At 48.6% G+C, this 71,639-nt stretch overlaps 2 protein-coding genes across 2 annotated transcripts in view; both read right to left on the minus strand.

Annotated features, from left to right (window-relative positions):
• Positions 1 to 40,915: 40,915 nt before the first annotated feature.
• On the minus strand, positions 40,916 to 42,394 carry LOC127916417 (uncharacterized). Its single transcript, XM_052498193.1, has 3 exons — positions 42,370 to 42,394; positions 41,008 to 42,203; positions 40,916 to 40,930 (listed from the first exon to the last, which is right to left on the minus strand). Exons 1-3 carry the CDS (start codon positions 42,392 to 42,394, stop codon positions 40,916 to 40,918), a joined length of 1,236 nt encoding a protein of 411 aa, XP_052354153.1.
• A 25,375-nt stretch (positions 42,395 to 67,769) lies between these two features.
• The window catches only part of LOC127916423 (uncharacterized), a 17,533-nt gene continuing 13,663 nt past the window's right edge, over positions 67,770 to 71,639 (minus strand). Inside the window, exons 2-4 of the mRNA XM_052498204.1 lie at positions 70,291 to 70,449; positions 69,282 to 69,349; positions 67,770 to 69,111 (exon numbers count right to left, since the gene is read on the minus strand). Coding sequence (XP_052354164.1) covers positions 68,344 to 69,111; positions 69,282 to 69,349; positions 70,291 to 70,449 — 995 coding nt within the window. The 3' untranslated portion in view covers positions 67,770 to 68,343. The remainder of the gene's footprint in view (positions 69,112 to 69,281; positions 69,350 to 70,290; positions 70,450 to 71,639) is intronic.

The following is a 71,639-nucleotide window of genomic DNA, read 5'->3' on the forward strand; positions in this document are numbered from 1 at the left end:
TTCAAATGTTCATATCTAATGACATTCGATTTGTTCACATTTATGTTGACGGATAACCTCATCAAAGGCTTGGCTAATATCTCTATCGCCGTGGTTGTTGTAGTCTTCAATTTCATCATATCGCTCAATTCAGATTTGACCGACACCCCTCTCTCTCTCTCTCACATGTCTCTCACCATTTAATAACGACAGGGTTGGTTTCCGCTTCCCGACGCGATTACACGCCCTCCGTTCCAAAGGTTTAACCCCCCTGCGATCAAGATCAATCTCTGTCCCAGACTCGCGTTTACACCCACCTTTGAACCGAGGCGTTCGCTTTAGGACCGTGACACCAGTCCTTTTTTAAAGCCACGTGAACTTTTATCCAGACAGCGCAATCCCTGGATCAAATTCTTTAACATGATGGGGAATTTCTGGAGCCAGTAGATCTTTATTTGATGGAGAGATTTGGACTACATCCCATAATAACACCCTATTCCCTATGTAGTAAACTATGTTTGACCAGGGCCCGGTGGGCAGTAGTGCAGTACATAGACTGTAGGGTGCTATTTGGAATTCAGACAATGGACTTCCAACGAGCTGGGGTGGTTTTCGGAGGATGAGGAGGGGAGGAGGGGAGGACTGCATTGCCTTTTAGGACCTATCAGGTTTTTCCCCTGTTTTTTGAGTTAGTCCACAGAAACAGCGGTTAGTCTATACATGGACTGGTGGGGTGAGAAAGAGAGAGGAAGGGAGAGAGAGAGAGAGAGGAAGGGAGAGAGAGAGAGAGAGAGAAAGAGAAGAGAGAGAGAGAGAGAGAGAGAGAGAGAGAGAGAGAGAGAGAGAAAATGAGAGAGAGAGATAGAGATAGCCAGAGACAGAGAGAGAGAGAGACATAGAGACATATAGAGAGACAGAGACAGAGACAGAGACAGAGAGAGACAGAGACAGAGACAGAGACAGAGACAGATATATATATATATATATATATATATATATATATATATATATATATATATATAGAGAGAGAGAGAGAGAGAGAGAGAGAGAGAGAGAGAGAGAGAGAGAGAGAGAGAGAGAGAGAGAGAGAAAGAGACAGAGGCATAGAGATACATAGAGAGACATAGAGAGACATAGAGAGAGAGAGAGAGAGAGAGAGAGAGAGAGAGAGAGAGAGAGAGAGAGAGAGAGAGAGAGAGAGAGAGAGAAGGAAGGGAGAGAGAGATAGAGAGAGACAGAGACAGAGAGAGAGAGACAGAGCCAGAGGCATAGAGAGACATAGAGAGACATAGAGAGAAAGAGAGAGAGAGAGAGAGAGAGAGAGAGAGAGAGAGAGAGAGAGAGAGAAGCAGTATAGTGATTATAGTGATAGTGATTTGATAGTGATTTGATTCACAGGAGAGAGAGGAGGATAGTTTTCCCAGCATGGGCCTGGTTCTAATTTTAATGTTGTGCTATTGTCAGGGGTTTTACATGGCTGTAACTTCTGATATGACCATACCTGCTGCTGAGAGAGGAGTGTAGATCTAGTGCTTCTGTTGATTAGGAGTGTAGATCTAGGCCTGCTGAGAGGAGTGTAGATCTAGGCCTGCTGAGAGGAGTGGAGATCTAGGCCTGCTGAGAGGAGTGTAGATCTAGGCCTGCTGAGAGGAGTGGAGATCTAGGGCTGCTGAGAGGAGTGGAGATCTAGGCCTGCTGAGAGGAGTGGAGATCTAGGCCTGCTGAGAGGAGTGGAGATCTAGGCCTGCTGAGAGGAGTGGAGATCTAGGCCTGCTGAGAGGAGTGGAGATCTAGGCCTGCTGAGAGGAGTGGAGATCTAGGCCTGCTGAGAGGAGTGGAGATCTAGGCCTGCTGAGAGGAGTGTAGATCTAGGCCTGCTGAGAGGAGTGGAGATCTAGGGCTGCTGAGAGGAGTGTAGATCTAGGCCTGCTGAGAGGAGTGGAGATCTAGGCCTGCTGAGAGGAGTGGAGATCTAGGGCTGCTGAGAGGAGTGTAGATCTAGGGCTGCTGAGAGGAGTGTAGATCTAGGGCTGCTGAGAGGAGTGGAGATCTAGGGCTGCTGAGAGGAGTGGAGATCTAGGCCTGCTGAGAGGAGTGGAGATCTAGGGATGCTGAGAGGAGTGGAGATCTAGAGCTGCTGAGAGGAGTGGATATCTAGACCTGCTGAGAGGAGTGGAGATCTAGGCCTGCTGAGAGGAGTGGAGATCTAGACCTGCTGGAGAGGAGTGGAGATCTAGGCCTGCTGAGAGGAGTGGAGATCTAGGGATGCTGAGAGGAGTGGAGATCTAGAGCTGCTGAGAGGAGTGGATATCTAGACCTGCTGAGAGGAGTGGAGATCTAGACCTGCTGAGAGGAGTGGAGATCTAGGCCTGCTGAGAGGAGTGGAGATCTAGGGATGCTGAGAGGAGTGGAGATCTAGGGCTGCTGAGAGGAGTGGAGATCTAGGGCTGCTGAGAGGAGTGGAGATCTAGGCCTGCTGAGAGGAGTGGAGATCTAGGGATGCTGAGAGGAGTGGAGATCTAGAGCTGCTGAGAGGAGTGGATATCTAGACCTGCTGAGAGGAGTGGAGATCTAGGCCTGCTGAGAGGAGTGGAGATCTAGACCTGCTGAGAGGAGTGGAGATCTAGGGCTGCTGAGAGGAGTGGAAACTACAGTACTATGTAGCACATCGGGTGACATTCAGGACAGAACCTAGCTCTGACACAGATTGATAATGCTCTATACTGACATCATTGAGCCAGATTGATAATGCTCTATTCTGACAGCATTGAGACAGATTGATAATGCTCTATTCTGACATCATTGAGACAGATTGATAATGCTCTATTCTGACAGCATTGAGACAGATTGATAATGCTCTATTCTGACAGCATTGAGACAGATTCATAATGCTCTATTCTGACATCATTGAGACGGATTGATAATGCTCTATTCTGACAGCATTGAGACAGATTGATAATGCTCTATTCTGACAGCATTGAAACAGATTGATAATGCTCTATTCTGACAGCATTGAGACAGATTGATAATGCTCTATTCTGACATCATTGAGACGGATTGATAATGCTCTATTCTGACAGCATTGAGACAGATTGATAATGCTCTATTCTGACAGCATTGAAAGAGATTGATAATGCTCTATTCTGACAGCATTGAGACAGATTGATAATGCTCTATTCTGACAGCATTGAAACAGATTGATAATGCTCTATTCTGACAGCATTGAGACAGATTGATAATGCTTTATTTTGTTGTGATGAAACCTCCACTGGTTCAAATACAATCGCTGTTTTTTTTTGCATTCCACAATAGTTTATAGTGCACGACTTCTGACCAGGTCCCATGGGCACTCTACTGGACATAGGACAGCATTTGGGACATATCAGTGTGACTGAAGGCTCATCAGGAAAGGGATCATCACTTATCCATCATGAAATCAACACCAAGTTATGGGTCTGTTACTACTCCCCTATCGCCAAGGTTACTATACAGAAGAAAGTGAGGAGGAGACGGTGTCGGCAGGAATGACCTCCTTTAATCCTTCTCTCTCTTCATTTTCATTCTCCTTTACTTCTACTTTTTGTCTGCTCCTTTCCCTTCCTCTCTTCCTGCCTCTCTGTCTCCCTGCCTTGCTCCCTGTCTGCCTCCCTCTCTCCCTGCCTCCCTCTCTCCCTGCCTCTCTCTCTCCCTGCCTCCCTGCCTCCCTGCCTCGCTCCCTGTCTGCCTCCCTCTCTCCCTGCCTCCCTCTCTCCCTGCCTCCCTTCCTCCCTGCCTCCCTCTCTCCCTGCCTCCCTGCCTGCCTCCCTGCTTCCCTGCCTCCCTCTCTCCCTGCCTCCCTGCCTCCCTGCCTCCCTGCCTCCCTGCCTCCATGCCTCGCTCCTGTCTGCCTCCCTCTCTCCCTGCCTCCCTGCCTCCCTGCCTCGCTCCCTGTCTGCCTCCCTCTCTCCCTGCCTCCCGGTATGCCAGTCTGCCTGTCTGTCTCGCTGTCTAAACTGGCTCCCGACCTCTGTCTGTCTCCCTCCCGGTCTGTTTGTCAGTCTGTCTGTAAGTCTCCCTCCCTCCGTTCGTCTGTCTGCCTTCCTACCTGTCTGTCTGCGAACCCCTTCCTTCATCATCCTGAAACCCAAACAGACAATGTTAATTGGTGTTCCAGACTTGAGGAAACTGGACAAAAAAATATTTGCATAATTTTCACGGAGGAGGGAGGAAATTGTTAAAACATGTGAGGAGTAGAGAGCCGGGGTCCGTTCCAAATGGCACCCTATTGCACATTTAGTGCACTGCTTTTGACCAGACCTTATAGGCCCTATGACTATGTGCCCAGGTCAAGAATAGTGCACGGAACAGGAAACAGGGAATAGGGTGCCATTTGGGAAGCTGTACTGCTGTAACCCTAGCCCTCCGGCTGCCTGGCTCTTGGGTGCCACCCAGCACCGACCTTGCCAGGAAGTAGCAAGGTAATGTCGGGGGAATGACAGTGGAGGAGGGAAAAAGAGGGAGGAAGGACAGAGGAGGGAACAGGAGGGAGGAAGGACAGAGGAGGAGGGCAAAGGAGGGAGGAATGACAGTGGAGGAGGGAACAGGAGGGAGGAAGGACAGAGGAGGGAACAGGAGGGAGGAAGGACAGAGGAGGGAACAGGAGGGAGGAAGGACAGAGGAGGGAACAGGGAGGGAGGAAGGACAGAGGAGGGAACAGGAGGGAGGAAGGACAGAGGAGGGAACAGGAGGGAGGAAGGACAGAGGAGGGAACAGGAGGGAGGAAGGACAGAGGAGGGAGGAAGGACAGAGAAGGGAACAGGAGGGAGGAAGGACAGAGGAGGGAACAGGAGTCATTTCTATCATCTCTAGGCTTTGCCGGGTTAAACGAAATGCCCCACTTGACCGTAGCTTGCTCGGTCTAAGCGCAGCAACTGTGAAAAAAGGAAGGCCCAAAATGAAGCCTGGCCCGTAAGTTTCCGATGCATTTGGGTGACAGCGGGGGAAGTGCCTTAAATTGGGGTCATAGGGGTTGTTTCGAAAGGTTAAAAAATTAACATCTTTCCAAAACTCATATGTGTGATTACGCAACACTCATTAACTGCAAATCAGTCAGATTTCTAAGAAAAACTCACACACAAACACAGCAAGGACGGATTGACACAGTGTGAGGGTTACAGACACACAGAGCCTGCAATAGTTACCTTTGTTCGAACTATCATAGAACCGTCAGACCGAGAGCTCTGAAACTTTATAAACCTGTTCTAGAGCTCAAGTCGATAGTGCACGGTGAGTAGTAGTAGCTCTAGAAGGTTCTCAGACCGAAAAACAGCCTAGTCCATTTGAAATAACTTCAATTAATTTTGACCATCGCAAAAATGATGACATTTAGAAAAGTCCCAGAGTCACAAGACTGAGTGCATTGAAACCGCCTCGGCCCATAGAGACGGATCCTAACGTTTCTGTCCGATAGCTCATTCAAGGACCCCGTAGCAACGCCTGGAAAAAGTGGATTTTCAGTACCAATTAAGGTCGCTGCTCTGGCACCGAATGACCTATCAAGCCGAAACTCGGGATTCGGAGTCACCTCACATAGGCCTACACATAATGTCAGAAATATAGCTAGAATGTAACTACGTGTTTTATGTTTTTATTATGGAAAACAGAAGGCGCTATGTATTTTGTGCCTGCTCTGAAATATGTGATATTTGGCTTCTAACCAAGTTGGACAAAGTGGGTTTGGTGTCAGTTTGTAAAAGTTTGGTGTCAGAATGATATCTTATTGACAGATTGACCCTGACTTGCTTGCTGATTTTTGTACATTTGCAATAAGTTTAAACAGTAAAAAAACATCACCAAACGGACATATTGAAATCAACAAAACGAGCGATGGAGAGGAACCTCTATCACTGCCCGGTCATCCTAAGTTCATCAGGCCAGTCAATTTCGCATTTCTGCAGTATTTTTGAGCAAGTCAAATATGTGATGGTAAAAGCCCATTGAAACATATTGCAAATGGACAGCCATGCGCCTGGTGATTGGAACGGGTTACCAGGAGCAAATTGTTTTTAATGCCTTTAAGGGGGTGCAAGGGGTCCACGGTTGGGTAGGGAGCACCCCCCTTCCCATGCCCATCCATTAGGGGGTGCCCCTGGTCATTTAGGATGTTTAAAAAAAAAAAAAAAAGACATTCCCACTTCTCTCTCATGTCACCATCGAGCGATGGAGAGGAGCCACCATCACTGCCCGGCCATCCCGAGTTCATCAGGCCAGTCAATTTTTCATTTCTGCAGTATTTTTTTAATGTAAAATGTGTGATGATAAATCGGCATTGAAACATATTGCAAATAGACAGCCCCCTCCCGTGCCCATCCAGTAGGGGGAGCCCCTGGTCATTTTGGACATTTTTCAAAAAATCATAAAAAAATGACAGAGTCCCACTTCTCTCTCATCATACATGACAAATAGACCTTATAGGTTGATTCAGAGCTAAACACAGTGACACATATCATTTGAGCAGTATAAATGCCATTTGGACATGGTTCACTGACTTTTGGGTTCGGAAGCCGACTTCATATGATTATATATGGCAAATGGGCATAACATCCTGATTTCATATTGCATTTGGACATTTCTTATGGCATTTGGCCATGGGTCACTGACTTTTGACTTCGACTTTTGACCCCTATGATATCATATTGCAAATGGACATAACATCCTGATTTGGCACTTTGAATACTTTCAAATTGCATTTGGACATTTCTTATGGCATTTGCCAATGTTTCACTGACTTTTGACTTTGTCTATCGACTTCCTATGATATCATATTGCAAATGGACAAAACATATGCCTTATGGACAAGTAAAACAAATATGACAATATATATACCCTCTAAAATTGACGTAAAAAAAATCTAAAGAATTTTGAAAAATGGTCCAGAAAGCAAGTTTTTAGAGGGTGAAAAATGTTGATATTTGTTTTTCAAATTTTCAAAATTTGACACTTGGGTCTTGCCTTGATATCTATTTGCAATATGAAAATTAACGGTGGAGCGCGTTAATCTATGGTATTTTTGCTGTATGATTCTTGGCATTTGCCATATGACATTTGCCATAAGCTTTGAATGATCTGCCGTCCATTTGAGTGGTATTTCCCATCGTGTATATGTTTCGTACCCTGCCAAAATGATCCCATTCATTTTTGTCCATTTGAAAAAATAAAAAATAAATTCAAGTGAACAGTTTTAAACATACTCTGTATTTACACAGTAGTGTAAGCTATTTAAGTAAAAACATATTACTTAAGTATTTTGGGGGGGGGGTATCTGTACTTTACTATTTATAGTTTCTAAGAACTTTTACTTCACTACGTTCATGAAGAAAATATTGTACTTTCTACCACATATATTTTCCCTGATACCCAAAAGTCTTAGCAGGAAAATTGTAAAATTCACGCACTTATTAAGAGGACATCCCTGGTCTACTGTCTCTGATCTGGTGGACTCACTAAACACAAATGCTTTGTTTTTAAATTATGTCTGAGTGTTGGAGTGTACCCCTGGCTATCTGCAAATGATGTCTGAGTGTTAGAGTGTACCCCTGGCTATCTGTAAATTATGTCTGAGTGTTGGAGTGGGCCCCTGGCTATCTGTAAATTATGTCTGAGTGTTGGAATGGGCCCCTGGCTATCTGTAAATTATGTCTGAGTATTGGAGTGTACCCCTGGCTATCTGCAAATGATGTCTGAGTGTTGGAGTGTACCCCTGGCTATCTGTAAATTATGTCTGAGTGTTGGAGTGTACCCCTGGCTATCTGTAAATTATGTCTGAGTGTTGGAGTGGGCCCCTGGCTATCTGTAAATGATGTCTGAGTGTTGGAGTGTACCCCTGGCTATCTGTAAATTATGTCTGAGTGTTGGAGTGGGCCCCTGGCTATCTGTAAATGGAAAAAAATGAAAAAATACTATTGTGTCTGTCTGTTTTGCCTAATATAAGGAATGTGAAATGATTTATAGTTTTACTTTTGATACTTCAGTATATTTTTGCAATTCTACTTACTTTTGATACTTAAATGCATTTAAATCCAAACACTTTTATACTTTTACTCAAGTAGTATTTTACTGGGTGACTTTCACTTTTACTTGAATCATTTTCTACTAAGGTATCTTTACTTTTACTCGGGTATAACACTTACCTACTCCACTGTATTTACAATCTGCTTTGTCTCACCACATGCAGTACAAATGATAACTGAGTTAAACTTTCCATTTGACTCTAGTCGGCACTGACTGACATGCTGGACCTAACAGTCCAGTTTCACTCTCTCTCTCCTCTGTATTTCACACAGACTGAGACGGTGAGACGGGGAGACAGGGAGACAGGGAGGGAGGTGGGCTGAGACAGGGAGACAGGGAGGGAGATGTGCTGAGACAGGGAGACAGGGAGGGAGGTGGGCTGAGACAGGGAGACAGGGAGGGAGGTGGGCTGAGACAGGGAGACAGGGAGGGAGATGGGCTGAGACAGGGAGACAGGGAGGGAGATGTGCTGAGACAGGGAGACAGGGAGGGAGATGGGCTGAGAAAGGGAGATAGGGAGGGCGTTGGGGTGAGACAGGGAGACAGGGAGGGCGTTGGGGTGAGACAGGGAGACAGGGAGGGAGATGGGCTGAGACAGGGAGACAGGGAGGGAGGTGGGCTGAGACAGGGAGGGAGGTGGGCTGAGACAGGGAGACAGGGAGGGAGGTGGGCTGAGACAGGGAGACAGGGAGACAGGGAGGGAGGTGGGCTGAGACAGGGAGACAGGGAGGGAGATGGGCTGAGACAGGGAGACATGGAGGGAGATGTGCTGAGACAGGGAGACAGGGAGGGAGGTGGGCTGAGACAGGGAGACAGGGAGGGAGATGTGCTAAGACAGGGAGACAGGGAGGGAGGTGGGCTGAGACAGGGAGACAGGGAGGGAGATGGGCTGAGACAGGGAGACAGGGAGGGAGATGTGCTGAGACAGGGAGACAGGGAGGGAGGTGTGCTGAGACAGGGAGACAGAGAGGGAGGTGGGCTGAGACAGGGAGACAGGGAGAGCATTGGGCTGAGACAGAGAGACAGAGAGGGAGGTGGGCTGAGACAGGGAGACAGGGAGAGCGTTGGGCTAAGACAGGGAGACAGAGAGGGAGGTGGGCTGAGACAGGGAGAGAGGTGGGCTGAGACAGGGAGACAGGGAGATAGGTGGGCTGAGACAGGGAGACAGGTGGGGGGGTTTAGGCCCCAAAGCTGAGCTAGCTGAGTAATTAAAACTCTATGCCTTTACCACATGGCCGAGTCAGTTTAATGGCCCTCGCTGCAAATAACAATGCGCACACGCCTGTGTGTCTTGAAGTGTGTTTATGTCGAAGTGTGTGTGTGTGTGTTTTTCTGTGTGTGTCTGTGTTTCTCTGTGTGTTCTACAGATCACACAGGGGTGTCAGCTGCACACAGACACTGAGAGAGTTTTGTCACGTTGTAAAGGCAGAGGATTTTGGTTTGCTTTAGTAGGTTCACTCTTAGCCGATGCCATTGGCAATAGCTGGTCTTACTGGGGTCTGATACATAACTAGAAAGCCATTACAAAGACTTTACCTACATTTGAAAACATTAACATGTAGTGTGTGTGTGTGTGTGTGTGTGTGTGTGTGTGTGTGTGTGTGTGTGTGTGTGTGTGTGTGTGTGTGTGTGTGTGTGTGTGTGTGTGTGTGTGTGTGTGTGTGTGTGTGTGCATCAGTTACACATGCATGTCAGTACATATCAAATCAAATCAAATGTTATTGGTCACATACAAATGGTTAACAAATGTTAATGCGAGTGTAGCGAAATGCTTGTGCTTCGCTTCTTGTTCTGATAGTGCAGCAACATCTAATAAGTAATCTAACAATTTCACAACAACTACCTTAAACACACAAATACAAGTAAAGGAATGGAATAAATAAATATATACACACAGGTGGATTGTATTTATCATCATTAGTCATTTAGGTCAACATTGGATCATTCAGAGATCCTCACTGAACTTCTGGAGAGAGTTTGCTGCACTGAAAGTAAAGGGGCTGAATAATTTTGCATGCCCAATTTTTCAGTTTTTGATTTGTTAAAAAAGTTAGAAATATCCAATAAATGTCGTTCCACTTCATGTTTGTGTCCCACTTGTTGTTGATTCTTCACAAAAAATACAGTTTTATATCTTTATTTTTGAAGCCTGAAATGTGGCAAAAGGTCGCAAAGTTCAAGGGGGCCGAATACTTTCGCAAGGCACTGTATATATATATAATACTGTATATATATTTATATATATATGGATACATACACGCAACAAGTGGGTGACATGAGGGAGTGGAGTTGCTTTATCTGTTGAAGAAGAGGAGGAGACTGAAGTGTGAGGATGTGACAGAGAGGAAGGATGTGTGTCTGTAGCTCGCCCGAGAGGAGCAGAGAAGGGCAAGGCAATCTGCTGGCTAATGGGACATCGGAATGACACAGGCCCGCGTCTCAAATGGCACCCTATTCCCTGTAGAGTGCACTACTTTGGACCAGCACCCATCAAAAGTAGTGCACTACACAGGGAATTATGTGTCAGTTTGGATGCAGTCCCTGGAAGTTAAAAGTGATGTAAGAAAGAGACAGCATTCTATGTGATCGCAGAGTGTCTTACCAATATCAGGTGTCTATGAGGTAATGTGATAATGGAGTGTCTTAACTTAATCATGTGTCTATGAGGTAATGTGATAATGGAGTGTCTTAACTTAATCATGTGTCTATGAGGTAATGTGATAATGGAGTGTCGTGACAGCAGCAGGTGTCTATGAGGTAATGTGATAATGGAGTGTCTTAACAGCATCAGGTGTCTATGAGGTAATGTGATAATGGAGTGTCGTGACAGCATCAGGTGTCTATGAGGTAATGTGATAATGGAGTGTCTTAACTTAATCATGTGTCTATGAGGTAATGTGATAATGGAGTGTCGTGACAGCATCAGGTGTCTATGAGGTAATGTGATAATGGAGTGTCTTAACAGCATCAGGTGTCTATGAGGTAATGTGATAGTGGAGTGTCGTAACTGCATCAGGTGTCTATAAGGTAATGTGATAATGGAGTGTCTTAACATATTCATGTGTCTATGAGGTAATGTGATAATGGAGTGTCTTAACATATTCATGTGTCTATGAGGTAATGTGATAATGGAGTGTCTTAACATATTCATGTGTCTATAAGGTAATGTGATAATGGAGTGTCTTAACATATTCATGTGTCTATGAGGTAATGTGATAATGGAGTGTCTTAACATATTCATGTGTCTATGAGGTAATGTGATAATGGAGTGTCTTAACATATTAATGTGTCTATAAGGTAATGTGATAATGGAGTGTCTTAAGGGCATCAGGTGTCTATGAGGTAATGTGATAATGGAGTGTCTTAAGAGCATCAGGTGTCTATGGGGTAATGTGATAATGGAGTGTCTTAAGAGCATCAGGTGTCTATGAGGTAATGTGATAATGGAGTGTCTTACCAATATCAGGTGTCTATGAGGTAATGTGATAATGGAGTGTCGTAACTGCATCAGGTGTCTATGAGGTAATGTGATAATGGAGTGTCTTAACAGCATCAGGTGTCTATGAGGTAATGTGATAATGGAGTGTCTTAACAGCATCAGGTGTCTATGGGGTAATGTGATAATGGAGTGTCTTAACAGCATCAGGTGTCTATGAGGTAATGTGATAATGGAGTGTCTTAACAGCATCAGGTGTCTATGAGGTAATGTGATAATGGAGTGTCGTAACAGCATCAGGTGTCTATGAGGTAATGTGATAATGGAGTGTCTTAACAGCATCAGGTGTCTATGAGGTAATGTGATAATGGAGTGTCTTAACAGCATCAGGTGTCTATGAGGTAATGTGATAATGGAGTGTCTTGACAGCATCAGGTGTCTATAAGGTAATGTGATAATGGAGTGTCGTAACAGCATCAGGTGTCTATGGGGTAATGTGATAATGGAGTGTCGTAACTGCATCAGGTGTCTATGGGGTAATGTGATAATGGAGTGTCGTAACAGCATCAGGTGTCTATCAGGTAATGTGATAATGGAGTGTCGTAACTGCATCAGGTGTCTATGGGGTAATGTGATAATGGAGTGTCGTAACAGCATCAGGTGTCTATAAGGTAATGTGATAATGGAGTGTCTTAACAGCATCAGGTGTCTATGGGGTAATGTGATAATGGAGTGTCGTAACAGCATCAGGTGTCTATGAGGTAATGTGATAATGGAGGTCGTAACAGCATCAGGTGTCTATGAGGTAATGTGTTAATGGAGTGTCTTAACAGCATCAGGTGTCTATGAGGTAATGTGATAATGGAGTGTCGTAACAGCATCAGGTGTCTATCAGGTAATGTGATAATGGAGGTCGTAACTGCATCAGGTGTCTATGGGGTAATGTGATAATGGAGTGTCGTAACAGCATCAGGTGTCTATGAGGTAATGTGATAATGGAGTGTCTTAACAGCATCAGGTGTCTATGGGGTAATGTGATAATGGAGTGTCGTAACAGCATCAGGTGTCTATGAGGTAATGTGATAATGGAGTGTCGTAACAGCATCAGGTGTCTATGAGGTAATGTGTTAATGGAGTGTCTTAACAGCATCAGGTGTCTATAAGGTAATGTGATAATGGAGTGTCGTAACAGCATCAGGTGTCTATGAGGTAATGTGATAATGGAGTGTCGTGACAGCATCAGGTGTCTATGAGGTAATGTGATAATGGAGTGTCTTAACAGCATCAGGTGTCTATAAGGTAATGTGATAATGGAGTGTCGTAACAGCATCAGGTGTCTATGAGGTAATGTGATAATGGAGTGTCTTAACAGCATCAGGTGTCTATGAGGTAATGTGATAATGGAGTGTCTTAACATATTCATGTGTCTATAAGGTAATGTGATAATGGAGTGTCGTAACAGCATCAGGTGTCTATGAGGTCATGTGATAATGGAGTGTCGTAACAGCATCAGGTGTCTATGAGGTAATGTGATAATGGAGTGTCTTAACAGCATCAGGTGTCTATGAGGTAATGTGATAATGGAGTGTCGTAACAGCATCAGGTGTCTATGAGGTAATGTGATAATGGAGTGTCTTAACAGCATCAGGTGTCTATGAGGTAATGTGATAATGGAGTGTCTTAACAGCATCAGGTGTCTATGAGGTAATGTGATAATGGAGTGTCTTAACAGCATCAGGTGTCTATGAGGTAATGTGATAGTGGAGTGTCTTAACAGCATCAGGTGTCTATGAGGTAATGTGATAATGGAGTGTCTTAACAGCATCAGGTGTCTATGAGGTAATGTCAGAATAAGGTGTCTGAACACTTCTTAGGGATAGACCCCTTTTTAAATGTGTTTTGCCTAAATGACAAATCTAACTGCCTGTAGCTCAGGCACCCTGAAGCAAGGATATTTGCTTGGTACCATTTGAAAGGAAACACTTTGAAGTTTGTAGAAAAGTGAATTGAATGTAGGAGAATATTATACAATAGATCTGGTAGAAGAAAATACAAAGAAAAAAAAACTGTTTATTTTCTACCACCATCTTTGAAATGCAACAGAAAGATCCCTGTTCCAGCTGGGTTCACTCTGGTTGTAATTCCGATGGTGTCCACAAGAAGGCAGCAGTGTATGTACAAAGATTCCGACGGATAACTTGAAGTATGAAGTCACTCAGGAACATTTTGACAAATCGTGAAGGAGACATTTGCATTCATATAAACATTTTCTGCAAGAATATCGTCAAATCTGTATACTTGGACTTTGATTCAGCTTCTCCAGTATTAGTAGACATATTATAAGGTCAACACTTGCAAAACAACCAGTTTTCACAACTTCATAACTCTGAATATTCTTATATTTTTTTGTCCAAAAGTAAAAGTCATGCTGTGGCAAAAGGTTGGCGCCAACATTTTGCGACAGACACAGGGTTTCCGGAACTCCCATAAAACCCAGCTCATTGGCTATCTAGCTAGCTTTGTTTGACTCCGATTGGTGCTTATTTGACAAAGGTATAGTTGATCAAATGGAGACCGTCCGCGTCACCGGGCGTGCCATGAAGGCGTCGCTCTCTGACCAAATATGGTGTCCTATAGGATATACTACACCCCTAATGATATAGTGAAGTCTGGTTAGGTTCTAGGATCTCCGAGGAATAAATACGAATGTGATTTAACTGGTTGAAACAACGTTTAGGGTTAGATTTTCACAGATTGCTTTCAGTGCAAATTGAACGAGAGGAAATACAAAATCAACTGTGCATGCTATATGCATCTTTTTAGGATATAAAAACAGATTTTACCTAACAAAAGGACACTTCATGTTATCTCTGGGACCCTTTGGATGATAAATCAGAGCAAGATTTCAGAATGTAAGTACACATGCCACCTTCAGAGGTGAATTTATCAAACCCTATCGCATTGAAAAGAAGTGTTTGGTTGTTAGGAGCTCTCCTCAAACAATAGCTTGGCATTTTTTCGCTGTAATAGCTACTGTTAATTGGACAGTGCAGTTCTATTAACAATAACTTAAGCTTTAGGCCGATATAAGACACTTACTTACATGTACCGACATTTGTTACATGTACCGACATTTGTTGTTTCTCTAAAATCTGCGATACATAAGGCGTTGCATGATTTACAACTGTCCCGTTAACGGGACGCCTATCTCAGGTGTCTATGAGGAACTTCATTGTATAGTTTAAGACTTAGCAAAAATAATCTAGTTTGGGACAGTTTACAGTGTTCTGGTTAAAGTATGCACTATAGGGAGTAGGGTGCCATTTGGGCAGGCCAGACCCTGTTGAAAACGATGTGTGTTGGGCATAATGGAAAGGGTTAAATTACGGCAACATTTATATCCATGGCAATTTTCCTAACATCCACTAGGGGCAACATGAGCGCCTAGCCTCGCGGCTTACTAGGGCGTAACATGGAAACAGCTGTTCTGTCATTCAGACTACAGGAGCAGACAACGTGTGGTGTTCAATGTAGACCTACATTCCATCAGACTTTAGAATAAAAACACACGCAGGGCTTGACCTTTAACCTGTTTATCCACTTGTCCTTCAGACAAGGAGGTGACTGAATATTTTGCTGTGTTGTTTGATGCGAGAAACCACTTTACAAAATAACATTAATTATCATTCCCATACCATTACGGGAGTGGCAGGTAGCCTACTGGTTGGACTAGTAACTGAAAGTTGCTGAATCAAATCCACGAGCTGACAAGGTAAACATCTGTTGTTCTGCCCCTTAGCAAGGCAGTTATATATAAGTCCTACTGCAGCTCTGATTGGTTATATTGGTCTCTGTAGAGTAATGGCCTGAGTCGTACCTGGCAGATAACCCACTGTTTGGTCGTCATTGTAAATAAGAAGTTATTCTTAACTGACTTGCCTAGTTAAATGACAAACCCATTAAAATACAACACTAACCCTTTAAGACAGAACAAAACCTTTTTACCTTTTTTTTAACCTGACTTGTTTTTCAAAGATGACTAGAAATGCCAACGTTTTTGTGCTCTTGTAGGAAGCAATCACTCCCCTATTGCAGACTAGAAATTAGCTATAACTGGGCTATTAACTCACTTACATGTAGTTCTCACTTTGATCTCAAAACAAGCACATCTAATCGCGACCTCTCATGCTGTAAACACAGTCCAGTTTAAAGTGAACGTCACAGATCCATATAAGGCAATGGTCGATTTGCATATAAGTCCTACTGCAGCTCTGATTGGTTATATTGGTCTGTGTAGAGTAATGGCCTGAGTCATACCTGTGAATGCGATATGCAATCCTACTCTGATGCGTTCTGCTACAACAAAATAATTAGTGTAGTTAGTATGAAAAACTAAGTCTTGCGTAGCTCGTTTTGGTACGTTGCATTGAAAGTGGCAAATACTACACTGATTTGATCAGAATTCCTACAGCTAAGGGAAGCGTTGATTGTGTTAACTCCTGAGGAAAATTCTGGAATGTGGATTGATGTTCCATCTGTGCCTTGACACAATCCTGTCTCGGAGCTCTATGGACAATTCCTTCGACCTCATGTGAATTGGTTTTTGCTCTGATGTGCACTGTCAACTGCGGGGATCTTAAATAGACAGTCCAATGTCCAATGAATTGAATTTACCACAGGTTGGACTCTAATCAAGTTGTAGAAAAAAATCTCAAGAATCAATGGAAACAGGATGCGCCTCTGAGCTCAATTTAAAATCTCAAGAATCAATGGAAACAGGATGCGCCTCTGAGCTCAATTTCAAATCTCAAGAATCAATGGAAACAGGATGCGCCTCTGAGCTCAATTTCAAATCTCAAGAATCAATGGAAACAGGATGCGCCTCTGAGCTCAATTTCAAATCTCAAGAATCAATGGAAACAGGATGCGCCTCTGAGCTCAATTTCAAATCTCAAGAATCAATGGAAACAGGATGCGCCTCTGAGCTCAATTTCAAATCTCAAGAATCAATGGAAACAGGATGCGCCTCTGAGCTCAATTTCAAATCTCAAGAATCAATGGAAACAGGATACGCCTCTGAGCTCAATTTCAAATCTCAAAGCAAAAAGCCTGTAAACGGTTATTTTTTTAATGTACATTTCTTTATAAATTCTACAAACCTGTTTTTGCTTTGTCATTATGTGCTATTGTGATGTCATTATGTGGTATTGTGATGTCATTATGGGGTATTGTGATGTCATGGGGTATTGTGATGTCATTATGGGGTATTGTGATGTCATTATGGGGTATTGTGATGTCATTATGGGGTATTGTGATGTCATGGGGTATTGTGATGTCATTATGGGGTATTGTGATGTCATTATGTTGTGATGTGTGTAAATTGATGAGGAAAACATTTAATTTAATACATTTTAGAATAATGCTGTAATGTAACCAAATGTGCAAAAAGTCAAGGGGTCTGAATACTTTTATAATACATATGTATAATTATTTAACTACACATACAGTAGGTGTGAGAGAAAATAACTGTAAATATTATTGTTGTCTGTTAGTTTACTTACTTTATCTGTATTTAACTAGGCAAGTCAGTTAAGAACAAATTCTCATTTTCAATGACGGCCTAGGAACAGTGGGTTAACTGCCTGTTCAGTGGCAGAACGACAGATTTGTACCTTGTCAGCTCTAACCACTAGGCCCCAATCATTGGAGGGATGGTTGAGTAGATTTTGTTCATAATAATAATATTAATAGCCAATTGAATAACAGGGATTAGAAATTACAAACAATTAAACTAATAGAACCCCTTTCTGCAATATTAAAGATGGGGGGTTAAAAAGCAAGGAGAGGTTAGAGTCAGCTTGGTCAGGGTCAAGGGTCAAGTGTTGTCTTTCATCTCTTCTTCCTCTTCATCATCACACACGTGTGTGTGTGTGTGTGTGTGTGTGTGTGTGTGTGTGTGTGTGTCAGTAGAGACTGGTGAGAGGAGCTTTAATTAAAAGGACCGGCTCATTGTAATTGTAAATGGTATCAAGCTCATCACACATATTTCACTACGTTCCATGAATTCCATTCCAGCCATTATATCCCATACATCCTACACCCTCCGCCAGTCTGTCTCTCCTGTCTGTCTCTCCTGTCTGTCTCTCCTGTCTGTCTCTCCTGTCTGTCTCTCCTGTCTGTCTCTCCTGTCTGTCTCTCCTGTCTGTCTCTCCTGTCTGTCTCTCCTGTCTGTCTCTCCTGTCTGTCTCTCCTGTCTGTCTCTCCTGTCTGTCTCTCCTGTCTGTCTCTCCTGTCTGTCTCTCCTGTCTGTCTCTCCTGTCTGTCTCTCCTGTCTGTCTCTCCTGAGGAAACCTATGGATGTTAGCGTTGACTGGCCAGAACATTAGTCTTGAGCTAAACTGTAACAATACTGTGATGAGGAGTGAATATAGCATTTAAACCACATGAGTCAATTTCTTATCAAACAGTTTATTAATCTATACATTTACAAGTAGGCCTATAGACCAGTCCTGAGATATAACATTTCTATCCTGAAAAACCATTGGTTGGAATTGGTCCAAATGGAACCAATATTACGGGATCCATCACATTGTCCATCTTTAAATGACTCCATCACTTTGTCCATCTTTAAATGACTCCATCACTTTGTCCATCTTTAAATGACTCCATCACTTTGTCCATCTTTAAATGACTCCATCACTTTGTCCATCTTTAAATGACTCCATCACTTTGTCCATCTTTAAATGACTCCATCACTTTGTCCATCTTTAAATGACTCCATCACATTGTCCATCTTTTCATGAGTCCGTCGCGTTGTCTTTAAAAGTCTACCTAATTGGCCCAATTTCCTGAGATTCATAGGCACATCAACATTTTACAGTCAAATGCATTTTCTCTATGTCTCCACTTCAGGGAAAGGTTATTTTAGCTCAGCCCTCCCCTTAGACACGCTGCTATTTATTGCACCGCAGGGCAAAATCCCTGGAACAACACATCGCTCACAGCAGAATGAAGTCATTATGTGCTGGTTGATATGCTCAACATCACAGATACACCGCGACCCTGAGCCCAGCACTGTTTCAGTTGCTCCACGTCCGGAGCGTGAGAGTTTTGATAAATGACGTTGGGGGAACTTTCCCCCCTTAAGGACCGGCAGGACGATTTATGAGCGAGCTCTCGTTGCCTTCAGCGTGATTTATCGTAGCCGTCCTCCGCGGGACCGACCGAGGTGGGCAGCCTCTCTCTCTCTCGCCCACCTCTCCCCATGTTTGGATAAGCCGATAGCATCAAAGTAGCGGCTGCCTGTGTTAAGAAAATACAGCATTCTGGGTCAACGCAAATGAATCCTCAAGGAGCCTGAAAACTGTTTTTTAAATGACAGTCCCGTCAATATATTATCACTGCGTTCTTTTGGGGTTTAGAACCGAGAGGAGCTGAGAGGTCGCTGATGGCATTTGCAAATGTCTTCGTTCCCCGGGGCTTCCTGCAGGGTTGGATGGACTCGTTGATGGTCTGGCTGGAGTGTATGAATATGATTTATGTCAAAGTGTGCGTATGGCAGGCTCATTATATCTGCACAGTGACACGATGGGATAGTTCGATGATTAACTAAATCTACACGGTCACTAACAAGTCATTCTGGTCTGATATAACATTAACTAAATCTATAGGGTCAATAACAAGTCATACTGGTCTGATATAACATTAACTAAATCTATAGGGTCAATAACAAGTCATACTGGTCTGAAATAACATTAACTAAATCTACAGGGTCAATAACAAGTCATACTGGTCTGATATAACATTAACTAAATCTATAGGGTCAATAACAAGTCATACTGGTCTGATATAACATTAACTAAATCTATAGGGTCAATAACAAGTCATTCTGGTCTGAAATAACATTAACTAAATCTATAGGGTCAATAACAAGTCATTCTGGTCTGAAATAACATTAACTAAATCTATAGGGTCAATAACAAGTCATTCTGGTCTGAAATAACATTAACTAAATCTATAGGGTCAATAACAAGTCATACTGGTCTGAAATAACATTAACTAAATCTACAGGGTCAATAACAAGTCATACTGGTCTGATATAACATTAATGTTGTTGTGGACATGAGGTCGAATGATGTAAAAATCTTAACCTGAAGAAAAAGTAGCCTATACATTTGACAACATTTCTAAAACAGTACATAGACCTATTTGCTATGAAAGTATATGTTGACATTTAACCGAAGCCAATGAACTCTTCTGACTGTTACAGTCCCACAGCAGCTAGACAGGCAATGCCCTTCGACACTCATTTAGAGGTGTATATCTGCCAAGTTTAAAACAATCACATCACATTCAAATATAATGAACATTCCCACAATCCTCTGTACAGAAAAGATTAGAGCAGTACTTCAGCATCAATTAAAAACCCTTAAAAATGAGCTGGTGTGTAATGAGTGTGAGAGGTGTTGGCCTTCACTTGCCCCAGAGATATTCACCTGCACAACATGTCTAGCTCTAGATCTACATCTGAGATATTCACCTGTCTCTCCCTCTACACCTGAGATATTGACCTGTCTCTACCTCTCTCTCTACACCTGAGATATTGACCTGTCTCTACCTCTCTCTCTACACCTGAGATATTGACCTCTCTACCTCTACACCTGAGATATTTACCTCTCTCCCTCTCTCTTTACACCTGAGATATTGACCTGTCTTTCCCTCAACACCTGAGATATTTACCTGTCTCTACCTTTCCCTCCATACCTGAGATATTTACCTGTCTCTACCTTTCCCTCAACACCTGAGATATTTACCTGTCTTTCCCTCAACACCTGAGATATTTACCTGTTTCTACCTTTCCCTCAACACCTGAGATATTGACCTGTCTCTACCTTTCCCTCAACACCTGAGATATTGACCTGTCTCTACCTATCCCTCAACACCTGAGATATTGACCTGTTTCTACCTTTCCCTCAACACCTGAGATATTGACCTGTCTCTACCTTTCCCTCAACACCTGAGATATTGACCTGTCTCTACCTATCCCTCAACACCTGAGATATTGACCTGTTTCTACCTTTCCCTCAACACCTGAGATATTGACCTGTCTCTACCTTTCCCTCTACACCTGAGATATTGATCTGTCTTTCCCTCAAAACCTGAGATATTGACCTGTCTCTACCTTTCCCTCCATACCTGAGATATTGACCTGTCTCTACCTTTCCCTCCACACCTGAGATATTGACCTGTTTCTACCTTTCCCTCAACACCTGAGATATTTACCTGTCTCTACCTTTCCCTCCACACCTGAGATATTTACCTGTTTCTACCTTTCCCTCAACACTTGAGATATTTACCTGTCTCTACCTTTCCCTCTACACCTGAGATATTTACCTGTCTCTACCTTTCCCTCAACACCTGCGATATTTACCTGTCTCTACCTTTCCCTCTACACCTGAGATATTTACCTGTCTCTACCTTTCCCTCTACACCTGAGATATTGACCTGTCTCTACCTTTCCCTCCACACCTGAGATATTTACCTGTCTCTACCTTTCCCTCAACACCTGAGATATTTACCTGTCTCTACCTTTCCCTCTACACCTGAGATATTTACCTGTCTCTACCTTTCCCTCTACACCTGAGATATTGACCTGTCTCTACCTTTCCCTCCACACCTGAGATATTTACCTGTCTCTACCTTTCCCTCTACACCTGAGATATTGACCTGTCTCTACCTTTCCCTCTACACCTGAGATATTGACCTGTCTCTACCTTTCCCTCTACACCTGAGATATTGACCTGTCTCTACCTTTCCCTCTACACCTGAGATATTGACCTGTCTCTACCTTTCCGTCCACACCTGAGATATTTACCTGTCTCTACCTTTCCCTCCACACCTGAGATATTTACCTGTCTCTACCTTTCCCTCTACACCTGAGATATTGACCTGTCTCTACCTTTCCCTCCACACCTGAGATATTTACCTGTCTCTACCTTTCCCTCTACACCTGAGATATTGACCTGTCTCTACCTTTCCCTCCACACCTGAGATATTTACCTGTCTCTACCTTTCCCTCTACACCTGAGATATTGACCTGTCTCTACCTTTCCCTCAACACCTGAGATATTGACCTGTTTCTACCTTTCCCTCTACATCTCTCAACTCACAAAATGCTGTTAAATTCAAATTATTGAGACTAATTTGATCTGATTTCATTATCTAATGTGTATTGTTTTGTCATTTTCTCATTTGTCTGAGTGACTGGTAGTGGAGGTGGTCTGAGTGACTGGTGGTGGAGGTGGTCAGAGTGACTGGCAGTGGAGGTGGTCAGAGTGACTGGTAGTGGAGGTGGTCAGAGTGACTGGTAGTGGAGGTGGTCTGAGTGACTGGTAGTGGAGGTGGTCTGAGTGACTGGTAGTGGAGGTGGTCAGAGTGACTGGTAGTGGAGGTGGTCAGAGTGACTGGTAGTGGAGGTGGTCAGAGTGACTGGTAGTGGAGGTGGTCAGAGTGACTGGTAGTGGAGGTGGTCAGAGTGACTGGTAGTGGAGGTGGTCAGAGTGACTGGTAGTGGAGGTGGTCTGAGTGACTGGTAGTGGAGGTGGTCAGAGTGACTGGTAGTGGAGGTGGTCTGAGTGACTGGTAGTGGAGGTGGTCTGAGTGACTGGTGGTGGAGGTGGTCTGAGTGACTGGTGGTGGAGGTGTTATCTCATGGTTGTCTCTTTCCCATCATTAGGAACTCCTACAGCCAATAGGAACTAATTTCCCCCCTACAGCCAATAGGAACTCATTTCCCCTCCTACAGCCAATAGGAATCATTTGGAGAATTTCTCTGTCTGTCTTTTTCCCCCTTACTAGTCTACCTCCATGAAGACTCTTCAGCTGTTTTCCAAATTGCACCTTTTTCACTTTATAGTGAACAATCAATAGGGCTCTGGTCTAAATTAGTGCACTGTAGATGGGGATACTGTGCCATAGGGCTCTGGTCTAAAGTAGTGCACTATATAGGGAATAGGGTGCCATAGGACTCTGATCTAAAGTAGTGCACTATATAGGGAATAGGGTTCTATTTGGGATGCCCACCCTTTAAACTTGCCAATTGAACTGAATCTCTCCCTCTCCTCAAAGCGCCCACTGTTATCTGTCCTCTGAGGTAGAACCGCTCCGTGGCGGTACCTGCCCTTTCCCAGGCCTCCCCAGAGACCCCTGCCACCCGGACACAGAGGGGACACCTGTTCCCCTGGAGACCAGCACCTGAAATCTTACCGCTGGAAGCAGAGAGGAGGGCAGCGTGATAAGGCCCTGTACTCTGACTGGTTAATGCATCCCAAATGGCACCCTGTTCCCTATGTGGTGTGTGGGTCCTGTGCAAAAGCAATGCGCTACGTTGATTTTAGGGAGCCATTTTGGACTCAACCGGAGAGAGACGGAAACCCGACACAGAAACCCAGAGTAGAGGATGCCTGTAGCCAAGATGAGTCTGGTGCAATTTGCCAAAACACACCCGTCCGCTCCAGCCCTCCCCTCCCCCGCCCCCCGCCCACCTCCAACCCACACTGCTGCAATAGGAAACGGCTTTGTCTGACGAGAGTCTCCACTCATCTGGGTGTTCCTTATCTTAATGTGGACTGAGTGACATTGGTCTGTCTTCGTTGGTACTGGTAGAGCCGGATGGAGCTATCCAGGGATAGAGGCAAGGGCTATATGTCCTAAATTACACCTTATTCCCTGCAGAAAGCGCTACTTTAGACCAGAGCCCTATGGCACCCTATTCCCTATATAGTGCACTACTTTAGACCAGAGCCCTATGGCACCCTATTCCCTATATAGTGCACTACTTTAGAGCAGAGCCCTATGGCACCCTATTCCCTACATAGTACACTAACTTAGACCAGAACCCTATGGCACCCTATTCCCTATCTATAGTACACTTCCTTTGAACGGAGCCCTGGTCAAAATTAATGCACCCTATAAAGGCTTAATTCACTCATTAGTTCACCGCTATTTAATTAACATTTATTTAACCCCGGGCCAAACCCTCCCCTAACCCGGACAACGCTCGGCCAATTGTGCGCTACGCGGTGGGACTCCCGATTACGGCCGGGAATGTGATACAGCCCAGGATCGAACCCTTGGTCTGTAGTGACGCCTTAGACAGCTGCGCCACTCAGGATCCTGTGAGTCTAAGTATATAGTTTACTACTTATGTAGTGGGCTCTATAGTGACCAGAGTGCCACTTGAAACAGAGCCCAGAATGTAAAATGAGTATATAGTTTACTACTTATGTAGTGGGCTCTATAGTGACCAGGGTGCCACTTGAGACAGAGCCCAGAATGTAAAATGAGTATATAGTTTACTACTTATGTAGTGGGCTCTATAGTGACCAGGGTGCCACTTGAGACAGAGCCCAGAATGTAAAATGAGTATATAGTTTACTACTTATGTAGTGGGCTCTATAGTGACCAGGGTGCCACTTGAGACAGAGGCCAGAATGTAAAATGAAAAAGGATGATCCTCTTTCCTTGTAGTAAATACATTTTATTGCATTTGGTGGGGAAAACCCCCTGACTTCCCCCACAAATACCTTTGGCACCAAACCGTAAATATTCTGGAGTGAAACCTCTGTCCGAGTCCTACATCTCAAACTATTCCTTATGTAGAGCTCTGTAGGCCATGATCAAAAAACAGTACACTATATAGGGAACAGGTTGCTATTTGGGAAGCAGACTTCTGTCAAAGTTAACACCTTGGCCTGACACTCATGAGGATTGATTCTTTATGTTGCTTTGAGCCTACATACCGCTGGGTTTTTCTCAGCTTTGAGCCTCCATACTGCTGGGTTTCTCTCAGCTTTGAGCCTCCATACTGCTGGGTTTCTCTCAGCTTTGAGCCTCCATACTGCTGGGTTTCTCTCAGCTTTGAGCCTCCATACTGCTGGGTTTCTCTCAGCTTTGAGCCTCCATACTGCTGGGTTTCTCTCAGCTTTGAGCCTCCATACTGCTGGGTTTCTCTCAGCTTTGAGCTCCATACTGCTGGGTTTCTCTCAGCTTTGAGCCTCCATACTGCTGGGTTTCTCTCAGCTTTGAGCCTCCATACTGCTGGGTTTCTCTCAGCTTTGAGCCTCCATACTGCTGGGTTTCTCTCAGCTTTGAGCCTCCATACTGCTGGGTTTCTCTCAGCTTTGAGCCTCCATACTGCTGGGTTTCTCTCAGCTTTGAGCCTCCATACTGCTGGGTTTCTCTCAGCTTTGAGCCTCCATACTGCTGGGTTTCTCTCAGCTTTGAGCCTCCATACTGCTGGGTTTCTCTCAGCTTTGAGCCTCCATACTGCTGGGTTTCTCTCTGCTTTGAGCCTCCATACCTCCATACTGCTGGGTTTCTCTCAGCTTTGAGCCTCCATACTGCTGGGTTTTCTCAGCTTTGAGCCTCCATACCTCCATACTGCTGGGTTTCTCTCAGCTTTGAGCCTCCATACTGCTGGGTTTCTCTCAGCTTTGAGCCTCCATACTGCTGGGTTTCTCTCTGCTTTGAGCCTCCATACTGCTGGGTTTTCTCAGCTTTGAGCCTCCATACCTCCATACTGCTGGGTTTCTCTCTGCTTTGAGCCTCCATACTGCTGGGTTTTCTCAGCTTTGAGCCTCCATACCTCCATACCGCTGGGTTTCTCTCAGCTTTGAGCCTCCATACTGCTGGGTTTCTCTCAGCTTTGAGCCTCCATACTGCTGGGTTTCTCTCAGCTTTGAGCCTCCATACTGCTGGGTTTCTCTCAGCTTTGAGCCTCCATACTGCTGGGTTTCTCTCAGCTTTGAGCCTCCATACTGCTGGGTTTCTCTCAGCTTTGAGCCTCCATACTGCTGGGTTTCTCTCAGCTTTGAGTCTCCATACTGCTGGGTTTCTCTCAGCTTTGAGCTAGAGCCACTATATCAACTTTAAATTCAAATTAGTATAGTAGAAACAGTTAAATATTCTTAAATATTAAATAAGATCTCATTGAGTTTGATGGTAGAAAAACAGAACATTTCAAAGATTTAGTTAATGTTATTTCAGACCAGTATGACAGGTTATTGACCCTGTAGATTTAGTTAATGTTATATCAGACCAGTATGTCCTCTTCCTATCTTATTTCTTATTCTCATTTTTTTTTAAATGTTTTGTTTGTTTAGTTAAACTATTTTGATATTGAATACTGGCACTTTTACGTAGGGATTGCAAGTTATGCATTTCACTGCATTTCACTGCATTTCACTGCATTTCACTGCATTTCACTGCATTTGACAAAAAAACCATTGAAACTATCCGATGTCCTGCAAGAAGTGAGTTGAAATGTGGATTGTATGACATTAATGATCAATTATTTAGTTAGTGAACATAGTAGATTCTATAAATCAAATTATTTTATATGTAGTGATTCTCCCCACTGACCGTGAGTCGCGAGGGTAACAACACAGCAGAGCGCTGAGAGTTTGTACAAGAGGTTTCTCCATGAGCCTCTCTCTCTCTCTCTCTCTCTCTCTCTCTCTCTCTCTCTGTCTCTCTCTGTCTCTCTCTCTCTCTCTGTCTCTCTCTCTCTCTCTCTCTCTCTCTCTCTCTCTCTCTCTCTCTCTCTCTCTCACTCTCGCCCTCTCTCTCTCTCTCTCTCTCTCTCTCTCTCTCTCTCTCTCTCTCTCTCTCTCCTCTCTCTCTCTCTCTCTGTCTCTCTGTCTCTTTCTCTCTTTCTCTCTCTCTCTCTCTCTCCTCTCGCCCTCTCTCTCTCTCTCTCTCTCTCTCTCTCTCTCTCTCTCTCTCTCTCACTCTCGCCTCTCTCTCTCTCTCTCTCTCTCTCTCTCTCTCTCTCTCTCTCTCTCTCTCTCTCCCTCTTTCTCTCTCTCTCTCTCTCTCTCTCTCTCTCTCTCTCTCTCTCTCTCTCTCTCTCTCTCTCTCTCTCTCCTCTCTCTCTCTCTCTCTCTCTCTCTCTCTCTCTCTCTCTCTCTCTCTCTCTGTCTCTCTGTCTCTCTCTCTCTCTCTCTCTCTCTCTCTCTCTCTCTCTCTCTCACCCTCTCTCTCTCTCTCTCTCTCTCTCTCTCTCTCTCACTCTCGCCTCTCTCTCTCTCTCTCTCTCTCTCTCTCTCTCTCTCTCTCTCTCTCTCTCTCTCTCTCTCCCTCTCTCTCTCTCTCTCTCTCTCTCTCTCTCTCTCTCTCTCTCTCTCTCTCTCTCTCTCTCTCTCTCTCTCTCTCGCTCCTCTCTCTCTCTCTCTCTCTCTCTCTCTCTCTCTCTCTCTCTCTCTCTCTCTCTCTCTCTCTCTCTCTCTCTCTCTCTCTCTCTCTCTCTCTCTCTCTCTCTCTCTCCCCTCTCCCCCTCCTCATCTCCAGTCTCCATTTTCCCCCTCTCCCCTCTTCCATATATCAGCCGACCCCTGCTGAGGTTGACCTAACTCCCCTAACATGCCTTTGATGTGTGAGGATGCTGGAGTGCCTTTAGTAATCACTGTTGAGTCTTAGTCTATAGGGACAGACTCCTGCAGGGCCCGGTTGACCAACATCAAAACCAGCCCACATCTTAAAAAAGTAACCTCAAGAAAAGTTAATCGAGATCTTTTATTTTGTATGGTCCCCCCCCCTTCAACATCCATTATTGTAACATGTGAAAAGCAAGCACACCCTTGGTGATGCGTTAACGGTTCTGTAATTTACTGTTTAAGAACATCTTGTCTCGTGGCTTCGTGATGTCTCATCGCTCCCGAGACTGAAGACGACGGGATGAAAGGATGGAGAGGTGGAAGGTAAGGATGCTGGGAGAAAAATGGCCGCCCAGGGGCTCATATTTACGACTGGGTCAAAAAGTGGTTTAGCTTGCTTCCCTGTTGCCACCTATTCCCTTTATAGTGCACACTGCATTTGACCAAAGCCCACTGTTCTCCTTCCTCCAGCCAGGACGGACCCAGATGCATCCCACTGAAAATCTTCAAAAGCTTCTCCCTCTTAACTTTCACTATCAAACATATGTGTGCAGTTAGGATGTTTTATTTGACAGTCAAATCTGTTGAGGAAATGGTTTTGTGGATAAAGGAAATACTGGCGGTGAGCCTAGAGGAACAAGCATACTGTAACAGGAAGAGCTGCGGTCTAGCCCTCAGCCCTCAGCCCTCTGCCCTCTGCCCTCTGCCCTCTGCCCTCTGCCCTCTGCCCTCTGCCCTCTGCCCTCTGCCCTCTGCCCTCTGCCCTCTGCCCTCTGCCCTCTGCCCTCAGCCCTCTGCCCTCAGCCCTCAGCCCTCAGCCCTCAGCCCCCAGCCCTCAGCCCTCTGCCCTCTGCCCTCTGCCCTCTGCCCTCAGCCCTCAGCCCTTAGCCCTCAGCCTTCAGCCCTCAGCCCTCAGCCCTCAGCCCTCAGCCCTCAGACCTCAGCCCTCAGACCTCAGCCCTCTGCCCTCTACCCTCAGCCCTCAGCCCTCTGCCCTCTGCCCTCTGCCCTCTGCCCTCAGCCCTCAGCCCTTAGCCCTCAGCCTTCAGCCCTCAGCCCTCAGCCCTCAGCCCTCAGCCCTCAGCCCTCAGCCCTTAGCCCTCAGCCCTCAGCCCTCAGCCCTCAGCCCTCAGCCCTCAGCCCTCAGCCCTTAGACCTCAGCCCTCTGCCCTCTACCCTCAGCCCTCAGCCCTCAGCCCTCAGCCCTCAGCCCTCAGCCCTCAGCCCTCAGCCCTCAGCCCTCTGCCCTCTGCCCTCAGCCTTCAGCCTTCAGCCCCCAGCCCTCAGACAATAGACTGATACTACTCTACAGATGGACTGGACTGTCTGTTGTTGTATAAGTTTCAGCAACAAAAAAAAAATGCTCTGTCCCAAATGGAACCCTGTCCATTATAAAAACACTACCTATGACCAGAGCAATATGGACCCTGGTCTAAAGTAGTGCACTATATAGGGAATAGGGTGCCATAGGGGTCTGGCCTAAAGCAGTGCACTAGGGAATAGGGTGCCATAGGGCTCTGGTCTAAAGTAGTGCACTATATAGGGAATAGGGTGCCATAGGGCTCTGGTCTAAAGTAGTGCACTATATAGGGAATAGGGTGCCATAGGGCTCTGATCTAAAGCAGTGTACTATATAGGGAATAGGGTGCCATAGGTCTCTGGTCTAAAGTAGTGCACTATATAGGGAATAGGGTGCCATAGGTCTCTGGTCTAAAGTAGTGGACTAAATAGGGAATAGGGTGCCATAGGGCTCTGGTCTAAAGTAGTGCACTAGGGAATAGGGTGCCATTTAGGATGCATGCTGTGGTTTTTCTTGTTTCCCTTTACAAAGCCCCTCCAGTGGCTGGTGGTTTGAAGCAACTGAATTATTCCAACAACACAATTGGACCACAGCACAAAGAATAATGAACTGCTGTAGTCTGTGATGAAATATTGTCTAAGTGTTGCTATATATTTTCCTCCAGACGTTCAACGGTCCCCTGGTGAAATAATCATAATACTCCCAATTATGAAAACAAACACAGTTTAGATTTCCAGAGTCATAGACTTCCGAACTGAAATGCCCTTCACTTTAAAAAAAAAACAACAAAAAAAACATGGAAGTTCTCTGGAATTACTAACTACCCAGTGTGGTCTCGGCCCCACAGTCATGTTTCTAAAACAGCTTTGTATTGTGTATTGCGTGGGTGTGTGTATTGCGTGGGTGTGTGTATTGCGTGGGTGTGTGTATTGCGTGGGTGTGTGTATTGCGTGGGTGTCCTGAGGTGACAGCTTAATGCTGCCATTTTATTTATCCTCATCTCTGTCCCTCCTAAAACAGAGACTAGGGCACATCTCTTTTGTACAGCCAGACAGTTACATTGTCCTCACCTTTCCTCCCCGGCTCAGAATAAGTCTCAGACTAAGTCAGACTAAAACTCAGACTACGGTTTAGAATAAGGATCAGATTAAGGCTCAGACTAAGGCTCAGATTAAGGCTTAGACTAAGGCTCAGATTAAGGCTCAGACTAAGGCTTAGACTAAGACTCAGATTAAGACTCAGATTAAGGCTCAGATTACGACTCACACTAAGGCTCAGACTAAGGCTCAGATTAAGGTTTAGAATAAGACTCAGACTAAGGCTCAGATTACGACTCAGACTAAGGCTCAGACTAAGGCTCAGACTAAGACTGAGACAGGCTCTTATTGGGATTTCAATGGAGGCATCATTCCTTCTGTCCAGTATGACACCCGCTGTTTCCCAAATGACAGTTTATTCCCTATATAGTGCACTACTATAGGTGGATGTTGTGCACTACTATAGGTGAATGTAGACCACTATATATGGGATAAGGTGCAATTTGGGATGCACCCAAACACTATGGCTGATTTATTGAACCTGAGGGCTGAAGGGGACATGTAAAGCACTCTACTGATCCTGACTTTCAGTCTGAGGAATGGAAGATACAGAGGGGGAGGGAGGGGAAGAGGAGGGAGAGGGAGAGGTGAGCCATTAGCCTCCCCCAAATGAAGAGAGAGAGAGAGAGAGAGAGAGAGATGAGACGTTAGCCTCCCCCCAGCAGGAGAGAGAGAGAGAGATGAGCCACTAGCCTCCCCCCAAACAAGAGAGAGAGATTTAGACAGAGAGAGATGAGCCATTAGCCTCCCCAGCAGGAGAGAGAGAGAGATGAGCCACTAGCTTCCCCCCAGGATGAGAGACAGAGAGAGAGAGAGAGAGAGAGAGAGAGAGAGAGAGAGAGAGAGAGAGAGAGAGAGAGAGAGAGAGAGGTTTGCCATTAGCCTCTCCAAGCAGGAGAGAGAGGTGAGCCAATATTCTCCCAAAGCAGGAGATGGAGTTGAGCCATTAGCCTCCCCAAGCAGGAAATAGAAAGAGAAAGAGAGAGATCAGCCATTAGCCTCCCCCAGCAGAAGAGAGAGAGAGACATCAGCCATTAGCCTCCCCCAGCAGCAGAGAGAGATATCAGCCATTAGCCTCCCCCAGCAGAAGAGAGATAGAGACATCAGCCATTAGCCTCCCCCAGCAGAAGAGAGAGAGAGGTGAGCCATTAGCCTCCCCCAGCAGAAGAGAGAGAGACATCAGCCATTAGCCTCCCCCAGCAGGAGAGAGAGGGAGACATCAGCCATTAGCCTCCCCCAGCAGAAGAGAGAGAGAGAGAGAGACATCAGCCATTCGCCTCCCCCAGCAGAGGAGAGAAAGAGACATCAACCATTAGCCTCCCCCAGCAGAAGAGAGAGAGAGAGACATCAGCCATTAGCCTCCCCCAGCAGGAGAGAGAGACATCAGCCATTAGCCTCCCCAAGCAGAAGAGAGAGAGAGAGACATCAGCCATTAGCCTCCCCCAGCAGGAGAGAGAGAGAGAGACATCAGCCATTAGCCTCCCCCAGCAGGAGAGAGAGAGAGACATCAGCCATTAGCCTCCCCCAGCAGGAGAGAGAGAGACATCAGCCATTAGCCTCCCCCAGCAGGAGAGAGAGAGAGAAAGACATCAGCCATTAGCCTCCCCCAGCAGGAGAGAGAGAGAGAGACATCAGCCATTAGCCTCCCCCAGCAGGAGAGAGAGAGAAAGACATCAGCCATTAGCCTCCCCAGCAGGAGAGAGAGAGAGAGACATCAGCCATTAGCCTCCCCCAGCAGAAGAGAGAGAGAGAGACATCAGCCATTATCCTCCCCAGCAGGAGAGAGAGAGAGAGAGAGACATCAGCCATTATCCTCCCCAGCAGGAGAGAGAGAGACATCAGCCATTAGCCTCCCCAAGCAGGAGAGAGAGACATCAGCCATTAGCTTCCCCCAGCAGGAGAGAGAGAGAGAGAGACATCAGCCATTAGCCTCCCCCAGCAGGAGAGAGAGAGAGAGAGACATCAGCCATTAGCCTCCCCCAGCAGGAGAGAGAGACATCAGCCATTAGCCTCCCCCAGCAGGAGAGAGAGAGAGAGACATCAGCCATTAGCCTCCCCCAGCAGGAGAGAGAGAGACATCAGCCATTAGCCTCCCCAAGCAGAAGAGAGAGAGAGAGAGACATCAGCCATTAGCCTCCCCAAGCAGGAGAGAGAGACATCAGCCATTAGCCTCCCCCAGCAGGAGAGAGAGAGAGAGACATCAGCCATTAGCCTCCCCCAGCAGGAGAGAGAGAGACATCAGCCATTAGCCTCCCCAAGCAGAAGAGAGAGAGAGAGACATCAGCCATTAGCCTCCCCCAGCAGGAGAGAGATAGAAACATCAGCCATTAGCATCCCCAAGCAGGAGAGAGAGAGAGACATCAGCCATTAGCCTCCCCCAGCAGGAGAGAGAGAGAGACATCAGCCATTAGCCTCCCCAAGCAGAAGAGAGAGAGAGAGACATCAGCCATTAGCCTCCCCCAGCAGGAGAGAGATAGAAACATCAGCCATTAGCATCCCCAAGCAGGAGAGAGAGGACAGGCTGAGAGGAGAGAAAGGAGGTGAGGGGGAACAGAAGTATGAGAGGTGGGGGGAGTAGGAGAGAGGGTGGGGGAGCAGGCGTGTGGGAGGCAATAGGGGTGGAGAAGGCGTTTGGGAAGTGGGGGAGCAGTAGAGAAAGGTGGGGGGCAGACTCATGGGAGGTGGGGGAGCATGGTTGTGGGAGGATCGGGGGAGCATACTTTTGGGAAGAGGGAGGCGTGGATAATGGTCGGGGGAGTTGGCTAACAAGTGAGAGTTGAGAGAAGTAAAAATCAAGGTCTTAACTATACCAGCCCACTCATAATCACTGTGTAGGCCTAGGTGGTGCTTCTAACACTGCTGGGATAGTTACCGTAATTTTGGGATAGATACCAGAATTTTGGCATAGTTACCGTAATTTTGGGATAGTTAATGTAATTTTGCGATCCTTTTTAAACTTTTTTTACTAAATTCCCATCAAATCAAATCAATCTTTATTTGTCACATACGCCGAATATAACAAGTGAAATGTAAAATGCTTACTTACAAGCCCTTAAAACCTGTTGTGACTAGGGGGCAGTATTTTCATTTTTGGCAAAATAACGTTCCCATAGTAAATGGGATATTTTGTCAGGACAAGATGCTAGAATATTCACATAATTGACGGTTTAGGATAGAAAACACTCTAAAGTTTCCAAAACTGTAAAAATATTGTCGGTGAGTGTAACAGAACTGATATATTGCAGGCAAAAGCCTGAGAATAATCCAATCCGGAAGTGACTCATGTTTTGAAAGCGCTGCGTTCCAATGCATCCCTATTGAGCAGTGAATGGGCTATCAACCAGATTACTTTTTCTACGTATTCCCCAAGGTGTTTACAGCATTGTGACGTAGTTTTACGCATTTATGTTGAAGAATAAGCGTAAGCGGCTACATTGCGCAAGTGGTCACCTGATGGCTCTCAGAGTGATTCTTAAAATACAGAGGTAGCCATTTTTCCTCTCGCTCCTACTGAAAAACCAATTGTCCCGGTGGATATATTATCGAATAGATATTTTAAAAACACCTTGAGGATTGATTATAAACAACGTTTGCCATGTTTCTGTCGATATTATGGAGCTAATTTTGAAACATTTTCTGCATTTTCGTGACCGCAATTTCTGGTCGATTTCTCAGCCAAACGTGAAGAACCAACAGAGCATTTTCACCTAAAAAAATAATATTTTTGGAAAAAAGGAACATTGGCTATCTAACTGGGAGTCTCATGAGTGAAAATATCCGAAGCTCATCAAAGGTAAACGATTTAATTTGATTGCCTTTCTGATTTTCGTGACCAAGTTACCTGCTGCTAGCTGGACATAATGCTATGCTAGGCTATCGATAAACTTACACAAATGCTTGTCTTGCTTTGGCTGTAAAGCATATTTTGAAAATCTGAGATGACAGGGTGATTAACAAAAGGTTAAGCTGTGTTTCAATATATTTCACTTGTGATTTTCATTCATAGGAATATTTTCTAGCAATATTTATGTCCGTTGCGTTATGCTAATTAGTGTCATTCGATGATTACGCTCCCGGATCCGGGATGGGTGGTATCAATACGTTTTTAACCAACAGTTCAGAAGAGTTTAAGAACAAATATTTACAACATAGTAGTAAGGCAGTAAGGTGATTAGGCAGTAAGGCAGTAAGGTAATTAGGTAGTATGGAAGTAAGGTGATAAGGCAGTATGGCAGTAAGGTAATTAGGTAGTAAGGCTGTAAGGTGATAAGTCAGTATGGCAGTAAGGTGATACGGCAGTATGGCAGTAAGGTGATAAGGCAGTAAGGTAGTAATTCAGGCAGTAAGGCAGGCAGCAAGCATTAATATAAACCTCGCTGTCTGTTTGTCCGAAACTTTTTCTGATCCAGGCAAAGTCACGCATCAAATTCAGTATCATGGATTTATACAACGGTTGGGTATTTAGGTAGTAAGGCAGTAAGGTAATTAGGTAGTATGGCAGTAAGGTAATTAGGTAGTATGGAAGGCAGTGCGGTTGTAAGGCAGTAAGGTAGTAATTCAGGCAGTAAGGCAGGCAACAAGCATTAATATAAACCTCGCTGTCTGTTTGTCCGAAACTTTTTCTGATCCAGGCAAAGTCACGCATCAAATTCAGTATCATGGATTTATACAACGGTTGGGTCTATTCCTGGATGGGGGTTGGTTATTAAAACCGCGTTCCAAACGGTGTCTATTCCACGTTATAAACTGGGTGGTTCGAGCCCTGAATGCTGATTGGCTGACAGCCATAGTATATCAGACCATATACCACTGGTACGACAAAACATGTGTTTTTCCTGCTCTAATTACTTTGGTAACCAGTTTATAACAGCAATAAGAAACCCCAGGGTTTGTGGTATACAGTATGGACAACATACCACCTGTCTGACCTCATCCTACCTATCCTACCTAGCTATCGGGGTGGCAGGTAGCCTAGTTGTTAGAGCATTGAGCTAGTAAGCAAAAGGTTGCACGATCAAATCCCCAAGCTGACTAGGTACAAGTCTGTCGTTCTGGCCCTGAACAAGGCAGTTAACCCACTGTTCCCAGGCTGTCATTCTGTCCCTGAACAAGGCAGTTAACCCACTGTTCCTAGGCACTCAATTAGTATTTGCTGGCATTGCCTTTAAATTGTTTAACTTGAGTCAAACGTTTAATGTAGCCTTCCACAAACTTCCCACACTAAGTTGGGTGAATTTTGGCCCAATCCCCCTGACAAAGCTGGTGTAACTGAGTCAGGTTTGTAGGCCTCCTTGCTCGCTCAGCCTTCTTCAGTTCTGCCCACAAATTGTCTATAGAACTGAGGTCAGGGCTTTGTGATGGCCACTCCAATACCTTGACATTGTTGCCCTTAAACCATTTTGCCACAACTTTGGAAGTATGCTTGGGGTCATTGTCCATTTGGAAGACCCAATGCGACCAAGCTTTAACTTCCTGACTGATGTTGCTTCAACATATGTTTGTAAACAATTGTTAGAAAAGTTACTTGCGGCATGCAGAAAGTAGATGTCCTAACCGCCTTGCCAAAAATATGGTTTGTTAACAAGAAAATTGTGGAGGTGGTTGAAAAACAAGTTTTAATAACTCTAATAATTTGTAGTCAACAACGGGGGAGTGCTTGCTTCCTACAAGAGCACAAAACGTGTGAATTTCTAGTTTTTGTTGTCTTAAAGGGTGGTGTATTTTAAGAGGCTTGAATAAAATAAGGTGCCAATAGGCAGAGGGTGGTATAGTTTGTCTGATTAATTTGTCTGGTTTCTTGCATAAAACAATACAACATTTTCAGTCACCTCCTTGTCTGAAGGACAAGTGGATAAACAGGTTAAAGGTCAAGCCCTGCGTGTGTTTTTATTCTAAAGTCTGATGGAATGTAGGTCTACATTGAACACCACACATTGTCTGCTCCTGTAGTCTGAATGACAGAACATAATTTATTTCCCTCTGGTTGCACATTTAACATGTTGATAGAGATTTTGTAGAACTGATTTAAGTTTACCTGCATTAGTCTCCGGCCACTAGGAGCGCCGCCTCTGGGTGAGTGGTTTCCTGTTTGCTTATTTCCTTATACAGCTGACTGAGTGCGGTCTTAATGCTAGCATCTGTCTGTGGTGGTAAAGAAACAACCACAAAAAGAATAGCTCAGAACCCTCTAGGCAATTAGTGTGGCCTGCATTTTATCACAATATACTCTACTTCAGGCGAGCAAAACCAATAGACTTCCTTAGATTTCGTGCACCAGCTCTTGTTTACAAACATGCACAGACCCCCCCTCCCCCTCGTCTTACTGGAGTTCTGTTCTATCTTGCAGGTGCCCCGTATATCCCGCTAGCTGAATATCCATGTCTTCATTCAGCCATGATTCCATGAAACATAGGATTTCACAGTCTGATGTCCCGTTGGTAGGATATTTGTGATCATACCTTGTCTAGTTTATTGTCCAGTGATTGCACGTTGGCAAGTAATATTGATGGTAACGGCAGCTTTGCCACTCGCCTACTGCGGGTCTGGACGAGGCATCCGGCTCTTCGTCCTCTGCGCCACTTCCTTTTGCGAAAAATTGGGATGTCTGCCTTGTGGGTTGTTTGGAGGATATCGTGTAAATCCTGCTTGTTGTTGTTGTTGTTTAAATAATCTTAATCTAATCCGAGGTGAGTGATCGCTGTCCTGATATCCAGAAGCTCTTTGTCTAATCCGAGGTGAGTGATCGCTGTCCTGATATCCAGAAGCTCTTTGTCTAATCCGAGGTGAGTGATCGCTGTCCTGATATCCAGAAGCTCTTTGTCTAATCCGAGGTGAGTGATCGCTGTCCTGATATCCAGAAGCTCTTTGTCTAATCTGAGGTGAGTGATCGCTGTCCTGATATCCAGAAACTCTTTGTCTAATCCGATGTGAGTGATCGCTGTCCTGATATCCAGAAGCTCTTTGTCTTATCTGAGGTGAGTGATCCCTGTCCTGATATCCAGAAACTCTTTGTCTATTCCGATGTGAGTGATCGCTGTCCTGATATCCAGAAGCTCTTTGTCTTATCTGAGGTGAGTGATCCCTGTCCTGATATCCAGAAACTCTTTGTCTATTCCGATGTGAGTGATCGCTGTCCTGATATCCAGAAGCTCTTTGTCTAATCCGAGGTGAGGGATCGCTGTCCTGATATCCAGAAGCTCTTTCCTGACGTAAAATACGGTTGCAGAAACATTATGTACAAAATAATTTACAAATATCGCGAAAACCCCCCCAGAAAATAGCACATTTAGTTAGGAGACTGTAAAACGGTGGCCATCTCCTCCGGCGCCATCTAAGGCCTGTGATCTGACCATAGGGCCTGTCATCTGACCATAGGGCCTGTCATCTGACCATAGGGCCTGTCATCTGACCATAAGGCCTATCATCTGACCATAGGGCCTGTCATCTGACCATAGGGCCTGTCATCTGACCATAGGGCCTGTCATCTGACCATAAGGCCTGTCATCTGACCATAGGGCCTGTCATCTGATCATAAGGCCTGTCATCTGACCATAGGGCCTGTCATCTGACCATAAGGCCTGTCATCTGACCATAGGGCCTGTCATCTGACCATAAGGCCTGTCATCTGACCATAGGGCCTGTCATCTGACCATAGGGCCTGTCATCTGACCATAGGGCCTGTCATCTGACCATAGGGCCTGTCATCTGACCATAGGGCCGTGTCATCTGACCATAGGGCCTGTCATCTGACCATAAGGCCTGTCATCTGACCATAGGGCCTGTCATCTGACCATAGGGCCTGTCATCTGACCATAGGGCCTGTCATCTGACCATAGGGCCTGTAATCTGACCATAGGGCCTGTCATCTGACCATAGGGCCTGTCATCTGACCATAAGGCCTGTCATCTGACCATAAGGCCTGTCATCTGACCATAGGGCCTGTCATCTGACCATAGGGCCTGTCATCTGACCATAGGGCCTGTCATCTGACCATAAGGCCTGTCATCTGACCATAAGGCCTGTCATCTGACCATAGGGCCTGTCATCTGACCATAGGGCCTGTCATCTGACCATAGGGCCTGTCATCTGACCATAGGGCCTATCATCTGACCATAAGGCCTGTCATCTGACCATAGGGCCTGTCATCTGACCATAGGGCCTATCATCTGACCATAGGGCCTGTCATCTGACCATAGGGCCTATCATCTGACCATAGGGCCTATCATCTGACCATAGAGCCTGTCACCTGACCATAGGGCCTGTCATCTGACCATAGGGCCTGTCATCTGACCATAGGGCCTGTCATCTGACCATAGGGCCTGTCATCTGACCATAGGGCCTATCATCTGACCATAAGGCCTGTCATCTGACCATAGGGCCTGTCATCTGGGTCTGTTTGCATTAAACATTTTCTGCAGTGGGTGGCTCATTATTTTGTGTTCTGGTCTGAAACGCTGGCCATGATTTCCTCTTCAAAATAACCACTGACGGTTTGGACAGATTGAATCACATTTTTCATCAGAGTTTTTGCTTTTCTACTTAAACAAGTATTTGACTTGGCAGTAATTCTTAATCGCGTTCTCCTTCTAGCTGTAGCGTGTCCCAACGCATCAGTCTGTTTGAATTTGTGCTATTTGAACAGGAGTCTCAGAATTTAAGCAGTCTTAGAAATGCAACCCAAAATGCAACCTATTCCCTATTTAGTGCACTACTTTAGACCAGAGCCCTATGGACCGTGGTCAAAAGTAGTGGTCAAAAGTAGTGCACTATAAAGGGAATAGGGTGCCATAGGGTTCTGGTCTAAAGTAGTGCACTATATAGGGAATAGGGTGCCATAGGGCTCTGGTCTAAAGTAGTGCACTATAAAGGGAGTAGGGTGTCATAGGGCTCTGTTCTAAAGTAGTGCACTATAAAGGGAATAGGGTGCCATTTGAGATACACACCATAGACAGGAACATTACACTTCCATCTAGGATTCCATGGTCGACTCGGAAAACTGACCCAGGATCTGGGATTATCATCTGGAATTACGACCAGCTGGGATTAGTTTAGATTAATGACCGACGGAATTCTACCTTTTAATCTCCTCGCATGGTGGATATTTAACACGGTTGCAGTACTGACTGTATGTCTGTGTGTGTGTGTGTGTAACACTCCTGTGTGTGACTTCTGCATACTTGTTGATGCTTTGAAACATTGTTTCTGTCTTATGTCTTTGTCTTTGGCCCCAGGTGTGTTGTGGCTTGGTTTGTCTTTGGCCTCAGGTGTGTTGTGGCTTGGTTTGTCTTTGGTCCCAGGTGTGTTGTGGCTTGGTTTGTCTTTGGCCCCAGGTGTGTTGTGGCTTGGTTTGTCTTTGGTCCCAGGTGTGTTGTGGCTTGGTTTGTCTTTGGTCCCAGGTGTGTTGTGGCTTGGTTTGTCTTTGGTCCCAGGTGTGTTGTGGCTTGGTTTCTCTTTGGCCTCAGGTGTGTTGTGGCTTGGTTTGTCTTTGGTCCCAGGTGTGTTGTGGCTTGGTTTCTCTTTGGCCCCAGGTGTGTTGTGGCTTGGTTTTGTCTTTGGCCCCAGGTGTGTTGTGGCTTGGTTTTGTCTTTGGCCCCAGGTGTGTTGTGGCTTGGTTTCTCTTTGGCCTCAGGTGTGTTGTGGCTTGGTTTGTCTTTGGCCCCAGGTGTGTTGTGGCTTGGTTTGTCTTTGGCCCCAGGTGTGTTGTGGCTTGGTTTCTCTTTGGCCCCAGGTGTGTTGAGGCTTGGTTTGTCTTTGGCCCCAGGTGTGTTGTGGCTTGTTTTGACTTTGGCCCCAGGTGTGTTGTGGCTTGTTTTGACTTTGCTTGACCTCAGGTGTGTTGTGGCTTGGTTTCTCTTTGGTCTCAGGTGTGTTGTGACTTGGTTTCTCTTTGGCCTCAGGTGTGTTGTGGCCTGGTTTCTCTTTGGCCTCAGGTGTGTTCTGGCTTGGTTTGTCTTTGGTCCCAGGTGTGTTGTGGATGGTTTCTCTTTGGCCCCAGGTGTGTTGTGGCTTGGTTTGTCTTTGGCCTCAGGTGTGTTGTGGCTTGGTTTGTCTTTGGTCCCAGGTGTGTTGTGGCTTGGTTTGTCTTTGGTCCCAGGTGTGTTGTGGCTTGGTTTGTCTTTGGTCCCAGGTGTGTTGTGGCTTGGTTTGTCTTTGGTCCCAGGTGTGTTGTGGCTTGGTTTCTCTTTGGCCTCAGGTGTGTTGTGGCTTGGTTTGTCTTTGGTCCCAGGTGTGTTGTGGCTTGGTTTCTCTTTGGCCCCAGGTGTATTGTGGCTTGGTTTTGTCTTTGGCCCCAGGTGTGTTGTGGCTTGGTTTTGTCTTTGGCCCCAGGTGTGTTGTGGCTTGGTTTCTCTTTGGCCTCAGGTGTGTTGTGGCTTGGTTTGTCTTTGGCCCCAGGTGTGTTGTGGCTTGGTTTGTCTTTGGCCCCAGGTGTGTTGTGGCTTGGTTTCTCTTTGGCCCCAGGTGTGTTGAGGCTTGGTTTGTCTTTGGCCCCAGGTGTGTTGTGGCTTGTTTTGACTTTGGCCCCAGGTGTGTTGTGGCTTGTTTTGACTTTGCTTGACCTCAGGTGTGTTGTGGCTTGGTTTCTCTTTGGTCTCAGGTGTGTTGTGACTTGGTTTCTCTTTGGCCTCAGGTGTGTTGTGGCTTGGTTTCTCTTTGGCCTCAGGTGTGTTGTGGCTTGGTTTGTCTTTGGTCCCAGGTGTGTTGTGGCTTGGTTTGTCTTTGGTCCCAGGTGTGTTGTGGATGGTTTCTCTTTGGCCCCAGGTGTGTTGTGGCTTGGTTTGTCTTTGGCCCCAGGTGTGTTGTGACTTGTTTTGACTTTGCTTGACCTCAGGTGTGTTGTGGCTTGGTTTCTCTTTGGTCTCAGGTGTGTTGTGGCTTGGTTTGTCTTTGGCCCCAGGTGTGTTGTGGCTTGTTTTGACTTTGCTTGACCTGAGGTGTGTTGTGGCTTGGTTTCTCTTTGGCCTCAGGTGTGTTGTGACTTGGTTTGTCTTTGGTCCCAGGTGTGTTGTGGCTTGGTTTCTCTTTGGTCCCAGGTGTGTTGTGGCTTGGTTTGTCTTTGGTCCCAGGTGTGTTGTGGCTTGGTTTCTCTTTGGTCCCAGGTGTGTTGTGACTTGGTTTCTCTTTGGCCTCAGGTGTGTTGTGGCTTGGTTTCTCTTTGGCCTCAGGTGTGTTGTGACTTGGTTTCTCTTTGGCCTCAGGTGTGTTGTGGCATGGTTTCTCTTTGGTCCCAGGTGTGTTGTGACTTGGTTTCTCTTTGGCCTCAGGTGTGTTGTGGCTTGGTTTCTCTTTGGCCTCAGGTGTGTTGTGACTTGGTTTCTCTTTGGCCTCAGGTGTGTTGTGGCTTGGTTTGTCTTTGGTCCCAGGTGTGTTGTGACTTGGTTTCTCTTTGGCCTCAGGTGTGTTGTGACTTGGTTTGTCTTTGGCCCCAGGTGTGTTGTGACTTGGTTTCTCTTTGGCCTCAGGTGTGTTGTGACTTGGTTTGTCTTTGGCCCCAGGTGTGTTGTGACTTGGTTTCTCTTTGGCCTCAGGTGTGTTGTGGCTTGGTTTGTCTTTGGTCCCAGGTGTGTTGTGACTTGGTTTCTCTTTGGCCCCAGGTGTGTTGTGACTTGGTTTCTCTTTGGCCTCAGGTGTGTTGTGGCTTGGTTTGTCTTTGGCCTCAGGTGTGTTGTGGCTTGGTTTCTCTTTGGCATCATGTGTGTTGTGGCTTGGTTTGACTTTGGCCCCAGGTGTGTTGTGACTTGGTTTCTCTTTGGCCCCAGGTGTGTTGTGGCTTGGTTTCTCTTTGGCCCCAGGTGTGTTGTGGCTTGGTTTGACTTTGGCCCCAGGTGTGTTGTGACTTGGTTTGTCTTTGACCCCAGGTGTGTTGTGGCTTGGTTTGACTTTGGCCCCAGGTGTGTTGTGACTTGGTTTCTCTTTGGCCCCAGGTGTGTTGTGGCTTGGTTTCTCTTTGGCCCCAGGTGTGTTGTGGCTTGGTTTGACTTTGGCCCCAGGTGTGTTGTGACTTGGTTTGTCTTTGGCCCCAGGTGTGTTGTGGCTTGATTTCTCTTTGGTCTCAGGTGTGTTGTGGCTTGGTTTCTCTTTGGTCCCAAGTGTGTTGTGGCTTGGTTTGTCTTTGGCCCCAGGTGTGTTGTGGCTTGGTTTGTCTTTGGCCTCAGGTGTGTTGTGGCTTGGTTTGTCTTTGGCCTCAGGTGTGTTGTGGCTTGGTTTCTCTTTGGTCCCAGGTGTGTTATGGCTTGGTTTGTCTTTGGCATCAGGTGTGTTGTGGCTTGGTTTGTCTTTGGCCCCAGGTGTGTTGTGGCTTGGTTTGTCTTTGGTCCCAGGTGTGTTGTGACTTGGTTTGACTTTGGCCCCAGGTGTGTTGTGGCTTGGTTTGTCTTTGGTCCCAGGTGTGTTGTGGCTTGGTTTCTCTTTGGCCTCAGGTGTGTTGTGGCTTTGTTTCTCTTTGGCCTCAGGTGTGTTTTGACTTGGTTTGTCTTTGGCCTCAGGTGTGTTGTGGCTTGGTTTCTCTTTGGTCTCAGGTGTGTTGTGGCTTGGTTTGTCTTTGGCACCAGGTGTGTTGTGGCTTTGTTTGACTTTGGCCTCCGGTGTGTTGTGGCTTGGTTTGACTTTGGCCCCAGGTGTGTTGTGGCTTGTTTTGACTTTGGCCTCAGGTGTGTTGTGGCTTGGTTTGACTTTGGCCCCAGGTGTGTTGTGGCTTGGTTTGTCTTTGGCCCCAGGTGTGTTGTGGCTTGGTTTGACTTTGGCCCCAGGTGTGTTGTGGCTTGGTTTGTCTTTGGCCTCAGGTGTGTTGTGGCTTGGTTTGTCTTTGGCCCCAGGTGTGTTGTGGCTTGGTTTGACTTTGGCCCCAGGTGTGTTGTGGCTCTTTTTGTCTTTGCTTGGCCTCAGGTGTGTAGATGCTTGTTTTGACTTTCCTTGGACTCAGGTGTGTAGTTGCTCGTTTTGTCTTTGTAATCCTCAGATTACCTGGGTGGCCATCTACAAACCTCATCTCCTCAGATTACCTGGGCAGCCACCTACAAACCTCAACTCCTCACATTACCTGGGTGGTCACCTACAAACCTCATCTCCTCAGATTACCTGGGCGGTCATCTACAAACCTCATCTCCTCAGATTACTTGGGTGGCCATCTACAAACCTCATCTCCTCAGATTACCTGGGCAGCCACCTACAAACCTCATCTCCTCAGATTACCTGGGCGGTCATCTACAAACCTCATCTCCTCAGATTACTTGGGTGGCCATCTACAAACCTCATCTCCTCAGATTACCTGAGTGGTCATCTACAAACCTCATCTCCTCAGATTACCTGGGTGGCCATCTACAAACCTCATCTCCTCAGATTACTTGGGTGGCCATCTACAAACCTCATCTCCTCAGATTACCTGGGTGGTCATCTACAAACCTCATCTCCTCAGATTACCTGGGTGGCCATCTACAAACCTCATCTCCTCAGATTACCTGGGTGGTCATCTACAAACCTCATCTCCTCAGATTACCTGGGCGGCCGCCTACAAACCTCATCTCCTCAGAATACCTGGGTGGCCATCTACAAACCTCATCTCCTCAGATTACCTGGGTGGTCATCTACAAACCTCATCTCCTCAGATTACCTGGGTGGCCATCTACAAACCTCATCTCCTCAGATTACCTGGGCAGCCACCTACAAACCTCATCTCCTCAGAATACCTGGCGGCCGCCTACAAACCTCATCTCCTCATAAACAAAAGTTTTTAGACCAAAAAATGGTGCTTCCTCCTTTTTGTAATTCAAAATATACATTTAAATTTGATCCAGATGCCGGTTATTTCAGTGTTCCGGTAATCTGACGGGATGCTAATGTAAAACACCTGTTTTACGTAAATTAAATGCACCATAACGTTTAATAAGTTTGATTGGTAACGGTAATTGCTGTGTAGAAAGACTGTAAAGAAGTCAAAAAAAAAATACAGACATGGAGGTTTGCAGTTCTGAGAAGAGCAGAGGTATGACCCAAAAAACAACTCCCCAAAAACTGTGCAGGAGAATATGACTTGAGTCCCAATTGGCATCAATTCCCTACATAGTACATGACTTTTGACCATAGCACATTTGGGAGGCAGATTTAAAGCACAAAAGAAACCATGGTTCATTGTTATATTTTACAGCTTGTTTCAATCAGAGTTCTCCAAGTGTTGAGAAAAAAAGGCGGAAGAAGGAGCTTGATGTTTGTTTTTTTGCCTGGTAGAAAAGTAGTTCTGGTCTTTAAGTGGCGGCCCGGGAGCTTTGCGTCCCAAATGGTAACCTATTCTCTATAAAGTGCACTGCTTTTTTTTTACCAGAGCCCCCATAAGTAGTGATATACTTAGGGAATAGGGTACCATTTGGGTACTAAACTAGGATCTCCTCCTGTTAAGAACATTTCAGTGTGTGTGTGTGTGTGTGTGTGTGTGTGTGTGTGTGTGTGTGTGTGTGTGTGTGTGTGTGTGTGTGTGTGTGTGTGTGTGTGTGTGTGTGTGTGTGTGTGTGTGTGTGTGATTTTTTTATGAACACTTCCGTGCGGCTTCGTCCCCTGGCGGAGACTCAATCCAGCTGGCGGAAGCGACCAATGAGCTTGGAGATATTATATCAACTCCAGGCGAAATTAATGAAATTCTTTCAAGTCTCAATGCTCCTATCTCTCTCTCTTACAGACCAGGACACCGGTAACACTGAGCCTAGTGTAGACAACACAGGAGTCTCAATGCTCCCCTCTCTCTCTCTTACTGACCAGGACACCGGTAACACTGAGCCTAGTGTAGACAACACAGGAGTCTCAATGCTCCCCTCTCTCTCTCTCTTACTGACCAGGACACCGGTAACACTGCGCCTAGTGTAGACAACACAGGAGTCTCAATGCTCCCCTCTCTCTCTCTTACAGACCAGGACACCGGTAACACTGAGCCTAGTGTAGACAACACAGGAGTCTCAATGCCCTTTGGTTAGAGAGGGCTCATGGGGAGACAGGGCCCATGTGGAGAGAGGGCCCATGGGGAGAGAGGGCCTTTGGGGAGACAGGGCCCATGTGGACACAGGGCCCATGTGGAGACAGGGCCCATGAGGAGAGAGGGCCCATGGGGAGAGAGGGCCCATGGGGAGAGAGGGCCCATGGGGAGACAGGGCCCATGTGGAGACAGGGCCTTTGGGGAGACAGTGCTCATGGGGAGAGAGGGTCCATGGAGAGAGAGGGCCCATGGGGAGAGAGGGCCCATGGGGAGAGAGGGTCCATGTAGAGAGAAGGCCCATGGGGAGGAATGGCCCATGGCGAGAGAGGGTCCATGTAGAGAGAAGGCCCATGGGGAGAGAGGGCCTATGGGGAGAGATGGCTCTTTGGGGAGACAGGGCCCATGGGGAGACAGGGCCCATGGGGAGAGAGGGCCCATGGGGAGAGAGGGCCCATGGGGAAACAGGGCCCATGTGGAAACAGGGCTCATGTGGAGACAAGGCCCATGGGGAGAGAGGGCTCTTTGGTTAGAATGGGCCCATGGGGAGAGAGGGCCCATGTGGAGACAGGGCTCATGGGGAGAGAGGGCCTTTGGGGAGAGAGGGCCCATGGGGAGACAGGGCCCATGCGGAGACAGGGCCCATGCGGAGACAGGACCCATGGGGAGAGAGGGCCCATGGGGAGAGAGGGCCCAAGGAGAGACAGGGCCCATGGTGAGAGAGGGCCCTTTGGTTAGAGAGGGCTCATGGGGAGACAGGGCCCATGTGGAGAGAGGGCCCATGGGGAGAGAGGGCCTTTGGGGAGACAGCGCCCATGTGGAGACAGGGCCCATGAGGAGAGAGGGCCCATGGGGAGAGAGGGCCCATGGGGAGACAGGGCCCATGCGGAGACAGGTTCCATGCGGAGACAGGGCCCATTGGGGAGAGAGGGCCCATGGGGAGAGAGGGCCCAAGGAGAGACAGGGCCCATGGGGAGAGAGGGCCCTTTGGTTAGAGAGGGCTCATGGGGAGACAGGGCACATGTGGAGAGAGGGCCCATGGGGAGAGAGGGCCTTTGGGGAGACAGGGCCCATGTGGACACAGGGCCCATGTGGAGACAGGGCCCATGAGGAGAGAGGGCCCATGGGGAGAGAGGGCCCATGTGGAGACAGGGCCTTTGGGGAGACAGGGCTCATGGGGAGAGAGGGCCCATGGAGAGAGAGGGCCCATGGGGAGAGAGGGAGAGAGGGCCCATGGGGGGAGAGGGCCCATGCGGAGACAGGGCCCATGGGGAGAGAGGGCCCATGGGGAGAGAGGGCCCAAGGAGAGACAGGGCCCATGGGGAGAGAGGGCCCTTTGGTTAGAGAGGGCTCATGGGGAGACAGGGCACATGTGGAGAGAGGGCCCATGGGGAGAGAGGGCCTTTGGGGAGACAGGGCCCATGTGGAGACAGGGCCTTTGGGGAGACAGGGCTCATGGGGAGAGAGGGCCCATGGAGAGAGAGGGCCCATGGGGAGAGAGGGCCCATGGGGGAGAGGGCCCATGCGGAGAGAGGGCCCATGGGGAGAGAGGGCCCATGGGGAGAGAGGGTCCATGTAGAGAGAAGGCCCATGGGGAGAAATGGCCCATGGGGAGAGAGGGCCCATGGAGAGACAGGGCCCATGGGGAGAGAGGGCTCTTTGGTTAGACAGGGCCCATGGGGAGACAGGGCCCATGTGGAGACAGGGCCCATGAGGAGAGAGGGCCCATGGGGAGAGAGGGCCCATTGGGAGAGAGGGCCCATGGGGAGAGAGGGCCCAAGGAGAGACAAGGCCCATGGGCAGAGAGAGGGCCCTTTGGTTAGAGAGGGCTCATGGGGAGACAGGGCCCATGTGGAGAGAGGGCCCATGGGGAGAGAGGGCCTTTGGGGAGACAGGGCCCATGTGGAGACAGGGCCTTTGGGGAGACAGGGCTCATGGGGAGAGAGGGCCCATGGAGAGAGAGGGCCCATGGGGAGAGAGGGCCCATGGGGGGAGAGGGCCCATGCGGAGAGAGGGCCCATGGGGAGAGAGGGCCCATGGGGAGAGAGGGTCCATGTAGAGAGAAGGCCCATGGGGAGAAATGGCCCATGGGGAGAGAGGGCCCATGTAGAGAGAAGGCCTATGGGGATAGATGGCTCTTTGATTAGACAGGGCCCATGTGGAGAGAGGGCCCATGGGGAGAGAGGGCCCATGGGGAGAGAGGGCCCATGGGAGACAGGGCCCATGAGGAGAGAGGGCCCATGGGGAGAGAGGGCCCATGGGGAGACAGGGCCCATGGGGAGAGAGGGCCCATGGGGAGACAGGGCCCATGGGGAGAGAGGGCTCTTTGGTTAGAGAGGGCCCATGGGGAGACAGGGCCCATGTGGAGACAGGGCCCATGGGAGAGAGGGCCCATGGGGAGAGAGGGCCCATTGGGAGACAGGGCCCATGGGGAGAGAGGGCCCATGGGGAGACAGGGCCCATGGGGAGAGAGGGCCCATGGGGAGACAGGGCCCATTGGGAGAGAGGGGCCCATGGGGAGAGAGGGCCCAAGGAGAGACAGGACCCATGGGGAGAGAGGGCCCTTTGGTTAGAGAGGGCCCATGGGGAGACAGGGCCCATGTGGAGACAGGGCCCATGGGGAGAGAGGGCCCATGGGGAGAGAGGGCCCATGGGGAGAGAGGGCCCATGGGGAGACAGGGCCCATGGGGAGACAGGGCCCATGCGGAGAGAGGGCCCATGGGGAGAGAGGGCCCATGGGGAGAGAGGGCCCATGGGGAGACAGGGCCCATGGGGAGAGAGGGCCCATGGGGAGACAGGGCCCATGGGGAGAGAGGGCCCATGGGGAGACAGGGCCCATGGGGAGAGAGGGCCCATGGGGAGACAGGGCCCATGTGGAGACAGGGCCCATGAGGAGAGAGGGCCCATGGGGAGAGAGGGCCCATTGGGAGAGAGGGCCCATGGGGAGAGAGGGCCCAAGGATAGACAGGGCCCATGGGGAGAGAGGGCCCTTTGGTTAGAGAGGGCTCATGGGGAGAGAGGGCCCATGGGGAGAGAGGGCCTTTGGGGAGACAGGGCCCATGGGGAGACAGGGCCCATGCGGAGACAGGGCCTTTGGGGAGACAGGGCTCATGGGGAGAGAGGGCCCATGGAGAGAGAGGGCCCATGGGGAGAGAGGGCCCATGGGGAGAGAGGGCCCATGGGGAGAGAGGGCCCATGGGGAGAGAGGGCCCATGGGGAGAGAGGGCCCATGGGGAAACAGGGCCCATGGGGAGACAGGGCCCATGGGGAGAGAGGGCCCATGGAGAGACAGGGCCCATGGGGAGAGAGGGCTCTTTGGTTAGACAGGGCCCATGTGGAGAGAGGGCCCATGTGGAGACAGGGCCCATGGGGAGAGAGGGCCCATGGGGAGAGAGGGCCCATGGGGAGAGAGGGCCCATGGGGAGAGAGGGCCCAAGGAGAGACAAGGCCCATGGGCAGAGAGAGGGCCCTTTGGTTAGAGAGGGCTCATGGGGAGACAGGGCCCATGTGGAGAGAGGGCCCATGGGGAGAGAGGGCCTTTGGGGAGACAGGGCCCATGTGGAGACAGGGCCTTTGGGGAGACAGGGCTCATGGGGAGAGAGGGCCCATGGAGAGAGAGGGCCCATGGGGAGAGAGGGCCCATGGGGAGAGAGGGCCCATGCGGAGAGAGGGCCCATGGGAGAGAGGGCCCATGGGGAGAGAGGGCCCATGTAGAGAGAAGGCCCATGGGGAGAAATGGCCCATGGGGAGAGAGGGCCCATGGGAGAAGGCCTATGGGGATAGATGGCTCTTGATTAGACAGGGCCCATGTGGAGAGAGGGCCCATGGGGAGAGAGGGCCCATGGGGAGACAGGGCCCATGGGGAGACAGGGCCCATGTGGAGAGAGGGCCCATGGGGAGAGAGGGCCCATGGGGAGACAGGGCCCATGGGGAGAGAGGGCCCATGGGGAGACAGGGCCCATGGGGAGAGAGGGCTCTTTGGTTAGACAGGGCCCATGGGGAGAGAGGGCCCATGTGGAGACAGGGCCCATGGGGAGAGAGGGCCCATGGGGAGAGAGGGCCCATGGGGAGAGAGGGCCCATGGGGAGAGAGGGCCCATGGGGAGACAGGGCCCATGGGGAGAGAGGGCCCATGGGGAGACAGGGCCCATGGGGAGAGAGGGCCCATGGGGAGAGAGGGCCCAAGGAGAGACAGGGCCCATGGGGAGAGAGGGCCCTTTGGTTAGAGAGGGCTCATGGGGAGACAGGGCCCATGTGGAGACAGGGCCCATGAGGAGAGAGGGCCCATGGGGAGAGGGCCCATGGGGAGACAGGGCCCATGGGGAGAGAGGGCCCATGTGGACACAGGGCCCATGTGGAGACAGGGCCCATGAGGAGAGAGGGCCCATGGGGAGAGAGGGCCCATGGGGAGACAGGGCCCATGGGGAGAGGGGCCCATGGGGAGACAGGGCCCATGGGGAGAGAGGGCCCATGGAGAGACAGGGCCCATGGGGAGAGAGGGCTCTTTGGTTAGACAGGGCCCATGGGGAGACAGGGCCCATGTGGAGACAGGGCCCATGAGGAGAGAGGGCCCATGGGGAGAGAGGGCCCATTGGGAGAGAGGGCCCATGGGGAGAGAGGGCCCAAGGATAGACAGGGCCCATGGGGAGAGAGGGCCCTTTGGTTAGAGAGGGCTCATGGGGAGAGAGGGCCCATGGGGAGAGAGGGCCCATGGGGAGACAGGGCCCATGGGGAGACAGGGCCCATGGGGAGAGAGGGCCCATGGGGAGACAGGGCCCATGGGGAGAGAGGGCCCATGGGGAGAGAGGGCCCATGGGGAGAGAGGGCCCATGGGGAGAGAGGGCCCATGGGGAGAGAGGGCCCATGGGGAGAGAGGGCCCATGGGAGAGAGGGCCCATGGGGAGAGAGGGCCCATGGGGAGAGAGGGCCCATGGGGAGAGAGGGCCCATGGGGAGACAGGGCCCATGGGGAGAGAGGGCCCATGGGGAGACAGGGCCCATGGGGAGAGAGGGCCCATGGGGAGAGAGGGCCCATGGGGAGACAGGGCCCATGAGGAGAGAGGGCCCATGGGGAGAGAGGGCCCATTGGGAGAGAGGGCCCATGGGGAGAGAGGGCCCAAGGAGAGACAGGACCCATGGGGAGAGAGGGCCCTTTGGTTAGAGAGGGCTCATGGGGAGACAGGGCCCATGGGAGACAGGGCCCATGAGGAGAGAGGGCCCATGGGGAGAGAGGGCCCATTGGGAGAGAGGGCCCATGGGGAGAGAGGGCCCATGGAGAGACAAGGCCCATGGGCAGAGAGAGGGCCCTTTGGTTAGAGAGGGCTCATGGGGAGACAGGGCCCATGTGGAGAGAGGGCCCATGGGGAGAGAGGGCCCATGGGGAGACAGGGCCCATGGGGAGAGAGGGCCCATGGGGAGACAGGGCCCATGGGGAGAGAGGGCCCATGGGGAGAGAGGGTCCATGGGGAGAGAGGGTCCATGGGGAGAGAGGGTCCATGGGGAGAGAGGGCCCATGGGGAGAGAAGGCCCATGGGGAGAGAGGGCCCATGGGGAGAGAGGGCCCATGGGGAGAGAGGGCCCATGGGGAGAGAGGGCCCATGGGGAGACAGGGCCCATGGGGAGAGAGGGCCCATGGGGAGACAGGGCCCATGGGGAGAGAGGGCCCATGGGGAGAGAGGGCCCATGGGGAGACAGGGCCCATGGGGAGAGAGGGCCCATGGGGAAAGAGGGCCCATGGGAGAGAGGGCCCATGGGGAGAGAGGGCCCAAGGAGAGACGTGACCCATGGGGAGAGAGGGCCCTTTGGTTAGAGAGGGCTCATGGGGAGACAGGGCCCATGTGGAGACAGGGCCCATGAGGAGAGAGGGCCCATGGGGAGAGAGGGCCCATTGGGAGAGAGGGCCCATGGGGAGAGAGTGCCCAAGGAGAGACAGGGCCCATGGGGAGAGGGCCCTTTGGTTAGAGAGGGCTCATGGGGAGACAGGGCCCATTTGGAGAGAGGGCCCATGGGGAGAGAGGGTCCATGGGGAGACAGGGCCCATGGGGAGTGCGGGTCCATGGGGAGAGAGGGCCCATTGGGAGAGAGGCCCATGGGGAGAGAGGGCCCAAGGAGAGACAAGGCCCATGGGCAGAGAGAGGGCCCTTTGGTTAGAGAGGGCTCATGGGGGACAGGGCCCATGTGGAGAGAGGGCCCATGGGGAGAGAGGGCCCATGGGGAGACAGGGCCCATGGGGAGAGAGGGCCCATGGGGAGACAGGGCCCATGGGGAGAGAGGGCCCATGGGGAGAGAGGGTCCATGGGGAGAGAGGGTCCATGGGGAGAGAGGGTCCATGGGGAGAGAAGGCCCATGGGGAGAGAAGGCCCATGGGGAGAGAGGGCCCATGGGGAGAGAGGGCCCATGGGGAGAGAGGGCCTTTGGGGAGAGAGGGCCCATGGGGAGAGAGGGCCCATGGGGAGACAGGGCCCATGGGGAGAGAGGGCCCATGGGGAGACAGGGCCCATGGGGAGAGAGGGCCCATGGGGAGAGAGGGCCCATGGGGAGACAGGGCCCATGAGGAGAGAGGGCCCATGGGGAGAGAGGGCCCATTGGGAGAGAGGGCCCATGGGGAGAGAGGGCCCAAGGAGAGACAGGACCCATGGGGAGAGAGGGCCCTTTGGTTAGAGAGGGCTCATGGGGAGACAGGGCCCATGTGGAGACAGGGCCCATGAGGAGAGAGGGCCCATGGGGAGAGAGGGCCCATTGGGAGAGAGGGCCCATGGGGAGAGAGGGCCCAAGGAGAGACAGGGCCCATGGGGAGAGAGGGCCCTTTGGTTAGAGAGGGCTCATGGGGAGACAGGGCCCATTTGGAGAGAGGGCCCATGGGGAGAGAGGGTCCATGGGGAGACAGGGCCCATGGGGAGTGAGGGTCCATGGAGAGACAGGGCCCATGGGGAGAGAGGGCTCTTTGGCTAGACAGGGCCCATGTGGAGAGAGAGCCCATGTGGAGACAGGGCCCATGGGGAGAGAGGGCCCATGGGGAGAGAGGGTCCATGTAGAGACAGGGCCCATGGGGAGAGAGGGCCCATGGGGAGAGAGGGCCCATGGGGAGAGAGGGCCCATGGGGAGACAGGGCCCATGGGGAGAGAGGGCCCATGGGGAGACAGGGCCCATGGGGAGAGAGGGCCCATGGGGAGAGAGGGCCCATGGGGAGAGAGGGCCCATGGGGAGACAGGGCCTTTGGGGAGACAGGGCTCATGGGGAGAGAGGGCCCATGGAGAGAGAGGGCCCATGGGGAGAAAGGGCCCATGGGGAGAGAGGGCTCTTTGGTTAGACAGGGCCCATGGGGAGACAGGGCCCATGTGGAGACAGGGCCCATGAGGAGAGAGGGCCCATGGGGAGAGGGCCCATTGGGAGAGAGGGCCCATGGGGAGAGAGGGGCCCATGGGGAGACAGGGCCCATGGGGAGAGAGGGCCCATGGGGAGACAGGGCCCATTGGGAGAGAGGGCCCATGGGGAGAGAGGGCCCAAGGAGAGACAGGACCCATGGGGAGAGAGGGCCCTTTGGTTAGAGAGGGCTCATGGGGAGACAGGGCCCATGTGGAGACAGGGCCCATGGGGAGAGAGGGCCCATGGGGAGAGAGGGCCTATGGGGAGAGAGGGTCCATGGAGAGAGAGGGCCCATGGGGAGACAGGGCCCATGTGGAGACAGGGCCCATGAGGAGAGAGGGCCCATGGGGAGAGAGGGCCCATGGGGAGACAGGGCCCATGGGGAGAGAGGGCCCATGGGGAGACAGGGCCCATGGGGAGAGAGGGCCCATGGAGAGACAGGGCCCATGGGGAGAGAGGGCCCTTTGGTTAGACAGGGCCCATGGGGAGACAGGGCCCATGTGGAGACAGGGCCCATGGGGAGAGAGGGCCCATGGGGAGAGAGGGCCCATGGGGAGAGAGGGCCCATGGGGAGAGAGGGCCCATGGGGAGACAGGGCCCATGGGGAGAGAGGGCCCATGGGGAGAGAGGGCCCATGGGGAGAGAGGGCCCATGTGGAGAGAGGGCCCATGGGGAGAGAGGGCCCATGGGGAGACAGGGCCCATGGGGAGAGAGGGCCCATGGGGAGACAGGGCCCATGGGAGAGAGGGCCCATGGGGAGAGAGGGTCCATGGGGAGAGAGGGTCCATGGGGAGAGAAGGCCCATGGGGAGAGAAGGCCCATGGGAGAGAGGGCCCATGGGGAGAGAGGACCCATGGGGAGAGAGGGCCTTTGGGGAGAGAGGGGCCCATGGGGAGAGAGGGCCCATGGGGAGAGAGGGCCCATGGGGAGACAGGGCCCATGAGGAGAGAGGGCCCATGGGGAGAGAGGGCCCATTGGGAGAGAGGGGCCCATGGGGAGAGAGGGCCCAAGGAGAGACGTGACCCATGGGGAGAGAGGGCCCTTTGGTTAGAGAGGGCTCATGGGGAGACAGGGCCCATGTGGATACAGGGCCCATGAGGAGAGAGGGCCCATGGGGAGAGAGGGCCCATTGGGAGAGAGGGCCCATGGGGAGAGAGGGCCCAAGGGAGACAAGGCCCATGGGCAGAGAGAGGGCCCTTTGGGGAGAGGGCTCATGGGGAGACAGGGCCCATGTGGAGAGAGAAGGCCCATGGGGAGAGGGCCCATGGGGAGAGAGGGCCCATGGGGAGACAGGGCCCATGGGGAGAGAGGGCCCATGGGGAGAGTGTCCAGAGCCCATGGGGGACAGGGCCCATGGGGAGAGAGGGCCCATGGGGAGAGAGGGCCATGGGGAGAGAGGATCCATGGGGAGATGGGGAGACAGTCCATGGGGAGAGGGCCCATGGGGAGACAGGGCCCATGGGGAGAGAGGGCCCATGGGGAGAGAGGGCCCATGGGGAGAGAGGGCCCATGGGGAGGAGGGCCCATGGGGAGACAGGGCCCATGGGGAGAGAGGGCCCATGGGGAGAGAGGGCCCATGGGGAGACAGGGCCCATGGGGAGAGAGGGCCCATGGGGAGACAGGGCCCATGGGGAGAGAGGGCCCATGGGGAGAGAGGGCCCATGGGGAGAGAGGGCCCATGGGGAGAGAGGGCCCATGGGGAGAGAGGGCCCATGGGGAGAGAGGGCCCATGGGGAGAGAGGCCCATGGGAGACAGGCCCATGGGGAGAGAGGGCCCATGGGGAGAGAGGGGGGAGAGGGCCCATGGGGAGACAGGGCCCAGGGGAGAGAGAGGGCCCATGGGGAGAGAGGGCCCATGGGGGAGACAGGGCCCATGGGCCCATGGGGAGACAGGGCCCATGGGGAGAGAGGGCCCATGGGGAGAGAAGGCCCATGGGGAGAGAGGGCCCATGGGGAGAGAGGGCCCATGGGGAGAGAGGGCCCATGGGGAGACAGGGCCCATGGGGAGAGAGGGCCCATGGGGAGAGAGGGCCCATGGGGAGACAGGGCCCATGGGGAGAGAAGGCCCATGGGGAGAGAGGGCCCATGGGGACAGAAGGCCTATGGGGCTCTGATTTAAAGTAATGAGACACTATCAGGTCCATATTATAAGTGATACCGCTATGGAAGGTGTTGTATTACTTTACAGTCCAGGCACACAGACAGACAGACACAGTACAGAGTGGTCTCTCTCTCTCTCTCTCTCTCCATCTCTCTCTTCTCTCTCTCTCCTCTCTCTCTCACACACACATTAAACAGGATTTATTGATCACAGAGTTCAGCCTAATCAAATAGCACCCTGGTTTGTTTGAAGTTTAATAATGGTAACAGGAGGTGTTTATCGTGGATCGTTGCTTCCTGCACCCCTTCTCAAACGTACCTGGTGGAGAGGTGTTATTTTGTATTGTGACATTTACATTAAGTTCCACGTTAATGTTATCAGTCGCTAAATAGATCTCACACTAATGGCTTGACAGGGAGAATTGCAATCATCTGCGTGGGACCTGCAGCGGTGAAATGGACAAACCTGATTAATTTAATCTGGTTGTGGACCATTATCGCTGCACTTTCTCATTTCAACAGATGGAGCAGAGAAATGAAGGAACCCTCTCAAGGAAAAGGAAGATTAGCAGGTCTTTCTCCATCCGCTCTCTCTCTCTCTTAATCCTCTCTATCTCTCTCTCTCTCTCGTCTCTCTCTGTTTCTTCATCCTCTCTCTCTCTCTCTCTCTCTCTCTCCATCCCCCCTCTCTCTCTCTCCATCCTCTCTCTCTGTCTCTCCATCCTCTCTCTCTCTCTTTCTCTCTCCATCCTCTCTCTCTCTGTCTCTCCATCCTCTCACTCTCCATTTCTCTCTCTCTCTCTCTCTCTCTCTATCTCTCTCACCATCCTCTCTCTCTCTCCATCCTCTCTATCTCTCTCTTCATCCTCTCTATCTCTCTCCATCCTCTCTCTCTCTCTCACCACCCCTCTCTCTCTCCATCCTCTCTCTCTCTCTTCATCCTCTCTCTCTCTCTCCATCCTCTCTCTCTCTCTCTCATCCTCTCTCTTGCCATCCTCTCTCCATCATCTCTCTCCATCCCCTCTCTCCATCCTCTCTCTCCACCCTCACTCTCCATCCTCTCTCTCCACCCTCACTCTCCATCCTCTCTCCATCTGCTCTCTCTCCATCTGCTCTCTCGCCATCCTCTCTCTCTCCATCCTCTCTCGCCATCCTCTCTCTCTCCATCCTCTCTCTCTCCATCCTCTCTCTCCATCCTCTCTCTCCATCCTCTCTCTCTCCATCCTCTCTCGCCATCCTCTCTCTCTCCATCCTCTCTCTCCATCCCTCCTCTCTCTCCATCCTCTCTCTCCATCCTCTCTCTCTCCATCCTCTCTCTCTCCATCCTCTCTCTCACCATCCTCTCTCACCATCCTCTCTCTCTGTCCTCTCTCTCCATCTATCTGGAGTTGTGTGGGCTTGGTTTCAGATAGGAGTGGACGGCTCTGTGCTTCTTCCTGTCTGGGTCTGCATGACCCGACTAAGTGCATTATCATGTCTAACATGATTAGGTGTGCGTTTGATGCATTGTGTCAGAACAGTTTGGTGACGTATCTCTAATGCCTTTTATTATTCCACAGATAATCAAATCAACATGTTACTATTAACACAATACTCAAATGGAAACTCATCTTCAATCTGTCAGACGCTTTAGCTAATGTCAGTGTACTTGTTTCATTTCACACTTTCATATTAGGATGATTGATTGATCCCGTCTGAGTCTAAATCATGTCCATTCTGTTTCAGGTGTCGGGGTTGTTTCATGATGCCAGCATTGGAAACCCTATCAACATCGTAGTGGTTCGTCTGATCCTGCGTGAGAAGGAAGAGGTAAGATAACCACAGCTCAGGCCTGCACGTTACAAAACAGCATTAGCACCATTGATGTCGACATGAAGGCCTCACTAGAAGGCCTCACATGAAGGCCTCACTAGAAGGCAGTGAGGCCTTCTAGTGAGGCCTTCTAGTGAGGCCTTCAGTGAGGCCTTCTAGTGAGGCTTTCTAGTGAGGCCTTCTAGTGAGGCTTTCTTTCTCACTAGAAAGCCTCACTAGAAGGCCTCACTAGATGACTGCATCAATTCAAATGATCATTGACGGTTAAATAGTGATGTAAATTCTGTGTTTCACTCCCAGAAAATGTCATCCAACTATTTCATTCAGCCATTTTCATACAATTGTTGAATTGAATCTTCACCTACTGCATGTAGCCATGCTCTGTTCAAAAAGGGAGAGAGAGAGAGAGAGAGAGAGAGAGAGAGAGAGAGAGAGAGAGAGAGAGAGAGAGAGAGAGAGAGAGAGAGAGAGAGAGAGAGAGAGAGAGAGAGAGAGAGAGAGAGACATAGAGACAGAGAGAGAGAGATAGAGAGAGAGAGAGAGAGAGAGAGAGAGAGAGAGAGAGAGAGAGAGAGAGAGAGAGAGAGACATAGAGACACAGATACACAGAGAGAGACACACACACACACAGAGAGACACAGAGAGAGGCTGATGATCTGGACACCGTTACCCAAGAGCACACAATAAAAGCTATACATACCTTGGCCTAAACATCAGCGCCACATGTAACTTGCACAAAGGTGTGAAGGATCTGAGAGACAAGGAGAGAAAGGCCTTCTATTCCATCACAAGGAACATAACATTTGACATACCAATTAGAATCTGGACACCAGACCTCACAACCATAAAGGGCAATGTGTTCTATGACTGATTCAAATATTTTTTGCCAGATTCTAATTGGTATGTTGAAAGGTATGTTGAAAGTTAGGGTGATCCGGAAAATGTCAATAACTTTTAAAGCTTCTTCAAGAGCTATGATCAAACTGGCTCTCACGAAGCCCTCTGTTTTGACATACTGAACTCTATCAGAGTAGTTGGTGAACCAGGCGAGGCAATCATTTGAGAAACCAAGGCTGTCGAGTCTGCCGATGAGGATGTGGTGATTGACAGAGTCGAAAGCCTTGGCCAGATCAATGAATACGGCTGCACAGTAATGTTTCTTATCGATGGCGGTTAAGATATCGTTTAGGACCTTGAGCGTGGCTGAGGTGCACCCATGACCAGCTCTGAAACCAGATTGCATAGCGGAGAAGGTACGGTGGGATTCTAAATGGTCAGTGATCTGTTTGTTGACTTGGCTTTCGAAGACCTTAGAAAGACAGGGTAGGATAGATATAGGTCTGTAGCAGTTTGGGTCTAGAGTGTCACCCCCTTTGAAGAGGGGGATGACAGTGGCAGCTTTCCAATCTTTGGGAATCTCAGATAACACGAAAGAGAGGTTGAACAGGCTAGTAATAGGGGTGGCAACAATTTCGGCAGATAATTTTAGAAAGAAAGGGTCCAGATTGTCTAGCCCTGATGATAATAAAGGGGTCCAGATTTTGCAGCTCTTTCAGAACATCAGCTGACTGGATTTGGGAGAAGGATACATGGGGAAGGTTTGGGCGAGTAGCTGTGGGGGGTGCATTGCTGTTGAGTAGGGGTAGCCAGGTGGAAAGCATGGCCAGCCGTAGAAAATGCTTATTGACATTCTCAATTATAGTGGATTTATCGGAGGTGACAGTGTTTCCTATCTTGTGGGCAGCTGGGAGGAGGTGTTCTTATTCCTCTGAGAGACGCAGAAACACCATTCAAACGTCCTCTGAGCGATGCAGAGACGCCATTCAAGCGTCCGCAGACTCCAGCTTTACGCACAAAGTGATGTCATCATTCTGTGACCAAGAGAAAGTGGTCGTGTTACAAATCTATGATATTATTATTATTTTTTTTTTATATTGTGAGTTCAAAATCCATCTGGGAATATCAAATCAAATCAAATGTATTTATATAGCCCTTCTTACATCAGCTTATATCTCAAAGTGCTGTACATAAACCCATACCTAAAACCCCAAACAGCAAGTAATGCAGGTGTAGAGAATACAGTCTGGGCTCTATCGCTCAAAGGCAGAGTGAATGGATTCTTTGTCTGGATAGGCCAGAAAAACAATTATATGCAATTATATGCACTTTAATATGTATATAACTGATAGGCAATTTAATTTAAATGACAAACAATAATATAATAATATTTAATAATCTAATCTAAATTCAATAATATGATAAAAAGTTATTCAGAAACACCATGAGGTATCATATCTGTATGTTATTTTACTGAATGTTTGTATGTTATTTGACTAGAAATAATATTTTATTTTACTAAATATTTGTATGTTATTTTACTAAATAGTAATATTTTATTTTAATACATATTTGTATTTTATTTTACTAAACATTAATATTTTATTTTACTAAATATCTGTATGTTATTTTACTAAATATTTGTATGTTATTTTACTAAATATTAATATTGTATTTTACTAAATATTTGTACATTATTTTACTAAATAGTAATATTTTATTTGACTAAATATTTGTAATATATTTGACTAAATATTTGTATGTTATTTTACTAAATATTTGTATTATATTTTAATAAATATTTGTATGTTATTTTACTAAATATTTGTATGTTATTTTACTAAATATTTGTATTATATTTTACTAAATATTTGTATGTTATTTTACCGAATATTTGACTGCCTGATCAAGCCTGAAACTGTCAACTTTAACAGTTCTCTCATTTAATTACGGTGTACCACGTCTTCCCTCATGAAAACTTTAGTTCAAGTTAAGAAATAATATCAACTCCTGCCAGTCATTTCAGTTTTCATAGAGATATTTTTATTTGTTCCGTTCAAAGAGGAAATGTTTTATACACTGTCAAACATGCAACCTGGAAAGAGAACACTTCACATGGACCAATAGACCAGTCATCGAAAGCTATCAAAATGTAGACTGGAGGCTACTCTGTGAGACTTGTCGCAAACTCTTTGACCAGTCGATATGGAGGGTATTTTCATAGTGGAGAGCGGAGACGATATCTCAATGAATTTGTCAGTGAAACGTGAATTCGTAATAAATGCAGTAAACTCACAAAGCACAAGCTGTGGAAGCTGTAGATAAAGCTGACGTGTTCACCAGTTCAACTTCTACGTGAATGATGAAGACTTCAAATGTAGTTATCGTACCTTTGTAATCTAGTCAATTGTATATTCAGTTATAACAAAAAAACATACCTGTAATAGTAAGGTTTTTTGCTATAGCTATGAATTTAACTCCAATGTTCACGATATGACATTATTACAATACTAATTACAAATATTGTCATATTCTAAAGTGTACATCAGATGGAACTCTTATTTCTGCCCACAGCCATGCAATGTGCATGTTACTCTAACCAAACTGATCAAGACCGTTTGAAGGAAACACTTTGAAGTTTGTGGAAATGAGAAATGAATGTAGGAGAATATTACACACTAGATCTGGTAAAAGATAATACAAAGAAAAAGCTTTTAAGTATTTTTTTTAAATGAAACTACCAAGTGCATTGGGGAGAAAAAAGGGTTGAAAAATACACACAAAAAAAACAACTAGTCTTCTCCCATTTTTTAAACCATTTCCCCGACCCACAATGTGTATAAACAGCTACAATAAATAAGAATAAAATAGGATAATAGATACAAAACAAAAACACGAAGAACATAAATCAATTAACTCTAATTAGCACATGTAGGACAGTATGCAGGTGTGTGTGCATGGACCTTGCAGATGTATTTCTCACATGTGCAGCACACAGTACTTGTTTTTATAGTCCTTCTTTGGGGGTCAGGATTGGCATCTCCTCCACTTGCCTGCCTCAGCTGCAGCCTCAGGTGGATAGGGACAAGATGCATCACCCTGAACAGCTTTCACAAGCGCTGCAGAGGCTGCTGCGCAGGGGAGGCCCTCCCTTCTTTGAATGTGTGGGGTTACGAGTGCCTTTCCCATCTGCTCCAGGAACACCCTCCTCTTGTTCCGCTTATCAGGCATCCAGGTAGTTTCGATCTTGTTCCATACCACAAAGACATTGTATGAGGACACATCATTGATGTTATGGTAGATGACCAGGGGTCAGCAGGCAGTCGTCCTCCTGCAGCTGTAAGTTCCAATGACCTTTTCCAGGTTGTCAACGTCTCCTTTGTTGTGGTTGTAGTCCAGGATGATGGCTGGCTTCCTGTCCTCACGGTCACTGATCTCAGCCGTTTTGTGCAGTGTGCTCAGGAGAACAACATTCTTGTTCCTCTTTGGGAGGTAAGAAACTAGAGTGGTGGTGGGGGTGAAGGCAAACTTTGATGAGAAGGCCTCTCTTTCCCTTGTTGCGAGGAGTGCAGGGGGGAGCTCAGGCTTATTCTTTGTAACTGTGCCAACCACAGTGAACTTCCTCTTCAGGAGCTGCTGTCTGAGTTCATAAGAGGTGAAGACATTTTCACAAGTGACATTGTGCCCCCTCAGTCCATCTGTCACAACCCCTGGTTCTACTCCGGGCCTCCACTGGTCGGCTTCCCTGTATAGACTGGTTCAATCAGTAGCACACATGATCAAGTTCTCATTGTGTGTGTATGTGTGTGTGTTTGTGGTTTTTGTGGTGTGTAAAAATTACCCTTAGACAATCTTTGTACCCTGGTGGTGTACAGCTTTCATGGAAATATGAACAAAGGTCGATGTTTCACTTTGTCTAATGTTTGGGTCACTCTAGGAAAAATCATCAAAATTCAAGTTGAATAATATCATTTACGGGGATTTTCTCTCCTGTTAAACATAGTGGTCCTTTTTGACCCTTGAGACAATGGTTCAACGGTCTCGATAAGTTGCCTTATTATCCAAACAATAGAGATCCGTTTGACATTATTACATTGACATGACCTACACGTTCGTCTTAATCGCTAAACTTTAGCTATAAGTCATGACAAAAGGTCCTGGTTAGAAGGAAACTAAGGCAAAGTGTATCAGGTTGGAATGAGAAAAGCAGAGAGAGTAGGAAGAAACACGATCTGTCCCAATCGGTCTCAAGGTCTGAGGGCAACAGAAACTTACATACAAGCTAGCAAGCGTCCCAAATAACACCCTATTCTCTGTATAGCGCACTACTTTAGACCAGAGCCCTACGGTAGTGCACTACGTAGGGAAAATAGTACCATTTGAGATACAACCCCAGGCAGCCAACCCAACAGCTGTAACAGGCTGGTTGGTTGAGGAGAAAACATTCATTTTTTAACGATTCATCAACGTTGAAATGTGGTGCGAAGCAAAAGAGGAAATCATTTAGATCGAAACAAAAAGGAATGTAGGATGAATAAAATCAAATCTAGCAGAGTACACCCTTTTTTTTCTCGAAGTTAACCGAAGGGTAAAGAGTTTATGGTTTTACGTCTCTCTCCCTCAGACCCAGTGCTGTATGACTGAATAAGGGGAACATGCTAAACTTCAGCCAAGGATTCACATCTCACATTTTTCGCACATCTTGATTTAAACGTCTATAAGTGGACTTTGTTGAACCTCACAACTATTTTTTAAATACTTCCGGATGATTTAGACAGATTTCATATTTATATTCCAACTTGAAAAGGAAAAGTGTTAGCATGTGGAAACAGTGCCAGGGAAAACCAAACCAAACCCTGTCTTAGACTGCTTATACAGGGTCAAGAAACCAATGTATCATTTTGTATTTTCTTTGAACCAATCCTTTAACTGTAACCAATGAAACGCTTAGCCGATCTAAGAACAGGGTCTTCATGGTACATTTTAGTCAACATCTCTCTCTCTCTCTCTCTCTCTCTCGTTAGGGCTGGAGGTTATGGTCTGGTTAAGGTGGTAGAATGGTTGTGAAAGTCACAATGATCTTCCTCTCTCCCTCTCCCTCTATCTGTCTCTCACTATCTCAATATCCCTCTCTCCCTCTCCCATTATCACTCTCTCCCTCTCCCATTATCCCTCTCTCACTATCTCAATATCCCTCTCTCACTATCTCACTATCCCTCTCTCCCTCTCCCTCTATCCCTCTCTCCTTCTCCGGTTGTCCCTTTCTCCCTCTCCCGCTCTCCTTCTCTCCCTATCTCAATATCCCTCTCTCCCTTTTTCACTATCTATCTCCCCCTCTCCCGTTATCCCTCTCTCTCTGTCTCTCTGTCTCTCTGTCTCTCTGTCTCTCTGTCTCTCTCTCTCTCTCTCTCTCTCTCTCTCTCTGTCTCCCTCTCTCTGTCTCTCTCTCTCTGTCTCTCTCTCTCTGTCTCTCTCTCTCTCTCTCTCTCTCTGTCTCTCTGTCTCTCTCTCTGTCTCTCTCTCTCTCTCTCTCTCTCTCTCTCTCTCTCTCTCTCTCTCTCTCTCTCTCTCTCTCTCTCTCTCTCTCTCTCTCTCTCTCTCTCTCTCTCTCTCTCTCTCTCTCTCTCTCTCTCCCTCTACTCCACCCCTTCCCTCTCTTTGTCTGATTAGCTGTGGGAATAAATGTGTTCTCTCCTGTAATACATGTCTAGACTTATTCTGCTCTCTGCTAACCTTGGAGGCTGCTGTGGCTCCTGCACAGCATCACTACTCTAGATGGTTCTGACTTAGAATATGTGGACAACTACAAATATCTAGGTGTCTGGTTAAACATTCCAGACTTCAAAAGGACAGCTTTGCCTACCAAGACCATTTCAGTGTCCCAGCCCTCCTTTCCCCCGACCAGTCCGACCAGCCTTTCCTAACCCCAACCAGCCCCTCCTAACCCCATCCAGCTCCACTCCTAACCCCAACCAGCCCCACTCCTAACCCCAACCAGCCCCTCCTAACCCCAACCAGCCCCTCCTAAACACAACCAGCTCCCCTCCTAACCCCAACCAGCCCCTCCCAACCCCCAACCAGCTCCCCTCCTAACCCCAACCAGCCCCTCCTAGCCCGGACCAGCTCCTCTTAGCCCGACCAGTCCCTCCTAACCAGACCAGTGCCTCCTAAACACAACCAGCCCCTCCTAACCTCAACCAGCCCCTCCTAACCTCAACAAGCCCCTCCTAACCAGACCAGGGCCTCCTAAACACAATCAGCCCCTCCTAACCTCAACCAGCCCCTCCTAACCTCAACCAGCCCCTCTTAACCTCAACCAGCCCCTCCTAACCAGACCAGGGCCTCCTAAACACAACCAGCCTCTCCTAACCTCAACCAGCCCCTCCTAACATCAACCAGCCCCTCCTAACCTCAACCAGCCCCTCCTAACCAGACCAGGGCCTCCTAAACACAACCAGCCCCTCCTAACCCCAACCAGCCCCTCCTACACACAACCAGCTCCCCTCCTAACCCCAACCAGCCCCTCCCAACCCCAACCAGCTCCACTCCTAACCCCAACCAGCCCCTTCTAGCCCAGACCAGCCCCTCCTAACCTCAACAAGCCCCTCCTAACCAGACCAGGGCCTCCTAAACACAATCAGCCCCTCCTAACCTCAACCAGCCCCTCCTAACCTCAACCAGCCCCTCCTAATCTCAACCAGCCCCTCCTAACCAGACCAGGGCCTCCTAAACACAACCAGCCCCTCCTAACCTCAACCAGCCCCTCCTAACCAGACCAGGGCCTCCTAAACACAACCAGCCTCTCCTAACCTCAACCAGCCCCTCCTAACCTCAACCAGCCCCTCCTAACCTCAACCAGCCCCTCCTAACATCAACCAGCCCCTCCTAACCTCAACCAGCCCCTCCTACCCTCAACCAGCCCCTCCTAACCTCAACCAGCCCCTCCTAACATCAACCAGCCCCTCCTAACCTCAACAAGCCCCTCCTAACCTCAACCAGACCCTCCTAACCAGACCAGGGCCTCCTAAACACAACCAACCCCTCCTAACCTCAACCAGCCCCTCCTAACCAGACCAGGGCCTCCTAAACACAACCAGCCTCTCCTAACCTCAACCAGCCCCTCCTAACCTCAACCAGCCCCTCCTAACATCAACCAGCCCCTCCTAACCTCAACCAGCTTCTCCTACCCCCAACCAGCCTCTCCTAACCTCAACCAGCCCCTCCTAACCTCAACCAGCCCCTCCTACCCTGACTAGTCCCTCCTACCCTGACTAGCCCCTCCTACCCTGACTAGCCCCTCCTACCCCGACTAGCACCTCCTACCCTGACTAGCCCCTCCTACCCTGGCTAGCCCCTCCTACCCTGACTAGCCCCTCCTACCTTGACTAGCCCCTCCTACCCTGGCTAGCCCCTCCTACCCTGGCTAGCCCCTCCTACCCTGGCTAGCCCCTCCTACCCTCAACCAGCCCCTCCTACCCTGACTAGCCCCTCCTACCCTGGCTAGCCCCTCCTACCCTGGCTAGCCCCTCCTACCCTCAACTAGCCCCTCCTACCCTGACTAGCCCCTCCTACCCTGACTAGCCCCTCCTACCTTGGCTAGCCCCTACCTACCCTGACTAGCCCCTCCTACCCTGGCTAGCCCCTCCTGGCTAGCCCCTCCTACCCTGACTAGCCCCTCCTACCCTGGCTAGCCCCTCCTACCCTGACTAGCCCCTCCTACCCTGGCTAGCCCCTCCTACCCCAACTAGCCCCTCCTACCCTGACTAGCCCCTCCTACCCCGACTAGCCCCTCCAACCCTGACTAGCCCCTCCAACCCTGACTAGCCCCTCCTACCCTGACTAGCCCCTCCTACCCTCAACTAGCCCCTCCTAACCTGGCTAGCCCCTCCTACCCTGACTAGCCCCTCCTACCCTGGCTAGCCCCTCCTACCCTGACTAGCCCCTCCTACCCCGACTAGCCCCTCCTACCCTGACTAGCCCCTCCTACCCTGGCTATCCCCTCCTACCCTGGCTAGCCCCTCCTACCCTGACTAGCCCCTCCTACCCTGACTAGCCCCTCCTACCCTGACAAGCCCCTCCTACCCTGACTAGCCCCTATTTTCTGCCGTCTACCTACGTTACAAAAACAATCCCCAACCTGACAGCCAATGAGTCTCACTATAAAACACTAAAAATGTAGAAGACCTGACGATAAGAAAACGTGTGACGTGAAGTAAGAAAAGCCAAAGGGTTTTGGAGTCGGCTGACATTGTGCCTTGGAAAGTTGGCTACTGCATTAACGCTGTGATACAACGAGGATTTCATGGATATTTTTGGAGAGATAACTGTATTTATGGAATCAACATCTGGGAGTTGTACGGTCTGGAGTTTGAGGCATGGATGTATACCTTAAGTCATTGTGGGATTATATTATTCTGTCAAGGAGCAATAGAGCAACACACACACACACATACACACACACACACACACACACACGCGCACGCAGACACACACACACACACACACACACACACACACACACACACACACACACACACACACACACACACACACACACACACACACACACACACACACACACACACACACACACACACACACACACACACACACACACACACACACACAGGTACAGTGGTTTGCAAAATAATTCAACCCCCCCCCCTCGGAATTGTCTATATTTTGTTGTCTTACAAACTGGAATTAAAATAGATGTTTGGGGGGTTTGTATCATTTGATTTACCCAACATGCCTACTACTCTGAAGATGTAGAATACATTTCTGTGTGAAACAAACAAGAAATTAGACAAAAATAACAAACATGAGAGTGCATAACCTCCTCAGTCAATATTTTGTAGAACCATCTTTGCAGCAATTACAGCTGCAAGTCTCTTGGGGTTATGTCTCCATAAGCTTGGCACATCTAGTCACTGGGATTTTTGCCCATTCTTCAAGACACAACTGCTCTAGCTCCTTCAAGTTGAATGGGTTCCGCTGGTGTACAGCAATCTTTAAGTCATACCACAGATTCTCAATTGGATTGAGGTCTGGGCTTTGACTAGGCCATTCCAAGACGTTGAAATGTTCCCCTGAAACCACTGAAGTGTTGCTTTAGCAGTATGCTTAGGGTCATTGTCCTGCTGGAAGGAGAACTTCCGTCCCAGTTTCAAATCCATGGAAGACTGAAACAGGTTTCGCTTAACACTTTCCCTGTTTCCATCACTCCTTCAATTCTGACCAGTTTCCCAGTCCCCGTCGATGAAAAACATTCCTACAGTGAAGCACGGTGGTGGCAGCATCCGATGTTTTTCATCGACAGGAACTGTGCTTCACTGTGGGGATGATCTTCTCGGGGTAATGAGAGGTGTTGGGTTTCGCCAGACATAGCGTTTTCCTTGATGGCCAAAAAGCTAATTTTTAGTCTCATCTGACAAGAGTACCTTCTTCCATGTTTGGAGTCTCCCACATTTTTAGGCTCATCTGATCATCATTCCTCCATATGTTTGGAGTCTCCCACATGCCTTTTGGCGAACACCAAACGTGTTTGCTTATTTCTTTCTGTAAGCAATGTTTTTTTCTGGCCACTCTTCCGTAAAGCCCAGCTCTGTGGAGTGTACGGCTTAAAGTGGTCCTATGGACAGATACTCCAATCTCCGCTGTGGAGCTTTTGCAACTCCTTCAGGGTTATCTTTGGTCTCTCTGTTGCCTCTCTGATTAATGCCCTCCTTGCCTGGTGCGTGAGTTTTGGTGGACGGCCCTCTCTTGGCAGGTTTGTGCCAAATTCTTTCAATTTTTTTAATTAACGGATTTAATGGTGCTCTGTGGGATGTTCAAAGTTCTGGATATGATCTGTTCTTCTCTACAACTTTGGCCCTGACCTGTTTGGAGAGCTCCTTGGACTTCATACGTAGAATACGTAGAATGTATGCACACATGACTGTAAGTCGCTTTGGATAAAAGCGTCTGCTAAATGGCATATATTATTATTATTATTTCATGGTGCTGCTTGCTTGATGGTGTTGCAGACTCTGGGGCCTTTCAGAACAGGTGTATATACACTGAGATCATGTGACAGATCATGTGACAATTAGATTGCACACAGGTGGAGATTATTTACATAATCATGTGACTTCTGAAGGTAGTGGTCATGTTCTGACCTTAAATATCTCTGTTTTCTTTATATTTTGGTTGGGTCAGGGTGTGACGAGGGTGGGTATGCTAGTTTTTGTATTGTCTAGGGTTTTTGTATGTCTAGGGGTTTTGTAGGTCTAGGTAATTTGTACGTCTATGGTGGCCTGATATGGTTCCCAATCAGAGGCAGCTGTTTATCGTTGTCTCTGATTGGGGATCATATTTAGGTAGCCATTTTCCCTTTTGTGTTCGTGGGTTCTTGTCTATGTGTAGTTGCCTGTCAGCACTCGTTTTTATAGCGTCACGTGTAATTTTGTTATTTTGGTCAGTTTGTTCAGTGTCCATTCTTATAATAAAGAATGTACGCATACCACGCTGCCCCTTGGTCCGATTTATACGACGAACAGTAAATGGTTGCACCTTATTTAGCAAAGGGGGTGATGAATGAATACACATCACTTTTCTGTTTTTTAAAAATTACAAATTAAAATTATGAATTATTTTCACTTAAAAAAAATAAAAAATAAAAAACAATTATGAATTATTTTCTTCTCCAATTGACACCACTTTTCTTTTTTTTCCTTTTTTTTCTTTTTTTAATAAAATCTTTTCATTTCACTTTTCCAATTTGGACTATTTTGTCTATGTCCATTACATGAAATCCAAATAAAAATCAATTTTAATTGCAGGTTGTAAGGCAACAAAATAGAAAAACGCCAAGGGGGATGAATACTTTTTCAAGGCACTGGAGTTCAGGGACATTTTTAAGAACCAACCATTCAACCAAAAAAACTTCATTATCAGGAGAAAGGCAGAGAAGCCCTCCAGATTCAGAACCAGACAAGCTACAGAGCCACAAAAGGAAAATGACGGAGAGAGAGAGAGAGAGAGAGATGGAGGAAAATTGAGAGACAAATATGTGGGGAGAAAATGGCTACAGGTTAAATAATGCAAACAGATGAATACAATCGAGGATTATCGATCGCAATATTTTCACAAAGGACAGAGTACAGAAGTAACACGGGTCTGCAAACCAAATGGCACCCTGTTCCCTATAAAGTACATTACTTTTGACCATGGCCCTATTTATAGGCAATAGGGTGTAATTTGGGCCCTATTTATAGGCAATAGGGTGTAATTTGGGACGTAAACTTCCGTATTTGTAGAAGCACGTAACATACAAAATACTGAGAAGAATAGAGACAGAAAATAAAGGAACTTTTTAGATAACGACTTAAAGAAAAACCTCCAACACTCAATATAATATTAGGGTTGCAGTCTAACTGTACAATCTACTACATACTGTAATTAACTACCTCTTAGGTTAGGTTAACTATTTAGTTAAAAACCTTACTCTTAGGTTAGGTTAACTATTTATTTAAATGCTGACCATTGCATCTTTGCATTTGGGCGGCAGGTAGCCTAGTGGTTAGAGTGTTGGACTCGTAACCAAAAGTTTGCAAGATTGAATCCCCGTCTGTCGTTCTGCCCCTGAACAAGGCAGTTTACCCACTGTTCCTAGGCCATCATTGTAAAAAAAAAATTTGTTCTTAACTGACTTGCCTAGTTAAATAAAGGACTAGGCAATACATTCTGAACCACAGTTCATTCTCAATTGGTCTCGCATGAGTTTGATTTCATAAATCCATATTTAACTTGGCAGAAACTCCTGGAGAGGAAAGTTTTACAATTCCAATTTAAAGGATGCAGAAATATATTATGAGATCATCCCTTGGTACAAAATGAAAACTTCAAAAAGTAAACGATTGAAACACTAATGAACACTAATGAATATGAGGGGCAGTAAAAGTGTCATTCGTAATGTTCATCACTTGTGAACTTCTGATGTGTTTCACAGCTCCCTTGGTGTGGCTAATGGCTGAATGGGGCGATAGTGGAGGGACAACTGATGGCTGAACGGGGCGATAGTGGAGGGACAACTGATGGCTGAACGGGGTGGTAGTGGAGGGACAACTGATGGCTGAACGGGGTGGTAGTGGAGGGACAACTGATGGCTGAATGGGGTGGTAGTGGAGGGACAACTGATGACTGAACGGGGTGGTAGTGGAGGGACAACTGATGGCTGAATGGGGTGGTAGTGGAGGGACACCTGATGGCTGAATGGGGTGGTAGTGGAGGGACAACTGATGACTGAACGGGGTGGTAGTGGAGGGACAACTGATGGCTGAACGGGGCGGTAGTGGAGGGACAACTGATGGCTGAACGGGGTGGTAGTGGAGGGACAACTGATGGCTGAACGGGGTGGTAGTGGAGGGACAACTGATGGCTGAATGGGGTGGTAGTGGAGGGACAACTGATGACTGAACGGGGTGGTAGTGGAGGGACAACTGATGGCTGAATGGGGTGGTAGTGGAGGGACACCTGATGGCTGAATGGGGTGGTAGTGGAGGGACAACTGATGACTGAACGGGGTGGTAGTGGAGGGACAACTGATGGCTGAATGGGGTGGTAGTGGAGGGATAACTGATGGCTGAACGGGGTGGTAGTGGAGGGACACCTGATGGCTGAATGGGGTGGTAGTGGAGGGATAACTGATGGCTGAATGGGGTGGTAGTGGAGGGATAACTGATGGCTGAACGGGGTGGTAGTGGAGGGACACCTGATGGCTGAACGGGGTGGTAGTGGATGGACAACTGATGGCTGAACGGGGTGGTAGTGGAGGGATAACTGATGGCTGAACGGGGTGGTAGTGGAGGGACAACTGATGGCTGAACGGGGTGGAAGTGGAGGGACAACTGATGGCTGAACGGGGTGGTAGTGGAGGGACACCTGATGGCTGAATGGGGTGGTAGTGGAGGGATAACTGATGGCTGAATGGGGTGGTAGTGGAGGGACAACTGATGGCTGAATGGGGTGGTAGTGGAGGGACAACTGATGGCTGAATGGGGTGGTAGTGGAGGGATAACTGATGGCTGAATGGGGTGGTAGTGGAGGGACAACTGATGGCTGAATGGGGTGGTAGTGGAGGGACACCTGATGGCTGAATGGGGTGGTAGTGGAGGGACAACTGATGGCTGAATGGGGTGGTAGTGGAGGGACAACTGATGGCTGAATGGGGTGGTAGTGGAGGGACACCTGATGGCTGAATGGGGTGGTAGTGGAGGGATAACTGATGGCTGAATGGGGTGGTAGTGGAGGGATGGACAGGGTGGTAGTGGAGGGACAACTGATGGCTGAATGGGGAGGTAGTGGAGGGACAACTGATGGCTGAATGGGGTGGTAGTGGAGGGACACCTGATGGCTGAATGGGGTGGTAGTGGAGGGATAACTGATGGCTGAATGGGGTGGTAGTGGAGGGATGGACAGGGTGGTAGTGGAGGGACAACTGATGGCTGAATGGGGTGGTAGTGGAGGGACAACTGATGGCTGAATGGGGTGGTAGTGGAGGGACACTGATGGCTGAATGGGGTGGTAGTGGAGGGATAACTGATGGCTGAATGGGGTGGTAGTGGAGGGATGGACAGGGTGGTAGTGGAGGGACAACTGATGGCTGAATGGGGTGGTAGTGGAGGGATAACTGATGGCTGAATGGGGTGGTAGTGGAGGGACAACTGATGGCTGAACGGGGTGGTAGTGGAGGGACACCTGATGGCTGAATGGGGTGGTAGTGGAGGGATAACTGATGGCTGAATGGGGTGGTAGTGGAGGGATGGACAGGGTGGTAGTGGAGGGACAACTGATGGCTGAATGGGGTGGTAGTGGAGGGATAACTGATGGCTGAATGGGGTGGTAGTGGAGGGATAACTGATGGCTGAATGGGGTGGTAGTGGAGGGACACCTGATGGCTGAATGGGGTGGTAGTGGAGGGATAACTGATGGCTGAATGGGGTGGTAGTGGAGGGATGGACAGGGTGGTAGTGGAGGGACAACTGATGGCTGAATGGGGAGGTAGTGGAGGGACACCTGATGGCTGAATGGGGAGGTAGTGGAGGGACAACTGAGGATACACAGTAGAGGGAAGAAACTTAAACAATCTAAACGACATTGTACACTCCCTACACACCACGTCCCCACCATGTCTACTCTCTACACACCACGTCCTCAACATGTCCACTCTCTACACACCACGTCCTCAACACGTCCACTCTCTACACATCACGTCCTCAACATGTCCACTCTCTACACACCACGTCCTCACCATGTCCACTCTCTACACACCACGTCCTCACCACGTCCACTCTCTACACACCACGTCCCCACCATGTCCACTCTCTACACACCACGACCTCACCATGTCCACTCTCTACACACCACGTCCTCAACATGTCCACTCTCTACACACCACGTCCTCAACATGTCCACTCTCTACACACCACGTCCTCAACATGTCCACTCTCTACACACCACGACCTCACCATGTCCACTCTCTACACACCACGTCCTCAACATGTCCACTCTCTACACACCACGTCCTCAACACGTCCACTCTCTACACATCACGTCCTCAACATGTCCACTCTCTACACACCACGTCCTCACCATGTCCACTCTCTACACACCACGTCCTCAACACGTCCACTCTCTACACACCACGTCCTCAACACGTCCACTCTCTACACATCACGTCCTCAACATGTCCACTCTCTACACACCACGTCCTCACCATGTCCACTCTCTACACACCACGTCCTCAACACGTCCACTCTCTACACACCACGTCCTCAACATGTCCACTCTCTACACACCACGTCCTCAACATGTCCACTCTCTACACACCACGACCTCACCATGTCCACTCTCTACACACCACGTCCTCAACATGTCCACTCTCTACACACCACGTCCTCAACATGTCCACTCTCTACACACCACGTCCTCAACATGTCCACTCTCTACACACCACGTCCTCACCATGTCCACTCTCTACACACCACGTCCTCAACATGTCCACTCTCTACACACCACGTCCTCAACATGTCCACTCTCTACACACCACGTGGTATGTCCACTCTCTACACACCACGTCCTCAACATGTCCACTCACTACACACCACGTCCTCAACATGTCCACTCTCTACACACCACGTCCTCACCATGTCCACTCTCTACACACCACGTCCCCACCATGTCCACTCTCTACACACCACGACCTCACCATGTCCACTCTCTACACACCACGTCCCCACC

This window comes from Oncorhynchus keta, chromosome 4, assembly GCF_023373465.1.
Source record: "Oncorhynchus keta strain PuntledgeMale-10-30-2019 chromosome 4, Oket_V2, whole genome shotgun sequence".
Classification (NCBI taxonomy): Eukaryota; Metazoa; Chordata; class Actinopteri; order Salmoniformes; family Salmonidae; genus Oncorhynchus; species Oncorhynchus keta.

Excerpts from the sequence above, each read along its gene's own strand:
- LOC127916417 (XM_052498193.1), bottom strand. The coding sequence starts at position 42,394 with ATGAGGTTTGTAGATGACCGCCCAG. Across the intron at positions 42,204-42,369 it reads GTTTGTAGATGACCGCCCAG|GAAAGTCAAAACAAGCATCT; the intron begins GTAATCTGAGGA and ends CCTGAGTCCAAG.